Source organism: Ctenopharyngodon idella, chromosome 18 (assembly GCF_019924925.1).
Source record: "Ctenopharyngodon idella isolate HZGC_01 chromosome 18, HZGC01, whole genome shotgun sequence".
NCBI lineage: Eukaryota > Metazoa > Chordata > Actinopteri > Cypriniformes > Xenocyprididae > Ctenopharyngodon > Ctenopharyngodon idella.
Window position 1 is genome coordinate 6,059,745 of NC_067237.1, and position 72,089 is coordinate 6,131,833.

Sequence of the window (72,089 nt, forward strand, 5' to 3'; positions counted from 1 at the left end):
GGGTTCACATTCAACACACTGTCCTTAAGTTCAACTGGATGATCTATTGCTGCTGGAGGTCGTTTGCATAAATGAATTATTTGAACTTATAAAATAAGCCTGAATACTAAAGTGTATTATTTCACCTAAAGCAAATATAATCATGACAAATGGGTTATCACCAGGTATTATTATCAGTCTTTGAATTACCAGCTTCCTTATTTAACCTCGGTTGAGAAGCCAGGTAGCCAATCATTTTTCCCTGTTAACATGTCAATTACAGCACCCGCCAATCATGTCTAACCAAATCTATGTGTCCAAAATTGATGGCTGTCTCAGAAAACGTCAGAAACTGAAGCATGATCAAGCCTTGCATGTCATTATTAAGACGCTAAATGTACCCATAGGCATTGATCTATTGCAAAAATACGAATGCCATTGCTTCTAAACCTTTGCTTCAATACACAGACATAATTTTAGTCATAAAACTGTACAATTTTGTCTTTATGACATAAATGCTATGGTATGATTTTTACTTTGAACACAATTGTTGTGAATGGTCAAACTATTTAGACATTTCCCTGATACGAGATGGGAATAGGATGAAAAATGGGATTGGAAAAAAGCTGATTCAAACTCGAGTTGTTACGCCAACACTTCCACTATCTTTACTCTCCACGTCAGTGTTTCTGTTACTGGATGGGATCTTTTGTAATTTTGTCTGGCCCAGTCAGACCATGTTGGGTGGAGTTAGTGTTGATAACCTCTGCCAACAAGAAAAATCAGAGTTTTTGTTCCATAGATTGAAATTATGAATTTATTAAGCTACTTTCAACCAGATGTCAATCAGTTCCACCAGTCCTTTACAACACCTTCAGAACTTCATGTAAAGGATTGTGGAATATCACAGGCAACAAAGGGTCCATCTAAAAACCCCACCAGATGAAAGTATCTATAGTAAACAGGATGTTACGTTAGCACTGGATTGATTTTGCCTTTCTACCTCCATATATTTTACGTAAATTCAGATTTTTAGGTTCAGGACACATCCCGTTTGTTTAGGGTAATGATTTGCTTACGTTTAATCCCAGTGTTTGAGCTTTATCTGTCTGTCACTCAACACTAATAGAGATCAACGCATATTTGTGTTTATTCAATCTGTAGATCTGTTTCACTAATTTGCATTCATTATAACTCCATGAAAGGAGTACCATTTGTGCCCACAGCATTTGATAAAGTATAAAATCCATGGCCTGGTTTCACAGACAGGGCTTAGATAAAGCAAGGAGTAGGACTTATTAGGGCTTTTAAGTAGCTTTAATTAACAAAGTTTATTAAAAAAAAACATTACTGGTGTGCATCTTGAGACAAAACAATGGCACTTACATATTTTAAGATATGTCAATGCATGATGCTTGCAGTTAATACAGCTCAAACATGCATTTTAGTATGGGAAACCAGGCACATGTGTTTTGCAGATGTACTTGTACAATACATTAACCTGTTAGCATTCCATTGTACCGCCTGCAGTACACATACCTTTCAAAAGAGACCAAAACCATGCATATACTCCAAATGGTTCAAGAACAGCATGCAATTTACTTTGGGTATGCCATTTTTAGGCAAATTTTACAGGAATACTAAGGGGTTAAACATTTAATTAATGTTTTCTGTTTAAAAACATTGGTATTAAGTAACCAGCCTAGAAATTGTATTTAAATTATTATTTGTATTATTACAACACCAACAATTTGCTGTGATAAACTTTGTATTGAATGTGAATGGGGAAACCAATCACATTTATATAACAACAGGCATTTTAATTTGTCAGTTCAGTTCTCATTTAACATTCATAGTTTGATGTTTTTTGTTTTATCATGCTTGACCAAATTCATCAAGCATAAAATATCCACCCAGTCACACAAAGCAGACAGGGCTTATATTTAGGCAATTTTTTTTCTTCTATAAAAGTCATATGGTTGATTCTTGAATACTAATGGCAGGAGGCCATAACCTTGATAGGGTGGAGGAGAAAATTTTAGTTTTAAATGTTCCACCCATCACAAGTTCAGAATTTCCCAACATATTATTTTTTTGTGAATTATCCTGCTTGTAATCTTTTGGACTGAATCAAACCCAAGCTATTAACATGATGACTTATTAGCAGCAGTATTCACTCTTCCTCTATATGGATAAAAGGGCGACACATTTATTTTTCTCTTTATGTATTTATGTTGACAGCCTGCGTTCACCCTTAGGCAGAAAAGAGTGAGCAATCATGTAACCTCAAAGTGAGAAAAATCTCATTCACTTCTAATAAAAGAATCTCCAGAGCACTATTCTTTCACAGTGCTTGTGTATGCTTAAAACTTTGACCTCAAAATGACCAGCCGCCTGTGGGGAGATTGAGGTACACAGGTGAGTGCGCACACGCACACACACACACAGAGAGAGAGAGAGAGAGATGTTTCTTTCAGTTTGTATAAAACTGAACTGGCCATGGCATCTCACCGAAGGATGCAGATTGTTTTTTATTCTGAGCAGTGAAAAAAAAAATAAAAAATCAGATTATCTGACCATACTAATGGACAAACATCCATAATCACTATCCATCACTTGGACAGCATTGAGACTGTGATTGCCACTTGAACCATATAGCGAGAAAAAAATTCACACAGCTGGCAGCTGGAGCCTACGGCTAGGACTAAGAAATGCGGTCAGGGCTCATCCTTTTAATGAGTGCTTGTCGAGTCTCTTGAAATGTGTTGTTGTATGCTATTTGTACATTAAAGGAACTTTATTTACAGTTTTTTTTTTTTTTTTTTTCAACTGCTTACACACAAAATTTGTCACACAATTTCTTAAACCTGACAGTCAAACACCAGAACCACACAACAAATCTGCAAAACCATATTCTCGGCTTTCGACTCAGTTTTCAATTTCATAAAACACTTTTTTGCAAAACACAACACACAATTCTGAAAATGTGTGTAAGCAGTTGAAAAAAAAACTGTAAAAGAGTTAAAAAATAAAAGTACTCAACTCAACAATAAAAGTACCCCCCCCCCCCCCCCCCCCCCTCCCCACCCCCATACAATTAAAAATATTAACTTCAAATGTAATATCAAATAACACATTGTAGTTAAAATTACAATAAAGTAGCCTACTTTACATGTGCTTTAGTATGTTAGTCACTACATCAAAATAAGTGTACTTCTCTATGACTTAAAGTAAAACTTTTAATTTGGCATTAAAGTGAACTTCGTAAAAGTGTACTTAAAGGGTTAGTTCACCCAAAAATGAAAATAATGTCATTTATTACTCACCCTCATGTCGTTCTACAGCTGTAAGACCTTCGTTCTTCTTCCGAACACAAATTAAGATATTGATGATGAAATCCGATAGCTCAGTGAGGCCTCTTTTGAGAGCAAAGCCATTCAAACTCTCAAGGTCCATAAAGGTACTAAAAACATATTTTTGTGCACCAAAAAAAACAAAATAAAGACTTTTCAACAATATCTATATGAGCCGATTTCAAAACAATGCTTCAGAGCTTTAAGAATCGAATCAGCAGTTTAGCCATTTGATAGGAGATCCGAATCACTAATTTGAAACAAAAGATTCATAAAGCTCAGAAGCTTCATGAAGCAGTGTTTTGAAATTGGCCCAAATAGATATTGTTGAAAAGTTATTATTTTGTTTTTTTGGTGCACAAAAAGTATTCTTGTTGCTTTATAATATTAAGATAGAACCACTGAACTCACATGAACTGTTTCAAAAAGGTTTTAATAACTTCATGGACCTTGAGAGTTTGAATGGCTTTGCTTTCAATAGAGGCCTCACTGAGCCATCGGATTTCAACAAAAATATCTTAATTTGTGTTCCGAAATGAACGAAGGTCTTACGGGTGTAGAACGACATGAGGGTGAGTAATAAATAACATTTTCTTTTTTGAGTAAACTAACCCTTTAAGTGTGTCAAGAAACATGGAAGTGTCATGAAAGTGTACTTCAAGGATTAGGTCAATTTGAAATGAAAATTACCCCAAGATTTACTCACCCTCAAGCCAGGTGCATTTGACTTTCTTCTTTCTGATGAACGCAATCTGAGTTATATTAATAAATATCCTGATGTGTCCAAGCTTTATAATGGCAGTGAAAGGGACCAACAAGTATGAAGCTCAAGAAAGTGCATCCATCATAAACGTACTCCACACGGTTCCAGGGGGTTAATAAAGGCCTTCTGAAGCAAAGTGATGGTGGTCTGCCAGACCACCTTCCATATTCAACATACGAAGAAAGTGTAACGCTTCTCGCAGTTCAAAACGCTTACGCTACGTCTTACGCCTTCCATATTCAACTTACGAAAAAGCGTAACTGACGCAATGTCAGTTATGCTTTCTTCGTATGTTGAATATGGAAGGTGGTCCGGCAGAAGCTAAATATTTTACTATTTTAATATAACTCCAATTGTGTTCATCAGAAAAAAGAAGGTCAAATACACCTAGGTGAGCAAATCTTGGGGTAATTTTCATTTCAAAGTGAACTATTTCATTAATTTTATATTAATTGCAAGTACAGTTTGTTAAAAATATACTTTTAAGATTTGAAATACACTACAAGTGCACACTTCTTTTTCACAATGTTATGGAAACATCTGAGTAAAGATTCATCAAAATTCTCATTTTATGTTCCACAGACATTGTATGTGGTTGAAATGACCCAAGGTTAAGTAAATAAAGACATAATTTTTATTATTAAATGAACTATTCCATGAATCAAATCAAATTCTTTAGCTCAAGCAGGTTTTATCAGGGCCAGTACCTGTTTTGTGTAATTAAATCTGCACCTCAAAATTAGATTATTAATGTTTAGTGACTTATCAGTAATAGTTTGAATGCTTCAAGCATTTGATTCAGTAAATTCATTTTCATCTGTGAAACTTTTTGTAGGATAAAAAAAAGAGACTGAATAAAACCTAATTTGCACTTTTATCTCAAATGTTTGTTCTGTTGAAACGAGAGAGCAAAAATATGCTTTGCGTTTTTGACTGTTTTCCTCAGATAGTTCCACTTTAATTCTGCAGTTTTTTAGGTGAATCATAAATTCTTCATGTGTAATGACACATTGCTCACCATGCAATCACTTTACTAAAAAATAAATAAATAAATTTTCCAAAAAACTTTCTTACAAAGTGTTTCTGTATGTGTTGTGTAGTGGCAAGTTCGTTTGCTATCTATCTAGTCATCCTTTCTTAACTTTAATGCATTGACGTAATTAATGTCACTCACAAGGGGACTATAGCAAGAGCGTTTAAGACTTCAGTCAAAAAGAGTGCTGTCTGTGTGTTGGAAATCCATGACAGCTCAACCTACGCGTTGGCTCTGTTCCAGACAGTGAGCTGCCTAGCTAGATAGCATTCTCGATGCGGAGGCTGTTCCAAAAAGTAAGCAGAATTGATGCTGGTTTGTTTCAGTGATCTGAGAGCAGACTGAATGAATTTCGATGTGTATGTGACTGCTCCAAATGATCTCATATCCCTTTAAAGTAATCAGAACTGGGAACATCTTGTTTGGTGTGGGCACTGCAAAATATTTTGGACTATTACAGTTTACACTGCAGATAAGGGGCATATTTAAATGTATAATATAATATAATATAATATAATATAATATAATATAATATAATATAATATAATATAATTGCATGTAGTTCTGAAAAACAATTACCTATACAAAGTACTATATAGTATATACAGTACAGTACATACAGTAACTGAATAAAGGAAATGAAAAAAAAAATGAAATGAAAAAGAAAAGTTGGGGTCAATTGGAGCAGTGTTGGGGAGTTACATAATGTAATTACAAAATACATGGGCTACACTTTATTTTAAGGTGACGTATACATTACTTACTCAAATAAGTACTGAGTAATATTAATTAACTACATGCGTTTACGAGTTACGGTTAGGGTTTGGTTTAGGGTTGGTTACCTGTAATTATGCATAATTTACTGTTATTACATAGTAAGTACATGTAGTAACGTGCAACTATGTCACCTTAAAATAATGTGTTACCAATAAATGTAATTGTAATCAGTTACTGAGAAAAAAAATGTGTAATTAAATTACAGATACTTATGAAAATGTTAACGATTACAAAGGGGGTTATCTGAATATTTTCTGTAAAAAGCTAGGATATGTTGAATAATATTTGCCTGTTTTTGATGTGTACGATGCCTCCTGCCATTTAAAGGCTTTTAGTAAAGTGATGCTATTCTTATGCTTTTGATTGGCTTTCTTGTTTGAATTTGCAGCGCACCACGTCTGACAATTACATCAATTCACATTGCCGCTGAAAGCTTTAGGCCACAGTCTGTATAAGAGTTGCCACCATGGCGACTGATAAAATGCGTTCCAGTGGGGTGTTGGAAATCTCAGAAGCGAAGACCAGGAGACTTGGATGTATCATCAGCAGGATTCTTTATTGAGAACACGTGCTGTTGGTAGCTGCAGTCATCAGGTCTAACTAACTGTACATTGTAGTTTACATTTTAAGGGGCAGTGCTTAGAAATAGAGGCAAAGCACCTGGCTGACGACCTTAAACAAAGCATGTAAATGAAGTATCCAGGTATAGGAACTCGCCCCAGACTCTAGAGTGTCGCAAGTCCTAATCCAATCGGCATAACTATTCAATAAATGGGACAGGGGCTCCAAGAGCCATTAAAGACAAAAGATGAGAATATCAGTAATCTGACTCATTAGACATACAATAAAGAGAACAGGAACTGGCAGAAAACTCTTGCTGGAAACTTTTCTCAACAGAATCATTCATCTGATGTCATCATCTTTATCTTAAAATGCTAAATACAATGTACTTCACCTTAGTATTTCATGTGATGTTATGTCAGGATGTAGGATCAGCAGATCTTAAACAGATTCTTAAATTTGTAATCCCACAGGGGGAAATTAGAAAAGTAATCAAAAAGTAATCAAATGTAATCAGTTACATTACTTTAATAAAGTAATTGAAATAGTTAGACTACTTATTACATTTTAAATAGGGTAACTTGTAATCTGTAACCTATTACATTTCCAAAGTAACCTTTTCAACACTGAATTTGGGTCAGTGTTTTGTTAAGTGTGCATCTGTCACTTACATGTTTTAATGAACATAAATATACACAAAAAAAAAAAAAATGAAAAATGAAAACAATTTGTAAGTACCATTCAAAACATTTTGGGGTTGGTAAGATTTTTTTTTCATGTTTTTGAAAGAAGTCTCTTAGGCTATGTTCACACTGTCAGTCCAAATCCGATTATTTGTGTGTCCGATTGGAATCTGCTCTAAAATTATTGACGCACACATTGTGTATCGTATCTGTTAAAATCCGATTTGTGTGTCCATGCTGCTCTTTCATTTTCCGGAATATCTGCATTGTTTTCTATGGCAATGACATTGCGTTGGTAGGTATAGTCCAAAAACAACAACCGCAACATGAAGGGGTTTACAATACAGATGTTGTCTTATTTACAACATGACAATGTGTAGCCGCCCTGCTGGACTACTGTGTCTTATGAAGCAGCGGCAGAAACTCATGCGTGGCTTTGCTGTAGTCTCTACCGGATTCAAAACATGTCTCCAAAACACTGTAAAAAAAATCCCCCCAAAATTTATGATAAAAAAAACGGCAGCTGTGGTTGCCAGAACTTTACTGTAAAAAATACGGTAGCAATGTTTTAGGTTTTACGGGACAGCACTTAGTTTACTGTCTATTTTACAGTTCAAAACCGTATAATTTAAAGGTTTATATGGTAATAATTACGGTTCATAACTGTTTATTTTACACACTGTAAAAAAATTTCATTCAATTCACGGTAAAAAAACTTATTTCATTAAACACTGATATAATGTTAATTTACCAACCAACTGAAGTAATAATATCTGTTTTGTACCTTTGTAATACACTGACAACCACTAAACACAGTGGTGATGAGAGTCACATGATGAACTTTTCCACAAGCTGAGAAGGACGATACTAATATATAGAAGATGCACAGGATGCAGAGGGAATGTCATTGTGGGAATGTCAATTTAAGTTTTTTCACTGTAAATTATACGGCTTGTTATTTTTCACTTCCCAAAACTGTAAATTTAAATGTACCGTTAGATCTATTACAGTTATTCACAGTATATAGTACAGAAACTTTCTGTAAACCAATTAACTGTTTTTCACCGTAGCATTTTTACAGTCTTTTACCGTTAAAATCACAATCATTTTTTACAGTGTATACTGTAATTTTCTGCTCATCTGGCACTTTGCAACAACGCACAACTTTGTTTCTGCAGCAACTTTCAGCGTGTTTCCTATAACAACGTCTGACGTTTACATTTTACGTGGCGTGAGAAAGTCACATAAACCATGCAAAATCTGATCAGAGCAGTCAGACTGAAATAAATGTCCAGAAATGCAATTTGAATAGAATTTCAAACCACATCCGAATGTAGCTTGAAACGGATTTGTAAAAATCGCGTTACATGTTATTTTTGGTCGTTCACACTTGCTAAATCTGATTGGATTTCAATCGGATATGGACAGAAATCGGATTTGGACTGACAACTTCAGCCTTACACTCACCAAGGCTACTTTTATTTGATATAGAATACAGTAAAACAGTAATATCTATCTGATTAAAATGGTCTATTTTCTCCACAATTATGTGTGGTTTATATGTTTTTGTGATTGAGTACTGAATTTGCATAACAACATGCCAATGTCAGTCATGCAATCAAGTATGCAAGGACTTTGTGCACTTAACCTTACTTTAAAACGGTTCTGCTTTTATGGCACCAGCTGATTTTGGCTCTAAGTGGAACCTTTATTTTCTTTTTTTTTTCTTTAAGTCTGTAGGTTTTGGAACAGAGCCAATGTTTTCTGTTTGTCAGCTCAACCTGTGTGCGTTGGTGTGTATATATTTCTCACCGCGTCTTCGTTGAGCGGATTACTCCGCTCTAATCCCGCTCAAAATGCCCCTGCATAGCCAAGTGACGGCCACCCCTCTGCTCCGCACTAGTATCTACAGCTCTGCCGCCCAGGTATCCACACTTTCAAACCTCTGTTCAACTCCATGGGGCAGGCATGGATTAGCTAGTCGAAGCTTTGATGTCAGATTCTCACACAGAGTCAATACACAGCAAGAGCCCCTCAGGATTAAAATGATATCCACACTATGTCGTTACGTCAGTAACAAGGAACAGACGCTCTCAGAACTAGGAGAATGTGAGGGAATTGGAGAGAAACCTGTTAATGTGTTGAGTGTGATCTTTTTTTAATGTAAGAGATGGATTTATACAATACATATGAATGATTAATGACAAGCATGATGAAAAGCTGGGGTAGTACTTTACTCAAAGCACTGTAAAGATATTCTTCATGCATTAAAATACATAAATGCCATAATACAGTAATCAGAACATATTAGTTCTTGTAAATTACAATTTACTATAGGGTAAACAATACCCCAAAAAAATGAATAGAAAGTTCAGAAACAGCATTTGAAATAAAACTAGCTTGAAACAAAAACATACCATCACTTTTGATAAATTAAATGAATCATGCTGAATAAATAATTAAACATTTTTATTGACCTCAACATAACGCTTCAAATAAAGTTCTACCATAGCAGCTCTCCAAACACGTCAGATAGAGACAGATGTGTTCTCACCCAACTTTCCATATGACAATTTAGACTCAGCATGGGTGAATCCATACTAGTTTTAATGAGATATGTGTGTTTTCTTCACTCTTCAGTTAAAAATAAATGAGAAATATTCAGTTTCACTCCGGTTTGAATGAACACCAAAGCTAGCATCTGTCTCTAAGGTCAACTTTCCTTTATTCCTTCTTAATTTCCCTCTTGTCCTGCAGCCATGTTCAATCTCCTCTGGCTTGGTTTTATTGTCTGTGAACGCACAGATGTCAGCTGGTATTGACATAATCAGGAAAAGTGGCGCTGATGCAGTGACATTTGCGGTAATAGCATCCTGCTAATGTTCACATTCACACCATACCACATGGGACAAAGGACAAAACAGTACAAATATGCACACAGGCCATGTATTTGCACACACACACGCACGCACGCACGCATGCACGCACGCACACACACACACACACACACACACACACACGCACAAACAAACAAATGCAGGCTTTCTCTTGAATGTTGAGATTTGAGGGATTGACTGAGTCCATTATTCAAAAACTATTTCTAGCATAAACGGCACCATCATGAAATGCACATGGTGAGAGCTTACACTCCTGGGCAAAACAAAATGGGCTAAGCCCAAAATGGCTAAACACTAAGCTTTTAATTGTCTTAACCACAAATTGTTTTTCAGGAAATTAACAAAATTTAAGCAAATGCACCACTTAAAAAGCCATTGCGGATTCATCAAAGACAGAATTATGTTTTTGGCAGAATATGGGAAGTTGTGTGTGAAGTGATGAATCAAAATGAAACACAAGTTGCGTGTTGATGCTCCAGAACGGTCTCTTCGAAAATCTGGTGAGAAATATAATAATAAATGCATCTCTACCACAGTGAAGCATGGAGGAAGAGTGTCATTGTGTAGGGAGCCTTTTTAGCTGCTGGTACTCGTGAGCTACTTCACTGTTAAAAGTCATTTAATGTTTTGGAGTATAAGAATATTGCAGAATGGCTTCCCACAAATGAAAAAAAAAAAAAAAAAAAAAAGTTGTTATCTAAAGATGAATGACCAGATGTTATTTTTCAACAAGATAGTGCTCCTGCCCAAATTGCAAAGACAACCAAGAAGTGGCTTGAGAACAAGTCCATCAGGCTCATGTTTTGGCCTGGTCAGAGTCCAGATTTGAACTCTATAGTGAATATTTGCCAGTTTGAAGCATCAACATTGAGTGGAACAACACTGACTTTCTTCTTGTAAATAGCTGTCTGCAAGTTGGGGAATGCTATTACATGCTAAGTTACTTTATCTACAGTATTTGTGCAATTCTTTCTAATTTTCTGACCATTGATTTGTGATTAAAATGGTCAAGGCCTTTAAGAATGGCCAGATTCAACAAGGTGCTGGAGACATTCCTCAGAGATTTCGATCCATATTGACATGAAAGCATCACACAGTTTCCACAGATTTGTTGGCTGCACATCCATGACGGAATCTCCTGTTCCACCACATCCCAAAGGTGCTCTATTGAGATCTGGTGACTGTGGAGGTCATTTGAGTACAGTGAACTCATTATCATGTTCAAGGAACCAGTTTGAGATGAATTGAGCTTTGTGACATGGTGTGTGTTATCCTGCAGGAAGTAGCCTTCAGAAGTGGGTACACTGTGGTCATAAAAGGATAGATATGGTCAGCAACAATACTTAGGCAGGCTGTGGTGTTGCTCAATTGGTACTAAGGGGCCCAAAGTGTGTCAAGAAAATATCCCTCACACCATTACACCACCAGCAGCAGCCTGAACTGTTGAAACAAGACAGGATAGATCCATGGTTTCATGTTTTTTACAGCAAATTCTGACTCTACCATCTGAGTGTCGCAGCAGAAATCAAGACTTATCAGGCGAGGGAATGTTTTTCCAATCTTCTATTGTTTCGTTTTTTGGTGAGCCTGTGCGAATTGTAGCCTCAGTGTTCTGTTCTTAGCTGACAGGAGTGGTCTTCTGCTGCTGTAGTCCATCTGCTTTAAGGTTGAACTTCAAGTGGCTTTCAGGGAAGCTCTTCTGCATACCTCGGTTGTGGTTATACGAGTTACTGTTGTCTTTCTATCAGCTCGAACCAGTCTGGCTATTCTCCTCTGACATCTGGCATCAACAAGGCCTTTTCACCCATTGAACTGCTGCACTGGACATTTTCTCATCTTTGGACCATTCTTTGTAAACCCTAGAGATGGTTGTGTGTGAAAATCCCAGTAGATAACCATAGCTCCCTCATGTGGATTTGAGCAGTAAAGTAACAATATTAAAACATAATTCTCCCTTGTTAATACACTGGTTTTGAGTTTCAGGTACTCCTCATTTTATATTTGATTTCAATATCATCTATCAGAGTCACAGATGTTTCCAGTTTCACATTTTTCCTGGTATACACTGTGAATTTTACTCTCTTTCATGTAATTACTTTAAGCTACAATAAGATTGTGTCCTGCCACCAGCTGTGTTGCATGTTTAGTGCTGCTAATATTATGCAAATGTATAAATTAATCGTCATTGTCCTTAGCAGGAGCTCTTCTGTGTTTTCAGTTTGTCATGCTGGGCTGAGAAATGCAGGAGATTAAAGACTGACATCTTTAATCATTATATGTGTATAGGCTATAGTACAGGGGAGATCGGAGCTAATTATTGCAGAGGACATTTCATCTTTAATGTCTTGACTTCAAAAAGCAATTGAGCATTTCCACCATTATTACAGGAAAAAAGAAAGAGAATTTATTCAACACACAGCATGTGACATAATTTGGGTTATTATATATGGAGTAATTTATCACATTGTTAACCTGCCAATAGGCTTTTCAGCTAAATTTAAACAGCAAACAAATTATAGCAATCTAATATAGTTTAAATTTACATTAAATACAATTATGAACTTTGGAGTGCATAACTTAAGTACAGAGAACTTAAGTGCAACTTTATATATAATTGTATAATTGTATTGAAATAAGCTTATATTGTACTGCCAAATGTAATGATGTTATGGCAATCTAAATTATATGTTAATGTCATTTATATTGAAACTTGTATGTCATGTATTTACAAATATCTGTGCACTATATATATATAAATATATATATATATATATATATATATATATATATATATATATATATATATACAGTGCTCAGCGTAAATGAGTACACCCCCTTTGAAAAGTAACATTTTAAACAATATCTCAATGAACACAAAAACAATTTCCAAAAGTTTTATATAACATCTGTTTAACTTATAACATGAAAGTAAGGTTAATAATATAACTTAGATTACACATTTTTCGGTTTTACTCAAATTAGGGTGATGCAAAAATGAGTATACCCCACAACAAAATATTACATCTAGTACTTTGTATGGCCTCCATGATTTTTAATGACAGCACCAAGTCTTCTAGGCATGTAATGAACAAGTTGACGACATTTTGCAACATCTATCTTTTTCCATTCTTCAAGAATGTCCTCTTTTAGAGACTGGATGCTGGATGGAGAGTGATGCTCAACTTGTCTCTTCAGAATTCCCCATAGGTGTTCGACTGGGTTCAGATCAGGAGCCACTGAATCACTTTCACCCTGTGTATATATATATATATACTAAAGAGAAAAAAAATATTTATATATTTTATGAAAATCATCCCAGCGTTCAAAACTGAGACATGTCATGTCATGGACAGTCTCGGCTTCTAATAGACAGAAGCTGGTCTACTTTGAATAAGAGATTGAATCTACCAGGATTTGCTATGTAAATGCATGCTAATTTATGCACAAGTGATGTGCAGATGTTGGGCAGATCAGATGTAGAGGGGCAAAGGGACGTGATTTCTGTTCCATGTTCATTTGTCATCATCAGTGTTTTTCACAAGGTGGCCAGGGAGTGATCTGATCCAACGATCCCTCTGAAAGAGAATGGGGGTATAACAGCAAACATATACACACTGAGCTCAAATATTTCCATTGAACTACACTTGAGAAATCACATTGTGTGCCGTCCAGTGTAAGTACTAATTTGGTTGTTGTTAATCGAAGATTTATGACTGTATACCTGTATGGAGAGTATGAATACAGAAAAAGTCATGATGATTTAATGTCCATAATACAAATGCGTTCAGATTAGCATGGTTTTTTTGCTGACAGTTGCATTTTGTGCTTGACTTATTACCTCAGCTGTTTCATATTAGTTATTTATAGGATGCAGCAAATGGTTCGGAAACTCTGGCCTTTTGCAAAGATGCATTTACATAAACAGAGTAATTTATTTAAAAATAAAATCTGATGACTAAACTGAAGTGTGCCTTGTTTAATCCTGCATTACGTGTTCATGTTTTTTTTTTTTTTTTTTTTTTTTTTTTAACACACACATAGCAAATAGAGTTTGTCCATAATAACACTGGCAGATGTCCTTATTGGCAATTTAGTTTATATACAGAAGGTGATGGTCATTTAGAGTTCTATGTCAGGACAGAAGGCAAGGCACTATTACACTTTACAACATTTTCCTCTTTCTTTCAGTTTAGTATTTGTATTTATAAAATCAGTGAAACAGTAAAAACCTTTGTATCTATTAAAATATATATATATATCCATATAAAGAAGTACTAATGTTGATCAGGCAATCCTACCGGACTCCTGTGGGAATGTACAGTCCTGTCCACATATGAAAAGGTGTCTGCTGCCCTCATGTGGCTTTAAGAGAAAACTACAGGTGAAGGCAATAATCAGATACATGGGCAGTGGGCAACGTTTCAACCAAAAAGAGAGTCAGAATATTAAACCTTATTCTCAAATATAATTTTGAAGATTGTTAGCACCTTAAAATTTGACTAATCAAAGAAACCAAATCATCAGCAGCAGCATAGCAGATCTAGTCCGCCAAGACCAAACATTGTCAACATTGTCAAATACAGTAGCCTACCGCTGTGTTACTGACAAATGTGTGCCTAATGATGGGTATTGCCATATACTGACCCTATAATCATTTCCCCTTATAATATTTTAGCAATCATGTTGTTTGTTTCTATCAGCGGTTTAGAATCAAAAATGATTTGCAAATTAATCACTATTAATATAATCGGTTAAATGTGCTTGCAAAAAGATTTTAAATCGTCTGAAAATGGGATTATTTATAAGACAGAAAACAAAAATAGGGTTGAATATTTACCTACAATCCATTGTATAAATCAAATATCTCCTATTGTTTGTGTGTTGACGATGAAACAGCTTTTTATTGCATGTTCAGCTTGAACAACACACTCTGTACTGCAGGTAAAGACAATTTATATATCCAAAACAGTAACAAAAATGAGTATCAAAATATGGGGAGGCCTGTGCCACAGAACTTATGAAAGGCTAAACATACTTCATACTAAGGTCCCCAATATCATATTTCAGTGAACGCAATGCAAGTCAACACAATAAAACTATACTGGTATTGACATTCAAACAGGAGGCAACTATATAATTCAGCTATCCATTTTCTAAACCGCTGGATGCTTAAGTCTGTTAATTGAATGGTTTTTAGATTGAATTTATCATCAATTGTGCAAAAATGCTGAAGGGTAAACATGTTAAATATGTACTCAATCTTTACTTTTGTGCAGCTTCATAACAGTATAACAAATATTGTGAAGATAAATGGTAACACTTTACAATAAGGTTCATTAGTTAACTACATTAGTTAACATGAACTAATAATGAACTGCACTTATACAGCATTTATTAATCTTTGTTAATGTTCATTTCAACATTTACTAATACATTATTAAAATCTTGTTAACATTAACAAACAATGAACAACTGTATTTTCATTAACTAACGTTAACGAAGATTAGTAAATACAGTAACAAATGTATGGCTCATGGTTAGTTCATGTTAGTTAATACATTAACTAATGTTTAACTAATGAACCTTATTGTAAAGTGTTACCAGATAAATGAAAGTCTGAAAATAACAATGCACTGTGAGATATAGATGAGCAATACAGTAATAAAGCACCATTTGAATACAATATACTCAAATGACTATGAAACTACTCTACTGTTAAAAATTAAAGTTTATTGGCATTGATGGTTCCATGAAGAACCTTTATTTATGGATGCAATCTCATTGCACACCGAGCCACAATAAGCACACCAAGTCAATGTTGGACCAGTACTACAATACGTACTGCCATTTCTGAGAATGGTCTGTGTAAGCACACATATTCCACACACTGGGCCCTATATAACACCCAACTTCCTAAATAGGCTTACACTTTATAGAGACCTAATACCAGAACACAAAGGAGGTTTAGTTAGACCAGATTTGCCAAATTATAACACACAAACTGCATGTGATTAGCACAATTAGCACAAAATCACTTCTACATCACATTAAATCAAGATATTTACCAATCTAATACAGCTAACAGTTGACAAATATGTGTATTTGTTTATATGTTTAATACCAAGTGAGAGAACATATTAATGTTAAATAAAAATGAGAACACAGAGCAAGAGCAACTGTTCTTCTGCCACAGTATCTGTATTGTCTGAGAGCAGCAGGCATCGCCCCCTACAGGTTTACATTCCAGGGAAAAGCAATCCATGCTAGGGAAAAGCAATCAATTACTCCCATAGACCATATTAAACAGGTAAATTATCAAAGAATCAGTTTCATAAATTTACTCAAATTAGTAGCATGCAAATTAGAAGCATGCATTTATATTGATTAAATATTGATTAAAACAAGCTGTTGGTTGATATTCGCCTTTTTATGTTAGCATTCTCTAACATTGCCTGTACTGTTGAGGACCATAATCATCAGAAACTTCCTAGAAGTAGCCCTGTAAAATAGTACCACATTTTCTGGACTTTTTCCTCATCTTCCCTGTCTTAAAAAAAAAAAAAAAAAAAAAAAAGGAGACATGAGTTCATTTAATTTGTTTGCAGTTCACTTAAGTAGTCCAGCAGTTTTACAAATGATTTTCTTAGATTGTCAGTGTGAAGTAAAGTCTGAAGGCGCTACACACAATGACTTAGACAAAGCAGTATCCTTAACATCCCACAGACTTAATCAAACACAGACCATCTCAAAGTCCTGCTTCCACCCCCTCTTCTGATTGGCTAGTGTGGAGTGCTGGAGAGTGTATTGCAGGGAACTCCTCTTTTCCTATAAAAATGCAAACCATTTTAAAAACCCTCATTTTGGATTTTAGTCCACTCTCTGAGAGGAAATGGCATCAGCTCATGACAAAGCAGTTTTACAGGCCATCTTCAACCCTACGAGCCCTTTTGGAGATATTCCTGGATTAAATCAAGAAGATGATCTTACAGATGATGGTAAGATGAAGATCCATAATCAGATTACAGTTTGTGTAACTAATGATGATGAACAACAGTCTCTCACTTAATCACTTAATGTTACATTACTATAGATAGATAGATAGATAGATAGATAGATAGATTTACTGTTGGACTTAAATCACTTCTTTCATACTTGAAAGTTTCAAATGCTATAAAGATGTGTTCTCAGTGTGAACACTTCTATGAATTTCTTTCATTTCTGTCTAGACAGTGCTTTTGACCCAGAGCTAGTGAAACAGGTGAAAGATCTGGAACTGCAGGGAGTTTCGGCTGCTGAGTCTGGAGACCTGCCCGCTGCTCTTCAGCATTTTAACCAGGCCATCAGGATCCTGCCTCAAAGGGCTTCTGCCTACAACAACCGAGCCCAGACCAAACGCTTGCAGGGAGACACTAAAGGTGATACGTCTCTTCTTCTCTCACCTAGAATCGGCTGGAAAGTTTTCCAACTTTAATTTCTAAATTTAATTTTTTTTTTTTTTTTTTCAATTTCAGCATCATGGAAGTACATTCTAAGTACAATAGTGGCATTAAAACAACAGCAACTTTTATTCCTGTTCACACAAATCATGATTAGCCTACAGAGTCAGATTATCGATTAATTAAGACTTATTTTCATGCAGTTCCATGCACAATATGTTATGACCTCAAAACACTTTTCATGGTGCATGATTTGTAATCTAATACATTATGACATTCGCATGACATAATTAACTCCATATGCCCACCTTTTCTGACATAGTAAACTTGCTTGAGTCTCGTGAAAAGCGAGTCACGATAAAAGAGTTCAAAGACTTGTATAAGCCAGGAACAATGGCATAGTTGCTTCAACAAATGTCTTTTTATCTCACATTTGACCGCTATCGCTTAGGTTTAGAGTGGGGTTTAGTGCACTCTTAAAAATAAAGGTTCTTTATTGACATTGATAGATCCGTAAATAACCTTTAACATCCATGGAAACTTTCCATTCCACAAAAGGTTCCTTAGATTTTTTAAATGTTCTTAACACTAAGGAAAACAAACAAACAAAAAAGTTATTTTATGAACTGTTCACTAAAAGGTTCTTTGGAGAACCAAAAATGGTTCTTCTATGGCATTGCTGTGAAACCCTCCTTTAGGAACCTTTATTTTTAACCTTTTAGTGCCATTTACCTAACAATGAGCCTGGGTTGTTATATGTATAAGCTTTTTTCCCAACCATGTAATGAAAAAAGGTAATTGCAATTTTTAATCTCATGATTTTGACTTTTATTTATAATTGTGATTTTATATCTCACAATTGAAGATTAACATCTTGCAATTCTGTTTTTATCTCACAAATTGGAGGGAAAAAACTCAGATTTGCGCAATATAGGCTAAATTCAGAATTGAAATAGAAAAAAGTCAGAATTGTGAGATAAGTCACAGTTGAAATAAAAATTTAAAAGGTAATTGCAACTTTTAATCTCACAATTGACTATTTCTTGCAATTGCAAGATATAAACTCACAATTGTGAGTCATAAAGTCAGAATTGTGAGTTATAAAGTCAGAATTGCATGATAAAAACTCGCAATTGGGAGAAAAAAGTCAGAATTTCGACTTTATATCTCATAATTGCAAGAAAAAAAGTCAGAATTGTAAGATAAAAAGTCGCAATTACCTTTTTTATTTATTTATTTTTTATTTAGTGGCGGAAGGCTTTCTTACATATATCTTTTTTTATAAACTTACATATAAAAGATCCAGGCCTGGTTTCACAGACAGGGCTTAGATTAAGACAGGATTGGGCCTTAGTTTAATTAGGACATTTAAGTAGCTTTTATAAACATGGCCTAGGAAAAAAAAAAAAAAAAAAAAAAAAACATTACTGGTGTGCATCTTGAGACAAAACAACAGCGGTGACATGTTTTAAGATATTTTAAGACAGCCCAAACATGCATTTTAATCTGAGTCTATGTTAAAGCCTTGTCTGTGAAACCAGGGGGTAATTCTAGGTTTCATGGAAGAAAAGAAATTATACAGTTCCAAGGCAAATGTGGAGCTATTTTGGGTTATCTCACTTAATTGATCTATAATATATCTCAGGTGCCATTGAAGATCTGGAGTGTGCCATCTCTCTCAGCAGTGGCATTGGGCGATCGGCCTGCCAGGCTCTGGTCCAGCGTGGGCTCCTTCTCAGGTTGTCGGGTCGTGATGAGGAGGCTCGGGTGGATTTTGAGAGAGCAGCAGCCCTAGGCAGTGAGTTTGCCAGGCAGCAGGCTGTGATCATGAACCCCTACGCTGCTCTATGTAACCGCATGCTGTCAGAGGTCATCAGTAAACTACGCAACCCAGACGTGTCAGAGATGCAATAGAGATTGAGTTATGTACTTATAAATATATTCATTGTATTAAAACAAAGGCATTCATGTATTAACTTTGTATTTTAACTGGTTTTCATAAGTGAATAAAGTCAAAGCTTTTTCAAGTGACTGTCACTTTGGGGGATGTGGGGAATGCAAAAAATACAAATATATTTGTGTTTATTTGTCAGGTCAAAGTGTCTGAATATTTTTTGGTTCCAAATTTTCATCAGTTTTACTGGTAGTCCACTGTATGAAGAATTTTTGGGTATAATATGTCACAGTTTACTTTATTTTGCTATCCTCATTTACATAAATGAACCACAGTGTCCTGCACCCACTAGTAAAAATATATTAAAAATATCAAAAATGTCTGAATAATTTTTGGTTTGACTGTGTATATACACACACACACACACACATATATATATATATGACTAATAGGGAAAATCTTTCTGGACTTTGGAACACCTAAAATTATGACAGCACTGGAAGAAGGGATGAATAAATGTTATGATGGGAATTTATAACTTTATAATAAATATAAACTTATTATCTAAAAAAATAAAAACCAGTTATAACAAAGTGAAGAAATATTTAAGATCACTAATCAAATCAAATTAAAGTAATCAATCAAAGTAAATGTGTGAGATTGATCATGTGATTCTTCTCAAATCATGCTGAAGAAGATGATCAGATTGGTAACATTTTACAATAAGGTTTCATTTGTTAACCTTAGTCAACAAAACTGTACTTGTCATATGATAATAAGTATTATTTGTAACGAAACAAAGGTAGAATTTTCACTATTCCACTGCAAATGCATTTATAGTATTATAGCTATTTTGAAGCCTTTATGACGGTGTATTTTTTCAGCCAGCAGAGGTCAGCAAAGATCTGTCAAAATAGTCCACCGAAAAAGAAAAAAAGAAGAAGAAGGGGAAAAAAAAAAAAAAAAAAAAGGAAATCCTCCTCAATTTACTCACCCTCATGTTGTTCCAGACTTGTATGGCTTTGTTTGTTCTGTGGAACACAAAAGAAGATATTTTGAAGAATGTTGGTAACCAAACAGTTTTGTTACCTTTGACTTCCATTTTATAGACAAAATAATAATAATAATAATTTCCCAAATTATCTTCTTCGACATGAGTGTGAAAGTAAATGATAACACAACTTTCCTCTTTTTTTTTTTTTTTTTTTTGAGTGAACTATCCCTTTAAAATGTAACATTGACTATAGCAATTGTAACACTGACAGTGCTTGCAGCATGCTTTTATTTTATATGTCCACAGCTTTTGCCACACAGCAGTCTGTTATTCTCTGTGTGCCTTGACAGTGAGGACACTATTGACTAGAGTCTGGAACTCTCCTCTTCTCTCCTGGAGATCTGTCAAGCTGGGTAACGCCACAGGTTCACTTCGGATCTCCTTCTGGTAGAAAGGACAGACCTTCAGGTGCTCTGCCATAGGGGGCATGTCGTCAAAGACCCATTTATCCACTGGAGAGAACAGACTGCTAAACTCCCATGCCTACATGGAGATAAGAATGGTCCAATATAAAGCAGTGCAATTTCAGTAAGGCTTTGTAATGACTGAAAACTATGGTTCTAAAAAATATTTGCTCACATAAGCATCACTTATGTCATTGCATTAAAAATCAAAATCAAACCAAATGACATTTATTTAAAATAAATTTCAAGAAAAACATTCCACTTTTGTAAAATGATAAAACTATGGTACTGTACAAAATTAAGTGGATGACATTTTAGGTAATGCTGTTTCTTATTGAAATTACAAGGGCTATAAATATATCTATGCGCGTGTCTAGTGCATTTCATGAATTTATCACTATGGTGATTGGTATTTCAGAGTGCTATTCTCATTTGCTTTCCTCAGTGCAGGTTACACCCCTACTGGTTAAATGCTAAGATCAATTACTTCCCAAACAATGAGCTACGAGAGAGATTGACCACCTGTCATCTAAAAGCAAACTTTTAACAGTGTATAGCTGACTGACATGCAGTCAGAGAGGGTAAAATGACCCATGTATGCTCTCTCTGCTGCTCTCTGACCCACATACCTTAGAGAACAGATAACAGAGCACCAACGTACTTAGAATGTTTATCGTGCCCTGCAACACCGCTAATGTTCCTGAAATAAAATTAGACAGGGATGGAAAGATTTTGATTGTGACTGCACATGATATTGAGGCTTATGTGAATCTTTTTTTATGAATAATCAAATGAATAATACAATATTAAACAATACTGATAATAATATGATTTCCTCCCATAAGCTATAATATAGCATTCACCCGGCAATGCTTTAGTTTCTATCTATCTATCTATCTATCTATCTATCTATTACTTATATGACCTTCAGGGTCATAGGGCTGGAGCCTATCCCAGTTTCTTTAGGCCAGAGGCAGGGGAAAGCACCCTGGACAGATGGCCATCACAAGGCTCTCAAACACAATTTCTGACTCTCCAATTCACCTAACCTGCATGTCTTTGGACTGTAGGGGAAACCGGCTAACATGGGGAGAACAAACTCCACACAGAAAGGACTGAAGGACTCCTCGCTCAGCCGGGGCTCGAACCGGGGACCTTCTTGATGTGAGGCAACTTTAGTTTAAGGTTATAAAATAAAATCTAAAATGAACGTTCCTAGAATGTTTGGAACTGGTTCCCAAAGAAATAACCAAAGCAGAACCATGCACTAAGGTTTGGGGAACGTTATGTGTTTATTGGGTTTATGGTGTTTTTAGTAACATTTACAGTTGTGCTTAAAGGGTTAGTTCACCCAAAAATTAAAATTATCCCATGATTTACTCACCCTCAAGCCATCGTATGTATATATGGCTGTTTTCTTTCAGACGAACACAATTGGAGATGTATTTAAAAATATCCTGGCTCTTCCAAGCTTTATAATGGTAGTGAATGGGGGGTGCGATTCTGAAGCCCAAAATAAAGAATCCATCCATCATAAAAATAATCCATATGGCTCCAGGGGGTTAATAAAGGCCTTCTGAAGCAAAGCGATTGGTTTTTGTAAGAAAAATATCCATATTTATAAACTAAAATAACTAGCTTCCAGCAGACGACCGTACGCATACCACGCAAGTCCACTATTCCCACAAGAGCAACCCCTGACGCGTTGTATGACGTAGGATGTAGCTTAGACGCCTCTCGCGGTTTAAATGAATAGGGCTGTGCAACAAACTCAAGCTCCCCTTCTCTTATATCGAATTCCTCTGACATTTCTTTTTAAAATTCCTCGTTTTAGACTTCTAATTCATGACCGGCGTTTTGTTTTGCTTAACCCTCTGCACTTCCTTGTTCGTCATTGCGTCATGCATCGGGTCAGGGATTACTCTTCCACCACAAATCGATGTGTACGGCCGTCTGCCAGAAACTAGTTATTATAGTTAATGAAGTTTTAAATATGGATATTTTTCTTACAAAAACCCATTGCTTTGCTTCAGAAGGCCTTTATTAACCCCCTGGAGCTGTATGGATTATTTTTTATAATGGATGGATGCATTCTTTTGGGCTTCAAAATTGCGCTCCCCATTCACTACAATTATAAAGTTTGGACAGGATATTTTATTGTGTTCGTCTGAAAGAAGATAGTCATATACACCTAGGATGGCTTGAGTGTGAGTAAATCATGGGATCATTTTCATTTTTGGGTGAACTATCTCTAAATTGGCATTGAATGGGGCAAAAAAAAAAAAAAAAAACAGCTTAAATATTCTTGCGAAAAATATCAGCATGCAGGTTTGGAAAATAATTCAGAGAATAATTAAAGTTTTAAATTTTTTTAAATGCCTTTGAACTCTTCTTAGCATTAGTTGAAGAGTATTGACTGATGATATGACCAAGGGATTTACCTTTTTTCTGGCCCTCCAGGTGAATCCACCATGAGAATATGTCTTTTTCTCCCATTTGAGGTGCACCATACCCTTTTGCTGAAGAACAGTGCTGCACACCTCCCTCATTAACTGGGAAACTTGAGATAGACGACCTAAAGACACACTATCCAGAAAACTCACTATGTGTTGTAAGATCTCAAAGGGAAGTCTGCTCAGAGAATCCAAATTCCTTGCTCGTTTGCGATCACTGTTAGCGATTCTTACTCCTTTGTAAAGTGACGCTGTCACTTCTGGTTGTAAGATGAAAGTGCTAAGATCTGTATCATAGCTCACGGTAGCCTGATATTTAGATGGTCGAAATTGCTTCTGGCTGAAGGTACAACCAAGGTAAGCCAGTGGGCACCGCTGTAAAAACCAGCCAGTAAGACATGACTGAATGTCTCCATGCACGTTCCTAAAGTGCCAGGAGTATTCATCACGCCTGAAGGCATGACAGCACAGGTAAGTAAAGGCTGAGCAGGATTTGTTGTGTCTCCTAGTCACACATTCGGTCTGAATCTGCACATGTAGGTTTTGCGGCTGGTTCTCAACAACATCGGCCAAAGATGCATCACTTTTGAATGGAGCAGAATGAAAGTCATAGGTCTGGGTGCCAATGTCAACATATAGCCCGTCGGTTCCAACAGTCTCACATATCTGATGACCTTTCAGTTCTCTTTCTAGTGCACACAGCAGTGTGGCTTCTACCTCATTTGCCTTTGGGAGCTCCTCAATAGCAGTGCCTAAATCAGATGTGTCCACATTCTGGTGTGTCTTCTTAACCATTTGTGATGGATCCTTGAGGTGGCTACGCTTGGCTCTGTAGCTTTTTGGAATGTTGAAAGAGCGTACGGTTTGAACTTCAATGGGCTCTAAATTACCATAAACAAAATCTTTCTCTTTAGGTGTGCAAGCAGCCAGCTGACCAAAGTTGATAAGCATGCATCCGTTGTGCACCAGATACATATTATACTCGGCCACATTGGCTTCTTTACCGAGTCTATCAAGAACGCCATCTTGCCAAGGGGCTAAACCTGTTCTGGCAATGTCATAGTGGGAATTCTGAGGGGTCACCCTTGGGTCGTCCTTGTCCATACTCTGACAACTTTTATCCTCTAAATTCTTCACAGTTTGCTTGCATCCTTCCTTCTCCTTCGCAAACATTTTCTCCCACATCCCGTAGTTCACCAAGCAGGCCACATCTTTACTCTTAGCAAGAGCCAGCCTCTCCTCTTGGGTTAGTTCTTGTACTTCTTCCCCATTAAGACTATTCTCCAACATTTCTTCCGGGTTTAAGTTCATAGACTCCCAGTGATCTGGATCAACACCTCCTACAGCACCATCCAGTGGAACTTCAGGCTCCTCCGTCTTCTCTGTCAACTCAGGGAAGAGTGTCTTCATCTGAATTGAGCTAAACAGAAGCTTCTGGTCTCTAAGGGCCATAGCAAGGTCCATCTGACTCATGCAGTTTGGATCCTGGAGGGCATTTCTGTAGAAGGCGGTATCGGCCTCGTTCACAGGCCATCGGTTCCATTCCAGGGTACAAGTGATCACACTGGCAGGACACACTTCTAGGTGCTTGGCAAGTCTTTGACGGGTCATTGTCATAGGACAGCCATAGCCAGAGTTGAGGCAGGGTACGGTTTCCTTAGGGCAGAGAAGACGATGCTCATCCTCTTTACAAAGATGGAAGGCTGCACCGCAGTTCAGCCTGCAGGAAATGAAGGCACAGGACTTTGAGATGTCTACGGGAATCTTGCAGTGCAGGTTATGACATTTTTCACAGTGTGGATGAAGACCAGAGCTGGTGGTCCTATTCTTGCCCTAAAGGTGACAATCCAAAACATGTATTTGTGGCCAACAAGATAACCACAATATTGTACATTGTTGAATACATAACATTTGCTTGCTTGAAAGCAGAAGTGCATGACAACTTTGAAACTCGAAGCTTACCATCACTGTTGATATTTCTTGTGTTTGAAAATAGACTCTGCAATGAGACAAGGGAATAGACGCTGAAAGGAAGTCTTTGAAATGTTTCAGTGTTGCTATTGTCTCGACGATTATTGACTTGTCTTTTGAGACTAGACAACAACATAAGACCTCATAAAAAGACAATTCTCAGAATACGCCAAATAAATGTTTAGATATCAGACAATGCTTTCCAGGAGAGTGAGCAAAACCTAAACATTTGTTTTACTTAGATGAGCTATTTGACCATAAAAATAGCAGAACTCCTAAGAAAACCGTTAAAAAAAAAAAAAAAAAACATGCACCTTCAAACATTGCATTAGACAACCTTTGAATTTAAAACAGCAAACAGGTTTGCCCATTGTTATAACAATACATGTACACAAAGTATTCTTCACTAAGAGAGACCAGTAAAACACTCCTAGACGTCTTTACCATGGTTAAGGGTCTCAAGCATAAATACAGGTCAGTCTCACTTACCCCTGCCTCCCCTGACGATGCTAGCACAACTTGTGTTTGTTTAAATGGGTCTGTGTGGAAATAAATACCTCTGCTCTGTTCAGCTGTTATAAATAGACAAACAGGCCAGTCAGACTAAGCATTTGAGAAACAAGGTTGCATTACATCACACAGAATCACTGTCATTTGTTTACTGTGCTAACTGATTGTCAAGAATGATCAATAGCTCTGAATTACCATTTAAAAATGAGGAAATAGCTGTTTATTTAACAATTGAGTTTTGGATTGGTGAGTAAATGTGACTGGATTGATAACAGGAGGCTAATATGTTGTTCTATAAATAGCTAATCTATAAAAAAAAAAAAAAAAAAAAAAAAAAAATCAATGCCTTTGCAATTATTTTATGCATTCTTCTGAGTAATATGTTGCTGAATTGTAAAACACAAAATAATGAGCTTAATAAACATACTGTCCACTAGATGTCAGTACAGCCCTTTGATTTAGATTGTGGAACATTACAGGTTACATTTTCAGCCTGAAGATATCGCTTGTGTTAATGCTTATGAACTGATATAGAAATTAACAGGAAGCATTAGAATGTAAGGAACACGCCATTTTTTCAGCACAGTTAAATACATTTTTTTTTATTTAACTCGCATTAGTTTAAGCTATTTTGTCCAGTTTCCTTTTTTACCTCAAAAATTGGCTTTATTTGATTTGTTTTTATAATTTCAATGCTTTTTAAAATGATGTCCAAAAACTAGCTGTGTCCAAACAACAATGACCTTATTAGCATCCTTGGAGTATAAAACCAAATTAATCAGATGTCGGGTCTGCAGTAAAGTCAGTCAATAAAATGAAAACTGTTGATGCCTCAATGAAAATTTTGGTCGATGAGTTTCTCACTTTCATTCAACCTGAAGAAGAAAAAAAGGGCCATGAACGCAGGTGTTTATGATCATATAAATTTAGCCCATCAACAACAAATCTGCATCCAGTCTCATGCTATTAATGTCAAAAAGTAATTAAAGCCACCTTGCAATAATGTCTTAACTGCTAATACTACTTAATTAGGAAAGGGATTTTATAGGTTCCCCCGGGACATGAAACTTTGTCTAATTTTGCTACATTAATGAAGAAAGTTTTAATCAGGACAAAACGAGTGAAATTGAAAATGAGGCACTATAGTAAAGCTGTTTTTACAACCAGACAGACTAATAACAGATTAGAGCACCAGCTACAGACGCAAAAGGAAGACGTGACCGCAGGTCAGCGCATCAAATAGAAAAAACATCAACTCATTAAGGTCAGGATGCGCTGAATGTCAGATGCAGCTCAATGAAAGATGAGTTTAAGATTTGAAATACCTCTTCTTGCAAGTAATATTATATTATGACAATGATGCACTCAGGGGGTCAGTGTTTGACTGGTTTGTTTTGTCAGATAGACCCTGCTAGTAAATGTCATATTATATGGGCAAAACATATCTTTCTACTTTGATGGTCATTGATAGCTTTGTAGGCTTTTGAAAAAAAAAAAAAATAAATAAATAAAATAAAATAATGGATATGTATACCAAGAATTTCATTATATTACAGTAATTGCTTCAAAGCATTCAGGAAACATCCAGCTTTCGTGTTTTCAGGACTGATAGCCTTTCAACTGCCATGTGAGATTAATGGAAATGCTACCTCTTTCTCCAGGTTTATTAGAACTCCTTGGGTGCAGCCGTATGGTATCCTTTCTGACCTTTAAAAATCATAATTTTGGAGGCGGATAATCAGGCTTGTGTGGAAAAGTAAAATTTAAACGTTGGAACTTTTCAACTTAACACTTTTACTACTAAAATCTGACACTTCTTTGCACTGTCTTTGCTTTCAGGCTGCCAATGAGATGAACTTTCCTATCACAGATTGACAAAAAGGCAACCAAATGTCACCTAGCTACAAACTGATGAAGATAATTCAGCATCGGCGTTGGTGTTAGAACAGTGTGTGTGTGTGTTTTGGAGTGTGTGTACACTTGTTCTTGTGTGAGTGTGTTTGCTGTTATGGAGCTAAGAGATAAGAGTCCTGTTCCTGATAAGAGAACTGAACAGACTTCTGGGAGATGGCACATGTGGTTCACTTTGGCCGACTGATGGAAACATGGTCTATTTAACACACCCCATTTATCCTTGCTCCATATTTCACCTTCGGCTTTATGCCAGTCACAGCAGTGCACCTTGGTAATCTTTTCTTGTTCGGAATGAATTATAGTGTTTGTATGTTTTGAAAGGTGTGGAAGGAAGGCTTCATCTATTTACTCTCTTTGCATCCCACCTTGTTTTGTGGACCCGAATGCACTGAATTTGAAAAGTATGAAGACACTTCACGAGGATGCACAACATTGCAAGGAACCCTGAGCCAAATTCACCTTTGCATCCATAGTCAGCTATTTATATGCCAGCCTTTTATAGCAGATATATGGATGCCTCAAACTAATTTCAAATGGATTTTCTTTCATCTGTGAAACAAGTAAATGTGCGTCCGTTCGCAGTGAGTGAATGACTGTATTGCTTCTGATGACGAACTGTGAGCACCAACCATGTCCCTTATTAAAGCATTTCTATACTTACGATTCAAAAAGAGGCCTGACATTTCTTGCATTAGATGTCAAAGCCTGAATAACTAATATTAGCCTGAAATTCTCTCCCCAGTTCGACTAACGTTCTTAGAGGAATGGCCCTGTGTACCACACAGCAAGAATGCAGCCCAGAGCCCACTAAGAATCATATTATTTCTGCAAAATAGATGTTTCGTGGCACATTCAAACTGAAATATCCAGGGAGTGGCGCTAAAAGCGCATTCATTTTTGTCCGAGATGAATGAATCTGGCACTGTTTCATCACGTTGGTTATTGTATGCATCACGGCAGTTCGGAAATAAAATGTCAGGTGAGTGCTGCTAAAATGCTCTGTTTCTCTTTAAAATAACCAGTGTTGGGGGGTAACTAGTTAGATGTAATTGCGTTACGTAATTTAATTACAAAATACAGTACAGTTACTGAGAAAAAATGGGCAATTAAATTACAGTTACTTGAAAATGAAAATGTTAACGATTACAAAGGGGGTTACATCTGAATACTCTCTGTAAAAAATGTTTAAAGTATATGATCACGCTATCATTCATTCATGGCTATTAAACCATTCAAGTACCACAAGATGTAAAAATAAGAACTTAAAATCTGTACTGACGTGTCTGTCAATCTCCTGTCTGTGAGATTCACACATTCTTGTGCACATACAGCGGTCAGCCACATTGAGTTCTCTTTCGTGCTTGAACAGACAAAAACACACAAAAGTATACACAAAAGTATATGGCATATATGCCAAAATGTCCGCTTTGTCGAGTATGCTCATAAGCACAGTCTTAAATGAGTCAAACAAAGTCTTAAATTACCGTAAAGAGCTGTGAGGACATCGGTGGTGTGTCAGATCCATGTAATGTGTGGCCGGTCTTAAAGTGACAGCAGCCTAATAAACCCTCTGCTATGATGTCTGTCATTAATGTTAATCAAAGATCAAAAGACAAAGAGAAAATCACTCACTGCTCTATACTGAACTTTTGTAGCTTTAATAAGGATTAATCTATATTTAATTTATAATTTATGCAGTGAAGACTGTGAAGTGTTTGATAAATGTATTAAATTTCCTTAAAATATACGAGCATTTGTGGTTAAAAAGTATATACATTTTTATTTTTTAAAAAAGATGATTGGTCGTTTCGCTAGACAAGACCCTTATTCCTCGTCTCGGATCGTGCAGAGCCCTTTAAAGCTGCACTGAAACTGCAATTTGGACCTTCAACCCGTTGAACCCCAGTGAAGTTCACTATATGGAGAAGAATCCTGGAATGTTTTCCTCAAAAACCTTAATTTCTTTTCGATTGAAGAAAGAAAGACACAAACATTTTGGATGACATGGGAGTGAGTAAATTATCAGGAAATTTTCATTCAGAATTGAACTTATCCTTTAATTCTGTCAAAATAAATAAAAAAAAATAAATAAAAATCACTTTAAAATATATTTTCATTCAAATAGTAACACTTTTATCAAAAGCAATTGTAACCATGCTGAATTATGTTCTCACTTTCTGTGGAAATTTATGCTCATATACCCTTAACATCACATATAACAGTATAGATCTTGCTATGATACCAAAACTAATTATGTTTGAAAAAAAGCAAATATGTGGGCGAATGTATCTTTATATTATGTCTCCAGTTAAAGACAGCAACACCTACAGACTCTACTTTGCTTCATCTGCTTTTTGATCTCTTAGTAACAAAATTTATTTCACTGGAAATACAGTATACGGTCTTTTGCTGTGCAGTCAACTCTTTTTATTTTAGAAATACGAGTATATTTTCAAGTATGTGTGTTGGCAGTGCACTATATAAACTGAATCCTAAATTAAATGTTTAGCATTAATATTTTTGAGAGTTTCTAAATTATTTTAAGTCATAAACTGAGTTGGACAGATTAAAAATGAGTGTATGCCTTCGACAAGCATAGGCTATGCAGTAATTTTATGTTTGTTCTGAGAATCGAAATCTTTTGCTCGTCTTTGCCTGAATTCTGACTGTAATACAATAACCTCACGAATAGTTTACACAATAACTGTAGTTTCTGTCCACACTATTATTGTCACTATACCAAAATGACAGTATTCGATACCACAGCAAACAATGAATATGCTATTAAACACACTCCTTTAGGTAAAAAAGTTAAATATTAATAAAAATAAATATGTAATTAACAAATTTAAATAAGACAATATAGGGTCATTCCGTGTCAACTCAACCAGAGATCCCCGGCTAAACATTTTCATTTTGATCTTTTTTTTTTTTTTTTTTTTTTTTTTTTTTAATGGTGAAAGAAATACTTTTTTCTTTTAATTCTTATTTGACAGGGACAATGGACATTAAAAAAAAAAAAAAAAAAAAAAAAAATGCCCCAGAATTAGCTACAAAGCTAAATTTCATCTGCATGAAGAAGAAAGCCAGATTATTAAATGTCATGAATGCATATTTATTGAGTAATCCACTGTTTTGTAGAGGGGGGTCAAAATGACAATTTTTACCTGAGATTTGGAGCCAATTAGAGGGGTGTATTCAAAATGCCTTTCGAAAGATGGCAGCATAATTATTTATTTATTTATTTTTTTTACACAGAGATTGGTTGGTCTATTACTTAAATCTGTTTACTCTAGCAGTCTTTGTTGCTTTGTATGCCAACGATGACAGTTCAAAAACAGGAAAAAGCACTTCTTGTGTTTTTTGCCCCAAGTTTGCATGCCTGTAACTCAAGATATCTTAATATAATTTTAGATTCTTGTTCCTATGAAACTTTTCTTTTTGAATCTTAATTATTAAGGCCCTATACAGATATTGGGATGTCAATGTGGTACATTAATGTGCCTCAACTTGACCATTTCAGTGGTTTTTTGGCACTCAGAGAAGTATGTTGTATGCAGTTGTTTTAATAGAGGGAAACAAGATACATTTCTTGTTTCAACATTATTTATTCTTCAGACATTGCCCTTTAAATGCAATAAGTATCAACTGTGTGCAAAGTGAACCACATTTGGTTTTTGACAATTTAAAATGGGTAAAATTCAACAAATTGAACATGGAGTCGTATTGAGATCCCCACATGGGACTGAACCATATAAGGCCTTGACACTTTTCAGTAGAAAAGTTTGTTAAGAACTAGAATCTAAAATCATATTAAAATATCTTTAATACCTTGTTAGTGACAGGCAAGCAAAATTTGGAAAAACAATATTTCTGGCACTCAGACAGGTTTATGATTCTATTTATGAACATCTCCCTTCTACTATGTGAGCTCGCAATATAAGGCACAAGTTAAATTAAATTTTTATCTGTAATTTAATACACAAATAAATGTAAATCCTGTTAAGTTGTACTCGAAAACAGGCGCCTTTTTGCATAAGTTGGCAGAGTACAAATGGAAATGGATTGCATTTAATTGTGTATAAAATTACACATTTTACATTCTGGCATTTGTTTTATGTGCTGCCGCACATCATCATATCATATATCATATCGTATCATATCATATCATATCATATTCACGTTGTTGCACATGGGGATTCAAATAGAACTTATTTTTTCCTTTGTAATGAATTTAACTTTGATAGAATTGTTGCAGTTCATTTATTTTGGCAACTAATTGAAAGTTAAACATTTAGTGTTTAATTTTTTAGTTTTTGGAACAGATCTACGGAGCCCCGCATATGACATACAGGAAAAAAAAATAGTGGGCTAAATCGTAATTTCATTGATCTATTCCACCACTACCTCAATTACAATTAAGTACAAGTAATTGTATTCATTTGAGTTGTAGGCACTAAAACAGTCCAGTACTTTATAATTGAACTCATTTTTTATGTTTACATAATGAATTTCTGTGCCACCCCAGACTGGTTGCTGGCCCATTCCTGGCCACCCTAATGAAAATATCCTGGCTCTGCCACTCTCAAAATGCATCTCTCATTTTGAATTCAAGTAGTACAGTAGAGTGTTAACCTTTATCTTTCTAAAGACTTTTCATGTGTCAAATACTTCTGACAAGAGCGAAGAGCTGTCATTTTATGTATGCTGGGATTGTGTCTGGTCTTGAATCTGCAGGGTGTTTTGTGGGAGTATGGTGTCTGGTGTCTGCTCCAGGTTCTGGAGGGTAGTTTGTCAGCGGCTATAGCACAGAAGGGCACACCAGCATCCAGATGGCTACACTGAGTAAACTCTTCTGCTCTCACACTTAAACTAGATGAAAGTTGAATTTGACAGGACTCTTACTTTTTCTTCTTTCAAAAGCATGTTTGTTGAGAGCTCAGATTTACTTTAAACATGATGGTTTGATATTATTTTTTATAAGAAAAAAAAATTCTAAATGATTTAATAGCACGCGTATGTATATATAGTACAACGTGTGTGTGTATATATATATATATATATATATATATATATATATATACATACATACATACATATATACATAGTACACAGTAGAAACAATGCCTTGCGAAATGCCTTGCCTTGTCTTATACAAATTATTTTTTATTTACGTCAACCTACACTCCATACATCATAATGACAAAGCAAACAACAGATCTGTGACAACTTTGCAAATTTATTAAAAAGTAAAAACTAAAATAAGTACATTGCATAAGTATTCAAACCCTTATCTCAGTACTAAGTTAAAGCACCTCAAGTCTTTTTGGGTATGAGGTGACAAGCTTTGCACATCTGCATTTGGTGATTTTCTGCCATTCTTCTCCTCAGATCCTCTCAATCTCTGTCAGATTGGATGGGGACCGTCGGTGGACAGACATTTTCAGGTTTCTCCAGAGATGATCGATTGGGTTCAAGCCCAGGCTCCGGCTGGGCCACTCGAGGACATTCACAGAGTTGTCCATAAGCCACTCCTGCATTGTTTTAGCTGTGTGCTCAGGGTCATTGTCCTTTTGGAAGGTGAACCTTCTTCCCAGTCTGAGGTTCTGCATGTTCTGGACAGATTTTCTAGCTTTTCATTAAGGATATCTCTATATTTTGCTGTGTTGAGCTTTCCCATACTCTGATGAGTCCCCCAGTCCCTGCCGCTGAAAAAAAAAAAAAAACCCACAGCATGCTGCTACCACCACACTTTACTGTTGAGATGATATTGTTCAGGTGATGAGCAGTGCCTGGTTTCCTCCATACACGATGCTTGGTCTTGGAACTGAGGTTCATCAGACTTCATCAGTTTGGCCAGAAGGCCAGCTCTAGAAAAAGTCTTGGTTGTTCCAAACTTCTTCCATTAAGGATTATGGAGGCTACATGCTTCTGTGAACCTTCAACCTTCAGTTTTTTTTTTTTTTTTTTTTTGTAGTCTTCACCCCATGTGATCTTGACACAATCCTGTCTCTGAGCTCTACAGGCAATTCCTTTGACCACATGGCTTGTTTTTTTTCTCTGATACATAGGCGTCGAGCACCCACAGAAAAAAAAACAAGATATTCTCCATTCATTTTAACCAATAAAAAAATCGATTGCGTCTTTCAGACACTACTTTCTTTTCATTTTTATAGTTCATTTGAGGCAGTTTCTATAGTGTATTTTAATAACAAATGTGCAGAGCGCATTATTGTAATGTGAGAGCGCGTCCATATAGCTAATATGCGAGCAATCTCCTTCACTCTCTCACAAAACTGGACGCATACTGGACGATATGCATTGTCAGCTGTTAGACCTTTTATTTACCCTTCTAAATCATACCCATTCAATTGAATTGGCACAGAGTAACTCCACTCAAAGTGTAGTAACATCTACAAGTGAAATTGGAATGCTGCTGAGCTAAATTTCAAGTTTCCCAGAAAAGGGTTTGAATACTAAATTAATTATTAATTTTCTTATATAATTTAAAATAGTTTAACATAAAGCAGCAACATAACAAAATGTGAAAAAAATGAAGGTTCTTGAATACTTTCGCAAGCCACCGCGTACATTTTTTAAATAAATTCATAACTCCAGAAAATAATGTGAATTCACACATAGGATCCAGTGCATATAAACATAAAAACGACATCGTTTTAAGAGCCGACAGACACTCAAATGCTTTTCACACCAGCTATGAAGTGAACAGAGAGTAATTTTCTTTCCACATAAGAACCTCAAAGAGCCGAATATATACAGCTTCCAGTCTTTTTTAGCCTCTGTGATATGAGATCATCAAAGGTGTTTGTTTCCCAGACGTGTTTTGATGAGTTCCATCGGTCTTGTGTGATGTTTTGTTTAAGCCAGAATAATGAAAACCTTTTGTATATTTGAAAGAAGCATTTCATTCTGGTACATTTGTATTTTATTTGCAATGATAAAAATAATGCATGGACATATGTGCTGACATGTACACTATAACTATATAGTCCATATGCAGTATTGTCTGCATTATTGTGAACTGAGGAAGCGTCTGCATTTATTCTGCTGTTAAGCATCAGTACCGTGGCTTCATGACATACTCTTCATTTTGTTTTTGTTTTTTTTTATACTGAACAGAAATGAACGACGATGAACTGAATTTGAGACATCTGCAATATTTTCTAAGTAACAAAACATTCATACAGTACTATTCAAAATTAAGTTTAGGATGCTGGTCACCAGCATAGGTTGGTGTGAATTAGCTTAAGGCGAGACACTACAGGTGAATAGGGATTTTTTTTAAATTAGAAGATATCACTGTGAAACTTCTCCAGTTTATTACTGGCATAAACATAAGAAAAAAATGTATTACAAGTTTTGTGTAAATTTATGTTTTAATATGCAAATGAGGGCTTATATACTTAAATATACGCTCATTTGCATACATTTCCAAAAACAAAATCTGGAAATTGGAAAGGTCCAGGTTTAAAATTCTTGGTTCTATTTGTTGACATATTAGATGAAAGGGCTTTTACAGAGGGGATTCTGGATATCTTATTTTGTGCTTTAGTAAATTAGAGAATACTGACAATAGCCTTAAAAAATCTATTTTCGCCATGTTTTTTTTAGTAAAAGGACCTATAACTCAGGATAGGAATGATATATCAACAAATCCCTCTGTAAAAGCCTTCAGGATATAGTTAAGTATAAGTCTGGAAAAGTTGGTGCTTGTAGGTGCTACTGAAGTGGATATATCTGACTCTGAGTGTGAGAAAAAACTCATTTTGAGAAAACGGCCTTTAAAGTTTTATATTGTATAATTTCATACATTTCTATTGAAACCCCCAACCTACAAACAAAATATATATTCAGTTTATTAATATCAGTATTATGTAATATTTAAAACACATGGAAATTGATAAATGAATAAATTATTAATAACAATAGCCTTAAGCTGAAGAGAACTACCTTAACAAACACACATAACAACAGTCACAAAAACTGCAAACAAACTGTGTCTGTTTGTTGTATGTCCATCTATAACTAAATTAATCTAATAAACAGCTCCCTGTCTGTTTACAGCCTAAATGTCCATGCCTGCACCATATGTAGGCCCCTCTTCGATCTCCTGTCGGTGTCTTTTCACCTTTTTGGCTGTGCTTACGCTTTGGCGCCTGCGTTTCACACGGGTGGACTGAAAAATGTTCGCTTTTGAAAGTCTAACCATGTCAGTGTAACTGCATGTATTTACAGTGATAACTGTACACTGAAGCCACAACTTATCCATGACAGCCAGCATGGCAGAGGCACCTTCATTAAAAGTGGCAATAGCCATACTGGCTGCAGCCTCAACCCTGCTTTTCCCCACAAATACTGTTTTCGGACATCGGGCCCATATGACAGAGTTGAGGCACTCATTTGCATTTTGAGTGCCTCCATGCTGCATGCGCTGTAGCAGACTGTCACTGGACATTCGGTGGTACACAGGGATAAGCTTCTTTCCCACTTCACGTGACAGAAAGTTTTTAGTGTGATGCTTGTGGGACTCTGGTGTTTCTCCATTCTCCTCTGCTCTCCTGTACCAACACCACGATGGACTGCACCTCGTATGTAATGGATTGTCATCACTAGACATGTTGTGAAGGAGACCTGCCCAGATCTCAGCTTTCATTTTATCTACGGAGCCCTGGTTGTTAATAATAGCCCCCCTGTAAAAATTTTGCAAGGCCTTACATTTAGGGGCAGTCAGCTTGCCCAGACCCTTGCCCCCTAATTTACCTAATTTACTTAGTTTCCTAAGTGCTGTACCCATGCGTTTATGGGCATGATTTATGCACTCCAATTTCACAATTTCATGTCCAGGGTATGGGTTGAGGGCAACCACCTCCTTAAATGCAGCACTATCTCCATCTGACAGCATCTCAGTATATCGCACCTGGTGACAACTGACTGACCTGGCCCACATCCTCTTAGCTGCCTCCTGCTCCATTGCTTTACTTGAGCCTGCAAAATTTTTAGCACAGTCAGTGTGTGCCTCCCTCCAGCTTTCAAATTCCTGGCCTGTTATTTTTCCTTCTCGCTTGGCACTATTCTTTAAGGCACATGCATGACAGTAGGAGGACAAGACCTCAAAGTCTATTACTAGACCTGTAAGGACGTCAATGCACACACCGATGCCATAATTTGATGTGAAACCTCTTTTATGCCAGGTTCCATCAAAAGACACGCTGATGTTTATAACTGCATCTTCATCCTCCATCAGTAACCTTGCCACATCTGCATCAACCTCAGCATAAGCCTGCCTGATCTGCTCCCTGGCCCTGTGCAATGACCCCAAGCCTCTCTCAATTTCTGCAACTACAATGAAACAAATACCGTATAAATAAACATTGATTTAATCAGGTTTTATTCATAGTGCACATATAACTTAACTTATTTTTTAAAAGACAGTGGATTCTTATATGATTATCTGATTATGATATGATTATGTTATGTGTGTGTGTGCGTGAAAGTAAATCTGTCCAACAAAATATACTGAATATCATAACATTTATTTGTTAATATTTTATGTATAAATATGTTTACATTTTTATGATATAATGTGCATTATGAGGGGAAATATAAATGTAATGTCACTCTCACTTCTGGCACTATCCACAAGACAAAAGCATTTGGCATTTAGACACTACACTGCTTGGTTTTCTGGCTCAACCTTTTTCATACCTGTCACTTTTCTGTTGTGTCTCTGATAAGTCTTAAGGTGAAGGGAAGGTATCCCTAACACCTTGCTGATTTTTTTGAGAGCTGCATACCCCATTCCTAATTCATGTGCTAAGAGCACCATCCGCACATTCACATCAAATGCAACGTCGTTCCTGGACTCGTCCTGCAGACGCGTAGATGTGTAAACACTTCTGCAGTATCTATCTCTCTCACACAGACTACACTCCAGCAACACACTGCTACAGAACCCATGATTCTGTGCATCAATGTCAATTTTCAGCCCTGATCCAGCACAGTTAGGACAACACAAACCACTGACTAATTCATTCAATCGTGCGACGTGAATTATGAGCCATTCCTGTGTGGCGCGGCTGTCATTCCCTCCAACAGACTCTCTCTTTCCCTTTCCAAACGATAACTTACGCGATGAGGCACTCGCTGATGGGGTTTCATCGTCTAATCTGTTGTTTACTTTCTTTTTACTAGCTCTTGCAAGTGACAGCTGTTGCCGTCTTTTCTGTGAAAGTTTATGAGCTGATTTCGGTGTTGTCGGCATTTTCTCTCAGGCGCAGAATAAACAAAGAAGCGTGACACGTGAGAACCAATCACGTAGTCGGAAATTCACATCGACCAATCAGATGTGGTTTTCGGCTGTAGATTCCCCGGCAAACTTTCGCGGTTGGTTATTTCTACAAAGGAAATGCCCATATTTGGATTAGACAGCGCTGTGAATGAGACTGGGAGCTTTACAATGATACCAGGCATGACATGTTTCTGTGAATGGAGACGGCACGGGAGCTCGCGTTAGAATGCTAAATTTTGGTGATTTCCGATAGAAATCTAAAGGCGCAAGTTGACAAAATATAATGAAATAACCCCCTTAATGTGTAATGTTGACATATTTTTTATTTTGACATGAAAGTTTACATGTTAAGGGAGCAAACTGGCCCAAAATCTCAAAATTGACCACTGCATGAAAAAACGATGTTTTCACCTGCCGTGTCTCGCCTTAAAGGGTTAGTTCTGTAAAAAATGAAAATTACTCACCCTCATGTCATTTCAAACCCCTTAGACTTCCAATCATTTTCGAAACACAAATGGAGATATGTTTAATGAAACCTGAGAGATTTCTGTTAATCCCTGAAAGTCCGTTTCACTAAAATTTTAACGCTTCATAAAAAGTTAATTAAAAAAAAAATTGTAAAAGCATATTCATCAAGTGGTGTAATCCAACATAACTTCTGAAGAGACATGTTTTATTTGATGAAAATCAAGCGAGTATTGAGTATTCAAGTTACATCAGACATACAAGCATTTTGACTCATCATGTTGAAAAATTAAAACATGCTAGAAACATGTAAGTAATTTCCAAAAAATTATGCTAGTAACAGATTGATCAATGTTTATATGCATAAAAGCCTAAATCTATAAAATGATCTAGTCTCTTTGGAAAACTTGGATTGAACTGCTCGAATTGCTTATATGGATTAAATTTATGTCTTTATGAACTTCGAAGCATCATTGTTGTGGTAGAATGGACTTTCAAAGGAGGGACAGAAATATCTAAGGTTTCATTAAAAATGTCTTCATTTGTATTTTAGTCTTATGGGTTTGGAATGACATGAGAGTGAGTAATTTATGACACAATTTCCATTTTTGGGTGAACTATCAATTTAAGATGCAAAGCTTTAATGGTTAGCCAGCTTCACCAGAAAGATCATTCTGGTCAATAGACTATATCAACCAAAACCAACATAAACCAGTCTGGGAATTCTAAGATGGATGTGTCAGCATTTATATTAAGATAGCTGCTGATGAAGACACTAGCAAGGTAGCTTACTAGGTCATTCTTTTTCTTTAGTAACAGAAGACCCATGTTTCCTCTTCCAAGTTGATGACCCTCCTCCAGTGGGGCACCATGGGGCCATGACTCCACCATGCCCCATTACTCTCAGAGTCCCCCACAGTGTAGAGAAACGTATTCACTAAGCAGCCACAGCATGGATGCCGCTTTAATTGCCTGTTGCACCTTCAACCGTGTGGAGCAGGATCTACTGGTCGGGAGTCTGCAGGTTTGGGTTCACCTCAGATGGCACCCAAAAAACTGCAGAAGAGATATGCAGGTCTCTGCAAGATAGATCTTTCCTGGGGTTCTATGGGATGCCATGCTTAATTTCAACAACCTGCAGTCCAAGGGCATCCGCCACGATAATGAGCGAGTACACAGCCTACATCAGCCACCCTCAGCATAAGTGCCTGTGACACTTTATCAGACCGACACAAATGGCTTCCTGGTTTGCTGATCTTTTCACAAACTACAGCTAAACCAGACCTGGAGAGGCATATTGAAAGTGACGCATCCACAATTCAAATGAGCTGTGTTTCACCTTGCATCGGTTTCCTTGAATTTAGATGTGTTTTAAAATAGGATCTATAGATAAAGGGGATTGCACTCCAGTGCTGTGAGGTATTGAGCCCTTCTGGGCTCAGCTGTAGGTTATTTTGTTCCAAAATCAACTTATTTCAAAGTCATCTCAAGTTAGAAACTAGCAGAAAGTGACTGTGCAGCCCAGAAAGACAGTTCCACAGCACACATTGAAACAGAACAGAGGAAATAGTAAACGCCACGGGCCAAAAGTGTTACTTCCATCTGAACAGAGCAGAGCACATAAAATGCTCCGTAACATTACTGCAGCGGCTGTGATGGCTGTTCATTATGCAGCATGTCTGGGTAGGCACCAAGATGGTTTATAATACCTGAAGAGAGGTACAGTATCTGTTAGCATTCCCACTACTGCTCAGATGGCTCCTGAATGTACCTGACCTGCATGCTGCCAGCTTTGCTCGTATTTTGGAGCCACAGGGATTTTTTATTTATTTATTTTTTTAAATAAACATTAATTACCATAGATTATTAGGCAGATTTATTTTTATAATTAAAAATATTTATTGTCTATAAACACACACACACACACACACACACACACACACATATATTATATATATATATATATATATATATATATATATATTTTTTTTTTTTTTTTTTTTTTAAATACATTATAATTTAGAAATGTAAAAATAATATTAATAATAGTAATAATCTTTTGATAAAAATAATGCATGGACATATGTGCTGACATGTACACTATATCTATATAGTCCATATGCAGTATTGTCTGCATTATTGTGAATTGAGGAAGCATCTGCATTTATATATAAAAATATATATATATTTTAAATACATTATAATTTAGAAATGTAATAATAATGATAACAATAATAATCTTTTGACTTATATATATATATATATATATATATATATACATATATATATATATATATATATATATATATATATATATATATACACACATACACACACACACACAGTGTTGGGTAAGTTACTCTAAAATTTTACATCTACTTACATTGTAATGTACTTCAACAGTGTAATTAGATTACTGTACTAATTAGTCTCTCTAAAAAGTATAGGATTACTTATTACTAATTACTTTCCAAATCTCATATAATCCTCGACCAGATGAACAATAAAAGGACAGACACGAAAAGTTTTGGGCTACAAATGTAACCTAGGTTCCCTGAGAAGGGGAACAAGACAATGCATCTTACAAGACACTATGGGGAACGCCTCAGCGTGACCGGTGTCTGAAGCATATGTGCAAACGTGACAATTGTATTGGCCGCCGACAGCCTATGACGTCACTACCAGTGCGACCGTGAGTATAAAAGGGCACCTGAGGAATATGTCATTCACTTATTCATCTAAAGGAGATGTGGCAGGCAGCCTGAAAAAATGGCAGTGAGACACAGTGTCTTGTTCCCCCTTTCAGGGAACCTAGGTTAGATTTGTAACCCAAGAAGTTTCCTTTTGAATTGGGATTTGGGAAACACTATTGGAAACAAATACTCACTCCGCTACGCTGAGGGTAATGCATGCCCTATTGGTGGTGACTAAGCACTAAGAAAAACTTACTCTCCTGACCTCATTGTTGGCTGTCAGAGACATTATTCCCTACGGACACAGCCCAAGCTACATACCCTGAACGAGGAAGTCCTTGCAGGGCTAAGTGGTAGGGCTCGGCCCAAGGCAGGGCTCAAAGGCTTGAAATCATTTAATTACTAAAAGATTCCTTCAAGGTAATATGGCCAAGCTCACGAAGAGACCTGGCCTGTTACTTCAGTGAGATTGAAGCATCAACCCCTAGAATCATCAGGGTGGCTGACCCCTGCTGTTCTATGCCTAAGCAGAATCTCTAGATTCAGCACTCTCACAGAGGCCTTCAATGAAAAGGTATTGCAACAGGCAGTAACCATTTCACACCGGACTCCAGAGATGGAAGTCCTAAATAGCAGAGACTCAGCATATCGACCTTTCAAGCGAGGAGAGAAACTCTGTTCACCCCAAAAGGGGTTCTCAGGACCTGCAGAGCCCTAAAGTAGCTTTGGGGAGCGGAGTACTCTACATGGCGACCCTCTAGAACAAAGGGAGTACTGGCTAGCTCACTGGAGTAAGCTTATCGAGGAGGCCTACAGAAGTACTTCAACTTGAAAAAAGTTGTTTACGGAAACCCCAGTTAGCCTACTGTCAAGCAGCCCAAGAGAGTGAAACATTCAGCATACCGACCATTTAAAATGAGGGGAGTACTACACAAGCTCAGCCCAGAAAGCAATTTGTCCAGAAGGCTGAAAAGCCCATCACTAGGCAATACTGCTATACAGGCTCTAGAGAGCAAGCCACTCTGCACACTGACACACTGACCTTCTAAATGAGGGGAGCTCCGAACTTAGCCTATAGCAGTACACTATATTGCCAAAAGTTTTGGGACGCCTGCCTTTACCTGCACATGAACTTTAATGACATCCCATTCTTAATCCATAGGGTTTAATATGGAGTTGGCCCACCCTTTGCAGCGATAACAGCCTCAACTCTTCTGGGAAGGATTTCCACAAGGTTTAGGAGTGTGTTTATGGGAATTTTTGACCATTCATCTTGAAGTGCATTTGTGAGGTCAGGCAGTGATGTTGACAAGAAGGCCTGGCTCGCAGTCTCCACTCTAATTCATCCCAAAGGTGTTCTATCGGGTTGAGGTCAGGACTCTGTGCAGGCTAGTTAAGTTCCTCCGCACCAAACTCGCTCATCCATTTCTTTATGGACCTTGCTTTGTGCACTGGTGCGCAGTCATGTTGGAACAGGAAGGACCATCCTCAAACTGTTCCCACAAAGTTGGGAGCATGAAATTGTCCAAAATGTCTTGGTATGCTGAAGCATTAAGAGTTCCTTTCACTGGAACTAAGGGGCCAAGCCCAGCCTCTGAAAAAACAACCCCACACCATAACCCCCCCTCCACCAAACTTTACACTTGGCACAATGCAGTCAGGCAAGTACCGTTCTCCTAGCAACTGCCAAACCCAGACTCGTCCATCAGATTGCCAGACAGAGAAGTGTGATTTGTCACTCCAGAGAACACGTCTTCACTGCTCTAGAGTCCAGTGGCGGCGTGCTTTACACCACTCAATCTGTCGCTTTGCATTGCACTTGGTGATGTAAGGCTTGGAAGCAGCTGCTCAGCCATGGAAACCCATTCCATGAAGCTCTCTATGCACTGTTCTTGAGCTAATCTGAAGGCCACACAAACTTTGGAGGTCTGTAGCTATTGACTCTGCAGCTATTGACTCTGCTCTGTGATTTTAAGTGGCCTACCACTTCGTGACTGAGTTGCTGTTGTTCCCAATTGCTTCCACTTTGTTATGATACCACTAACAGTTGACCGTGGAATATTTAGTAGTGAGGAAATTTCACGAATGGACTTTTTGCACAGGTGGTAACCTATCAGGGTACCACACTTGAATTCACTGAGTTCCTGAGAGCGGCCCATTCTTTCACAAATATTTGTAGAAGCAGTCTGCATGCCTAGGTGCTTGATTTTATAAATTTGAGATAAAATTTGTGTGAAGAAAAAAAAAAACAAGAATTCAAGAATTTTATAAGAATTCATTTACAATCAAGCTGCAATTTTGTTCGAAAAGTGTTAAAATATTTATTAAATGATTATATTTAAAATACAAAAAAATGCTAGCAATACATTTTTATAATGTTGTTTTAGAAAAATTTCCAACAAAGCAAAAACAAAAATGTTTTAAATTATTTTAATTTCTAAAAGTATGCAGAGTCAAATCAACCTATAGTTGAAGAAAACCCCTACAGAGAAAGGTTTAATTCTGAAGAGATGCTCTTGTTTACTCAGTCAGACGGTCCAAACCTGCAGCTCCAAATGAGATAAACGAGGGAGCAAACACTTAGGTCACCGCTGTGGTATTGATTACCTATTGCACCCTGCTATCGGTCTCAACCTCTATCTCTTTCTCCTGCACTCTCTTTCGCAAAACACTCTCTCCATCACTCTCACCTCTCCCTGGTTTGTCTTCATAACTTCTTCTTAGACACAAATTCAGACAAACAAAAACAAACCAAGACAAGACGTCAAAAACTGCACAAGAACGAATGTTTGTTTTGAGTTGCTTGTTAATAAGTCAGGCTTTGACAACAAGCAGAATTGGATCCTTTGGACTGAAGATGCATTGCGGTGTCAGTTACCCGTGAAGTGAAGCTTGGTCTTAAAAATATGGTGTGTTTTGATAGAGAGAGGCGACTGTGACAAGCAGTGCTGGATGAATTACACAAATCCTGTACCTGATGAAATATTACTCCATTAAAGGTACAGTACTAGTTAAAATTTCTGTTTGTGTAAAACTACAATAGTACCTACTTCTGAATAAAAGTGTTTAATGACAAGAAAAACAGTCATAATTATGAAATTATATGAGTAGTCAACTAGTCAATTAGGGAGATTTGGATGCAGACATGAAACACGCATATGCAACCAGCTTTGCTTGCTCCACTCCAAACAGAGCTTGAATCGGCAACTGCCGGGACAGGAGGCAAGCATGCTAACAAGGGGCTGAGGCTTTACCTGCACGGCTACTTTTGTCCATCTGGCCTTCATTACACTCACCCACCTAAATCTCACTCCAGTCCGGGTCACGGCACCAATGCAATCAGCTTGTTCTCAGTGGGGCTTTAGTCAGCAACTGTCAACATGGTAAGCAGGAATGCTAACAAGGATGCTAAAGACCGCAGCTTCTAGTGCACTAGTTCTCAACCAGGGGGTCTGGACCCACTTTGGGAGACTCAGCACACTTCCATTGGGGCCATGAGATAGCTTAAAATGGTTTAAAAATGAGACAAAACAAGGTTTAAAATAAGCTAAAACAACAAAAGGTAATAAAATATGACACAATCTCAGAGTTAAACTGTCAGAAAAAAAAAATGATCTTAATTATGTCAGATAACACTTAAGCAAAACACAGTCAGGTCAAAGTGTCTGAATATATATATATATATTATTACTGGTAGTCCACTGTATGAAGAATTTTTGGGTATAATATGTCAGTTTACTTTCTATCCTCACTTACATAAATGAACTATAGTGTCCTGCACCCACTAGTAAAAATATATCAAAAATATAAAAAATGTCTGAATAATTTTTGGTTTGATTGTATTTTTAAGATTGCTGGTATAGTAACTACCTTTTCGATTACTACTAAATTCAATGAGAACTGAAACTGTTTGTTATGAACTTTCTTCAAAATATCTTCTTTTGTGTTCAGCAGAAGAAAATAATTTTACAAACCTTGCAATAACAAACAACTTGAAAAGTCAATTGGTAATACGTGTAAACTGTAGAACAGTTATTGAAACTTCTGGGATTGTGGAATTTAATTGCTTTAATTATTTAAAAGTTAATTTATTTTATTAATTAATATTATATTTATTATTATATTATGCTCTTATTTTCTGTGAATTAAAAAAAGTTTGAAAATGAGCAACTTTGTCATCACAGCAGATGTATCAGAAATATTTTGGTGGGCCTTCAAATATTGTCTTTGACAATAAGGGGCTTTGGAGTCAAAAAGTTGAAATGAGTGACCCATGAAAACCATGAAATAAGCGATCCATCCATCCATTTTCCAAACCACTTGTCCTCCCACCTTTGTCTGATTGAGCCAGACAAAATTACAAAAGAAATCCAGCTGATAACAGGATCAGTGGTGTGGAGAGTAAGGCGGGAAGCATTAGTTTTTGACGCGACCAACCCAAGTTCAAATCTGCCTTTTTCCAAACTCATTCTGCTCCCTTTTCCCCATTGCATATCAGCTCGGAAAAGTGTTTATTTTAAAGGGATACTTCACCTTGAAATGAAAATTATGTCATCATTTACTCAACCTCGTGTTGTTCCAAACCTGTAAGACTTTCGTTTATCTTTAGAACACAAATTAATATATATTTTTTAATGAAATCTGAGCCTGTTCTGTACTCTTCATTGGTCACTCAGATATAATTTAAGGGGGGGTTGATTATGATTTCACTTTTTTTTAACTTTTGTTAGTGTGTAATGTTGCTGTTTGAGCATAAACAACATCTGCAATGTTAGGACGCTCAAAGTTCAGTGCAAAGGGATATATTTTCTTTTAAAGAATTCTCTGTTTGAGGACTACAACAAACGGCTGGTAGGGACTGAGCTTCTTCCCGGGATAGTGACATCACTAACCCTAAAATTTACATAAATCCTGCTCCCGAGAACATGCAACAAAGGGGGTGAGGCCATGTTATTGCAATACAGTACGTAACACAAATGCAATAGCATGTCATAAAAGCAAGACGACACCATAACAAGTTATAACCGTAATTAAACTAAACTATACCTGTTCTATCTTCATGCAGCATATATCCTCTGGCTCTCCAGGCATTTTACGACAGTTCCCACAGGAGCGATTTATAGATTATCATGACGGAATATGCTAATATATGACTTTAAGAAATCCCACAACAGCTACATAAATTAAGCAACTAACCATTCAGAAACATCCTGTTGCATTCTACATGTTGTCACTTCTTCTTGAGTCTCTCCATCACTGTCCGACTCCGGTTTGAACATAAAAGGCTGAACAGTTTCTGACATTTTCAGTGAGTCTGAGTGAGGTAATCGGCGCTGCTAACACTGTGTACTAACACAAGCTCTTGAAACGCCGCCCTCTTCTTGGGAGCAGCAGCTCATTTGCATTTAAAGAGACACACACAAAAACGGAACGTTTTTGCTCACCCTCAAAAAGTGACAAATTTAACATGCTATAAAAATTATCTGTGGGATATTTTATGTTAAAACTTCACATACACACTCTGGGGACATCAGAGACTTATTTTACATCTTGTAAAAGTGGCATTATATGACCCCTTTAAAATATCTTCATGTGTGTTCCAAAGATGAATGAAAGTCTTACATGTTTGGAACGACATGATGGTAAGTAAATAATGACAGAATTTTTATTTTTGGGTGAACTAACCCTTTAAATAAAAACTAAGAAAACATTTGAAAAGTGGAAATAAAGTGTCAAACGGGTATTAATAATGGAATTAAAGTGTTTAACAGGTAAGGTTAAGGGTAGTAATGTTCAACAAGTAATAAGGCATCATCCATTTATGATTTTACTAAATATAATCATACACACTGAATATGTTGTTATTATTGCATACTGTTTTATAATGTACTATAGTAGTATCTGCCACTATTTGCATTAAGCATGAATAGCATCTAACTGCTATTTTCACTTAGTGGCAAGAAATACTGTTGCACTTAATGTAAATAGCATCTATCGCTATTTGCACTTAGTGCCTATTAATGGCCTATTTTTAACATTATAAATAACATTATATTAGTGTCCAGTACTGGTAACAAGTAGGGTATAAAACTGGCATCACAATATAAGGTCACAGTTCTATTACATATTCTGTATAATACAGTCTTAGGCATCAAATCTACTTTGACCCAGCCTGGTATGGGATAATGACATCTTGACTGGCAGTTTAGATTGATTCAAAACCACAAAAGTGTCGAGTGAAGAAAGATCTGACCAAAAGAGTTGACAGAGATGTCAAAGAGTGCTGTATAAATATGTTTTCTCTGGCACTGGTTAAGCTACTGATGTTGACACAATTTCTGCTGCTTACCTGACAGAACTTTCGCTTCTGTTTTTACATTTACATTCTAATCCTAACAGATGCTGTCAAGAGAGTGTCACTTAAGTAGCAATTAGCAGAACAGGTATTTAAATATGCTCATCACATGTCATCCAAAGGAAGACCATAAAAAGAAATAATGCAAAACCATTCAAGGAAAAGCATTCAGGAAGGTGTACAGAACTGTACAAGAGTTTTCTTTTATGTTTTATGTAGCTGCTTTTATTTGATCAATAACACAGTAAAAACAATAATATTGTGAAATATTATTACAATTTAACATTTTCTTTTGTAATATATTTTAAAATGTAATTTATTCCAGTGATGACAAAGCTGAATTTTCAGCAGCAGTTACTTCAGTCTTCAGTGTCACATGATCCTTCAGAAATCAATCCAATATGCTGATTTGGTGGTCAGTTATATCAGTTATTATTTGGTGATTATTAATTATTAATAATGGTTCTTATTATCAATGTTAAAAACAGTTTTTGAGGCTTAATATTATTTGTGGAAACCATGATACTTTTCTGCAGGATTTTTAAAGAATAGAATGTTCACAAAAATAGCATTTATTTGAAATAGAAATCTTTTTGTTATGTTTTTAATCAACTTTTGTGTAATAGTGTGTCATGGTTTTCACAAAAAATAATAAATAAATAAATAAGCAGCAAAAACTATTTTCAACATTTACTTTTTATATATTTTAAAGTAGAAAATAATAAGTTTTGTTATTTTATTATAAGTGCCCCTTCAATTATTGTCAAGTATTATTCAAAGATTTTAATATTGTCTTCCTAGGGCTTTTTTTAATGTCAGAATTAAGTAGAAAGCCATAAAATAATGTGTATCTTTATGTAATATATAATATCTTCTAAAATCTATATGTAATATCTATATGTAATAACTAAATAATACTATTTTTAGTATTAATTAGTTCGTTTTAATTAGTTTCTATTTTTATGTTTTCTGTTGTCACTTTAATTTTTGTTAGTAATTTTGTGGTGTTTTAGTCATTTTTATTACATGTATTTATGGTTTTATTTTTATTATTATTCATTTATTTATTTATTTATTTATTTATTTATTTTCAGATTTAGTTTAGTACATCAAGCTAAACTAAATGGCAACTAGCTGTTATATATATATATATATATATATATATATATATATATATATATATATATATATATATCATTCATTATTAATTTTATTTAATTCTTTTATGGTTATATGGTTGTATGGTTATATTTTTAGTTTAAGTTAACTACTTCTGTTCCATCCATTATGGACAGCACAACAGTCAGGATGAAACTTTTACTGTTAGCCTCTGAGGTAATCTTAAATCTTTCAATGAAACCGCATAAAAACACAAACACACTATTTGTGTTTAAATTATGCATATTGGCATAATAGTCTTGATGCTGTGGGCTTTACATGCTGAAGTCTAGTCTTGACTCTCTCTTCTCGTGTCCTCTGGGGAGTCCTCTACAGCCCAATGCCACTCTCAAGAGCACGTGAAGAGCAGATGCCGCCCACAGCATGTATAATGACCCCCATCAAAGTCATCAATAACCGTAATGGCCAAACAGACAGTTACGTTACATTTACTAGAATGAAGAATGAGGCTTTTGTGGCCCTGGACAGCCTCTTACACACTCAGTTTAACTTCCTGTTTATGTCTGCTCTTGTGACCAGAACTGCATTTCCTTAGAAGTGCCTTAGACACTGTGAACATAGTCACTTGCAGGATTTGGCACTGATGAGCAGTTTGCAGACTGATGTGGACTTAATTCTATTTTAATATCAAATTAAAAGTTTTATTTAATTATAAGTACCCCCATAGAGACTGTTCCAAAGTAGCACCCTTGCAGTGTCAATCCAGGTAGTGATAATAGTAGATATATTTAACATTCAGTGATAGGTGCTGCCAGAGGTTAACTTTAATGAAAGGCTTTTATAACAGAAAGCTAATCCATCACATACATTTCATAACTACACATCAGACCTCATTAGTCAACCTCTTTATTTATCATTAGAGGTTTCCAAGGAAACTGAACCAAGTTTCACTCTAGACATATAACAAGTTCCTAGCCAGGATTTTCTGGAATATCACTATTCTTTCATAATAAGGACATTCCATAGACTTTTTCATTTGTATAATAAGTTCATGATATTTTCTACCCCCTACCTCTAAACCTAACACACGAATATTCATTAAAACATTATTTAGTTTCAGCCATTTTCCTCTTTCCTCTTGGCTTCTCCTCATTTTGTAGATGATTTTAGTCCACTTTAGAGGTTCTACTAATGTCAACTTATTCTACTAACCCTAACAGTCCACTCTAATGAGAGTTAGTTGACATGTATTTGCAAAGTTACGTATTAGTAGAATGCCTGAAGAGGACTATTGAAAAAGTGTAACCATAAACCATTTTTCCCCCAATTGCATATGTTTTGCCAGATTTTTTGTGCTCAATGTATATATTATTATGATTTTTACATCAAAAATTGTCATAATTTAGAAAAAAAAAAACATTTTTTCCTACCCTGATTTTGGCCCTCTGATTTGAATGCTATTTTAAGGGGCGTGTCTGCTGTGAGACTTCAGTGTAAACTTCCACTGCTGTGATTGGCTAACGGTGGATGTGGGGCACTGGGCACCCACCGGCAGAAACAAAAATTGGCGCCTATGGTTGCAATGATGAGCATATAGCCGATCACAGACATGTTGAGTGCATGAATGCAGTGATCTCCTCATTGTAACTCGATTTCTGCACACTAATGAATGCTTTCATCATAACTAACAGTGCAAACACAATATTGTAAATAAGAGATTTGTTGATTCTGAATGGGAGTTTTGGCGAGAGTCCAGAACTCAGTCACTGATAACCTTGCGCTGTTTGATTGACAGCTCCAGCTATTGTTAAGAGGAGCATTCTGAAAGCGCACTGACTGCTAACAGCAAACAATGCCAAGTAGTTGAATGTTTGAGCAGCACGCTCATTGGCCGCTGATGCAACAGCAGCCAATCAGCTGTGCTGTGTAGATAATGATGTAATTGCTACCAAATGAGTTAAAGACATATCAGCCTGCACCATCTAGAGTTTCATGGCAGAACTAGTTGTGTAAAATAAATAATCTCAACTACCTGATTTTTTATTTCATCACAAAATGTAAACTATATTACTAAATGTGACTATAGAGAATAAGAATATTAAGATAAGCTATATAAACATTAAAAATGATTTTTGGTAAAGCTGTTTTGAAGAACGTCGTATTGTGAAAAGTTGACTTGACGAATAAAAATAGCCCAAAAAAAATGACAATTATTTATTTAATTATTTTCAGTTTGTTTGTTTGTTCGTTGTTGTTTTTTTCATTTATTTATTTATGTATTCATTTATTATCATTATTATTGTGTTTGTTTGTTTGTTTTATTAAGAACGTCGTGCCAGATTATTTTGTCCTAGTATAGAGGCCAATGGATACACACACAGAGAAGTTTCCTTAATATGTTGGGGGAACATCAAGCTGAGATATTAGTATAGTAAGTTCTCTTAGAAGTTGATAAATGAACACGTCACAAGCTCATTTGAAAGGTGCCCTTTCGACAGCAGTTTTGACCCTCTGCTCTCTTTGGGTAGCCTGGGAGTATTTGCATGTATGTGGGCCCATATGTCCACAGTATCTATCTCTCTGTATCCGCATGTGTGTGTAATTGTGAAGGGGTCATTCAGATGTGGGAGCAGGTGAGCAGCTTGTGGGCCGACAGCAGGGCCTCTGGAGAAGTCGTGTGAGATCGGTCTTAACTCTGCTGCTCAGGGTGATGGATGTAACCAGACTCAACTCTCACGCCAACATCCACACCTGCTGCCCCGGCACTGCTTATTGGGCCCATGAATCAATTTAATGAGAGATGGAAAGGTTCAGGACTTCAATAAACACCCAGTTGAATCCCGTCCAATACATGTCCCATAAACTGAGTTTGGGCGCAGACACCACTGGGGCAAATTAGATCACTTTCTCTTTTGTCAACAGAGCGCTGTCGCTCATTCTATTGTCGTATTGCACTCTGAGCCGAATGGCATTTAGTGTTTATGTCAGCATGCTGTCACAAAATTACTGGGCTTTGCATACACTACCGGTCAAAAGTTTGGAATAATTAAGATTTCTGAATGTTTTTGTAAGTCTCTTATTCTCACCAAGACTGCATTTATTTGAATAAAATACAGTAAAGCAGTACCACTGTGAAATATTATTACAATTTAAAATAACAGTTATTATTATTTTTTTTTTCATTTAAGAATTATATTTTATATTATATTTTTTATAATTGTAATTTTCAATTAATTTAATAAATATAGAAACTTTATATTTATTATTATAAATGTAATATTTCATAATTTATTATTTCTCTATATAATAACTTGGATTGCAGATTAATAATGTATAAATAATATTATTGCAGTGTTCATCTTGAACTCAAATAATTTATTGTTTCTTGTTCCTTCCATATTCCACCTCATCATATGCATTCAGTGAGTGTCATCCAGCTCTAAAAAAGATATTTTGCTCTTTAAAAAAAATCCAATTTTGTGTAATATTGTCTCAGCATTTGCCAGTCTGAGCAAATAATGATTCAAGAAAGAGACGCTAAATATCATAATTGATATTGCTTCCTGTTCATCACACTGGAAACAAAAGGTCAAGTCGAGTCTATTCCATGTTACATTTTACCCAATATTATTTGGGTATTTTATTCATGCAGAAAATGCACATACTGTGCACAGCACATATAAGAGAAGCATACTATTCTGAACATAGCCATAGTCAGTCTAAGGGAATATGAATTATATGTTTACTTTATCACTTCAGGAACTTATCATTTTGGTGATTGAAGCTTAACATTTCCTTCTTGAAATATTGGTTCGAAAACACATATGGCTGTCACACACATCACTAGTCACAAATAAACCTTTTCTTATTGTTGTAATTCTCCCTCATCTTCCTCCTGCTCACTGTCTTTTCATGTACACACCCTCTCACATGCACACACTCAAACTTACTTCTCTGTGCAGGTGGTAATCTTTACTATTGATTCCTAACATGCAGCTGTGGATCTGAGTGATTGATTGGTGGGACGCTCCACAGCTGCTGATTTACAGAGTTTGTAAATGCCTCAAACCACGAGCTGCTTCTTAGACAGTCAATCAGCAAATGTTTGAATTTGGATGAGCTGTGCTCTAAGTAAAGGGACAATGTAGAGAAGAAGGGTCTTATACCACACGAAAGGGTTTGTTTTGTGATGAATATTATCTTATTTTCAGGAAAACAGAAGTTGCTACTGTAGGAGAAGCCACTCTGGGTCTTTTTTTGTATATAATGAATTACTTGCGCCTCAGAGCGCATAGATGAAATGCAATATACACGGACATGTTATCTTGCTTTCGGAAGTGAAAGCCTGGTGTTTGGGAACACAGTCATGTAAGACAGACTAACTCCACTTACCACTGAGAACCAGACAAACTTAAAAGGGACCTATAATGCCCCTTTTACAAGATGTAATATTAGTCTCTGGTGTCCCCAGAATGTGTCTGTGAAGTTTCAGCACAAAATACCGCACAGATCATTTATTATAGCTTGTCAAATTTGCCCCTATTTGGGTGTGAGCAAAAACATGCCATTTGTGTGTGTGTCTCTTTAAATGCAAATGAGCTGCTGCTCCCGGCCCACTTTCCAGAAGAAGGCAGAGCTTTAACAGCTCAACAACAACAAAGCTGGAGAATCTCACGCAGCCAAAATGACGATTGTCAGTAACGGTGTTCCGACTTATATTGTTCAAACCGGAGTCGGACACTGATGGAGAGACTCAGGAAGAAGTTACAACTTTTAGAATGCAACTGGACATTTCTGAATGGTTAGTGGATAAATTTGTGGAGTTGATTCAACTCATCGACTAGCATGTGCCATCATGTTAATCTTTTGTGCAAATCCAGCGTTGAATTGACCCTAATTTGTGAAGGAGTCTGGCGTAAAATGACGGCATGGCAACAACACTCTACTACAACAACTCTTCCTCTTCTCTAAAGCAGCCCAACATGGCCTCACCCCCTTTGTTATGTGTTCTCGGGGGCAGGGTTTATGTAAATTTTAGGGTTAGTGATGTCACTAACCCGGGAATAAGCTTGTTGTAGTCCGTACCAGCAGTTTTCGTGGTCCTTAAACAGAGAATTCTTTAAAAGAAAATATCTCCCTTTGCAATGAACTTTGAGCGACATAACTTTGCAGACGTTTCTTGAACATTTTTTGAACGTTTTTTTGAACTATTTTTGAACAAAAAAACAAGCCACTTGAGGCTGTAACAGTGTTTCTTTTGGCTTATTGCTTTATAAAGTATTTCATTCAAATTAGATACCTTAACTCACTCTAAACCATCATAATGTTTCGTGTTTAAGACTAGCAAATGTTCACACTATGACAGAAATAAATTCTATAAGAAATATCACACTTGAAATGGAATTTGATACTGCATGCCACATACATTTCTGCAATACAGCCGAGAATTCATGTAAAATGTTCTTTCAAATGTGCTGCGATTCACATCTCTTTCACAATATAAAGACCTTGCATGTCTGAAACCTTGACTCTTGAATCAAAGCACAGCCTTGAGTTACACTCTGATGACCAGATACAATTGCTTCAAATCTCTTTGGGCTTTTTCTTTATTTCTTTTTGCTGTTACTGTTTCTCATGTAGATTCTTTGTTTGCATATACATGACAAGTAGCACATGTATCTCCCACAAAACAGGCCCATATTATCAGTACAAATGTAAAAAACTAACAATGAATTGCAAATATATGAAGCCCCTAAAGATGGGCTGTGTTATTAAAGTATAATCTTTAACAGATTTTCACTAGCTTGGTTAATCACAGTACACAGTACGATACTGTGCCGTCTATGTAAAAACAAGATATCTTCGAGGGCATATTATTTCCCTCCATCTCCTCTGTGGTCCCAAAAGCCTTTCATGTGCATGCCTATAAATGATATTCTTATGGATTACTTCAATATTCCGATGCACGGCCAGTGCGATTCCAGTCCTTTGGGATGGATGAATTATTGCCTGTTTCTAACTCAGGTTTCTTCCCTGTCAGATGAAAAAGAAACAGTGGTTTGAAATGTAATTTGCATGCTGTCATGATAGTCTCTTGTGTTTAGCTGGAGTTTGGTCTCTGTTTCAAATGTGCACATAATAAACGATTATTCTTTTATGGCTTTGATGTTGCTATTGCCATGTATGTTTAACATCAAATTTGTGGAAAGCCACTTGTTGTGTAACATCACAGGTTATTCTTTTTTTTACTGCAATAGATGAAAAAATGTCAAATTAACCACTGTGAACTAATTACTACTTTTTTAATGCAATACATGCTGTATATTGTGTATTTCACTAATTACTACTTTTATACAATTGTTTAGAAGATGTATGTGTATATATGGAAACTTGTTTCAGACAAGGAGTAAAAAAAAAAAAAAAAAAAAAAGATAATTGTGACTTTTTATCTCACAATTCTGACTTTTTTTCTCAGAATTGTGATATAAACTCACAATTTCGAGAAACAGTCAGAATTGCGAGATATAAACTCACAATTCTGACTTTTTTTCTCACAATTGCGAGTATATATCTCACAATTCTGACTTTTTTTTCTCTCACGATTCCGACCTTTTTTTCTCGCAATTGCGAGTTTATATTTCGCAATTCTGACTTCGTTTCTCAGAATTGTGGGATATAAACTTGCAATTGTGAGTTATAAAGTCCAATTCTGATTTATTTTCAATAAATCTCACATTTATTAACTCACAATTGCGAATTTATATCTCACAATTCTGAGATGTAAACTCACAATTATGAGAAAAAAAAAAAGTCAGAATTGTGAGATAAAAATTTGCAATTACCTTTTTTATTTTTTTATTCAGTGGCAGAAAAAAGCTTCCATAAATATCACTATTTAGTGCATTTCTAAATTTGTTGGTAACTTTACAATATGTGCCATTAGTTACTGTTAGTTAATGTTTTACCTAACGATATTTATTAATTAAATATTAACATTACTTAATAAAAATACAACCATTCATTTTAGCCCAGGACCATTAAATAATTTAACAGATACAAATATTGATTTTAATAATGTATTACTAAATGTTAAATTAACTAAGATTATGTATTTTTCATTGTATCTGTTGTTAATTGTTAATGTATTTATCTAATGATAACAAATGAAACATTAATATTTGTTCATATGTTTTAGATCAATACTTTATTGTACGTCTGAATGTAAGAAAGTATATTGTACAGTATGTGTACTAGAACACTTTTTGTACAAATGCTGTACAAATACAAATAAGATGCATGCATGAAACCTTTTATTTCATATAATTCCAAGTGACATACTGAAAGATCTTGAAATTACACTCCACAGACATTAATAATGGCTAATCGAATTAAAGCCTTTATTAGATATAATTATGTATTGAAGTATAGAAATGAAATGGATGATTGCACAGAGCATCAGAAAGGAATAGTGTAAAAAGCTTTTTACAACACCCTGTAAGTGACCTTTGCTTTTAGTGATAGAAGGTTTTGTACAAATAATCAGGAAGTGACAGGAAAGGATTATATGTGAAATGTCATCACTATAATGTCCTTATACAGTAGCTTCCCTCCGAGTGCTAATGGCTTCCTATTGACTTGCTGTCCATGTGGAGTACCACACCTCTCCAGCGGCCTTAGTGCAGAAATAATGCTTCATCTGAAAGTCATAGCAAAGTAATAACCAGTGAGATTCTACAAAAAGGGGTGAAACTGACACCTTAGCCCTCAATAAAGATGGAAGTATCAGCAGATTTAGCTTGCAGAACATGTGTACAGTAGGGGAAGTGTTTCTTTTGTGGATATAAGATGGGCACATGTGTAAATTGATGGATTATGCTCCAGTGGCGACGTGAGAGGGCTTAGTTTAAATAGAGTGGACTATTTTCCAAGAATATACTATCTTGAATTTTGTCCCAATGAAGTGACTGGATGAGCACAATTTCCCTCAATGCAAACTCATTTCCAATTGACATTATGTCAAGGTATTTCATTTATGTCACAGCCCAAAAAAGCCACATTGACATCTTGTGACACCCATTTTTAAAGCATATTTACACTGTCAGAGTCATATAGAAAATAGTAAATGTGTGAAAAAGTGGCTAATTTCATGCTTCTTTATAATGTAGAGTAAGGGAAGCTTCAAATTCTAGAGAGCATTTGCTTACTTACTTACTTACGCCTATTACCCCTACTGGGGCATAGGCTGCCGACAAGGGTTCTCCAGGCATCCCGGTCCTGGGCCAGTCTCTCCAGCTGTCCCCAAGTGCGGCCTGTACTCTTGACATCGGCGTCCAGGTCTCGGCGCCGACTGTTTCGAGGTCAGCCTCTCTTTCTTTTCCCTTGGGGGTTCCATGTCAAGCCTTGCCTAGTGATATTGAAAGTCGATTTACGGAGAGTGTGTCCTAACCATCTCCAGTGACGTTGGATGATCTCTTGGATGGTCTGCTGGTTTTTGGTTCGAGCGCTGCCAGAGTTCCTGGTTGCTGATGGTATCAGGTCATCTGATCTGGAGAATGCGCCGCAGACATATTCTGATAAATGTCTGTATCTTTTTGGTGGTGGTTACAGTGGTCCTCCATGTTTCAGAGCTATAGATCAGAACTGACTTCACGTTTGTGTTAAACACCCTGATATTTGTTTTGATGGACAAGTCTCTTGAGCTCCAGATATTCTTTAGTTGGAGAAAAGCTGTCCTGGCCTTGCCAATCCTCGCTTTAACATTGGCGTCAGTTCCACCCTGTTTATTTACGATGCTGCCAAGGTATGTGAAGTCATCCACCTCCTCTAATGGTTCCCCTTCCAGCACAATGGTTGATGTGTTGGTAGTGTTGACCTTCAGGACCTTGCTCTTCCCTTTGTGGATGTTGATGCCAAGGTGAATGGAGCATGCCACGATGCTGGTCTTTTCTTGCATCTGCTGCTGGGTGTGGGAGAGAATGGCCAAGTTGTCTGCAAAGTCAAGGTCATCCAGTTGGTTCCATAGAGTCCACTGAATGTCCTTTCGCTTTTCTGCTGTGGACATTTTCATGACCCAATCGATGGCCAGCAGGAACAAAAACGGCGACAACAAACAACCCTGCCGCTCTCCTGTTTGTACCAGGAAGAGAGAGCATTTGATTGTACAGAAAATCTGATGAGAAGCTGAAGTGCAGATTAATGTCATCAAAATGCTTGTTTGGTTGTATGAGACTAATTGTTTTAATCATATATGTTCTAAAGGCAAATTTTGTCATTGTCTTGGTCTAGCTTATAGATTAAAGGCACATTCACATCGAGAACAATAACTACTGTATAAAGATAACTATAATAACTATATTAGCTTCCACACCAGCGGACAATATCATTTACTGCAGTTTTGTCGTCTGTCCCTTTAAATACTCAAGCTCTTTAAAGCAGAATGGATTCTGATTGGCTGTCAGTGTTTTTATCGTTCATCAGCTGGAAAAAATCGTTCTTAAACTATATCGCTTTTCTATATAGCTGTGGTAGGGACTCTGCTATTCTTTTATATTTAGAGCGATTTTTAGAACTATATCTTTATCACTATTGTTATAGTTATCATTCTTGGTGTGAACGAGTCTTAAGGCTAACATATAAAACAGACAAAACTTCAGTTTTAATTTTATGCAGACTTTAAAACATAAATCTAATGGGATTAAATGAACTAAAAATATGCAGTTGTACCACACCACTTTTTAGGTATTTGTTAACATTTTTTTAGCCTGATTTGCTTATTTGCTATTATCTCACAGCTATTTTTGCATTGAAAAAAACTCTCATTTCAGGATGTTAAAATCCATATAAAATTTGGGTTAAAGCAACCAAATGTGTTGGAATGGCTCTTTTTATGGTTGCCTGTAGACAAACACTTGTTCCCACTGAAAAACTACTTTGCAATTTCAAGCTACATTTAACTGCAAAGACTTAAAAATGGCTGTAGTTTTGTGAACTTGGTCTATATTTTTCTGTGTTTCCAAGATGCAATTTCTTTCATTCTGATTGGGCCATGGAAAGGTGAAAAAAATCTGTGTATACCAACAGTTAAAGGCAGGAGAGCGAGACCAGAGGTTAGCTTAATTTAAAATGGCCAGAGCCACAGCTGGAAGAGTATTCACCTTTCCCAACAACCTGTTTTTAGAAACCAATGTACTTCCTTATAATCCTGAACAAGGAGAATATTTTCATTTGTATCACAATGTGCAGTTGTAGGACAGGGAAATCTCTGTTTTTTTAAGGAATACTTCACCCCAAAATTGAATATTTGCTCAATGTTTACTCACATTGTATATACCGTTATTTTTCCAAGAAACACAAAAAGAGATTTTTTTTTTTTTTTTTCCATGCAGCTTCTTGAGGAAGATGCTTTTTGATGTGTGAAAACAAATAGATTTTCCCCCCTAAATCATTTTACATAAATATAAAACAATGTTTTCTTAATGAGGAGCATATGTTAAATAACAGTCATGCGTGGTGCCAGGTCACCCACGCCATAGCTCTTGATGGTGTAGTCACACACCTCCATGCTGTGAGCTGATCATTGTGTGAATCTGAGGTGTTGTTTGGTATTGTATGTCTAAATGTGGAAAAATCAAACCTCCTCCACATATCTCACTATCATTCATACAAAATAAAAGTGTGTTTGATTTCATGAATATAGTGTAAAGTGGGCTATTTCTTCTCTAATTTTCACTTATCCTCGAAGCCTCATACTTCCAGGCTGAATCAAGAAGGCCTAACACTCCAAAATTGGCTGTGACTCAAAAGCTTCTATGCTGCTTCACAAGTTTTTTTTAAACATCACTAATCATGATGTGAAGGCGGTCTCAAATTATACTACTTCCAGTAAAGTTAATAGAATGTTCAGAGTTATCTGGTGAATGTTCTCAAAATGTTAACATAAAAACATTTATACATTGTTCATTGAACATTTTAGTTGGACGTTTGTCTTACTTTTTTTTGTTTCAAAATGTTCAGCGAACACTCAAAAGTAATTTTTCCATAATATTTGCAAAATGTTAAAATAGAATGTTCATTTAACGTTTGCATAACCAAGAAAAAAAATTCTGATATTTTCTGCTGTATTGCGATCCTCTCTCGCATCGATTCTGAGCTTAGTTTTTAACAGCAGATGGCGCTACGTGCTTTAGAAACACCCGTTCTCTGCTTGCTTCCAGTTCCTTTACACACACTACTTAAACCTAAAATAATCATTCATAATAATCATTCATAATAATCAAGTTTGAAAAGGTTGAAGCGAATTACAAGGGTGTTTGCAGTGGGCTGTGTTTACATTAATCTCGCATCATAAAAGCATTCTGATCCAAGGTGCAAGTATATTTAACCACTTACATGACTCATGGCCGATGCAGCAAGTATTCACTCCAGGTAGCAGCGTTTATAAAGTGCAAAATATCTACCTTCAATTGCACCAGTCAGTGGCAACCTGGATTGTGATGATGCATGAGATATCTGGAGTGTCTCATTAATATCTCTCTCATGAGGCAGAGGATCAACACAGATGGGACATTTAGATATTCACAATCAATACAACAATCAGTTTGCAGAGCAAGAACAGCTAAATTCAGTATTGGTGCTGTATGGAAAATGCTGCAGTATGGATTCAATCATATTAAGGCTGTTAAGGGCTCCTTATCCTCATCGCCTGCAGTATTGATCTTGGACTCACCTCAAGTTGTGCTGGATGTGATGGACAGTGGGGTATCTGTACAATCCATATATGGCTATAACAATAACAGAGATAAAAATGCAGTCAGACTGATATTATGATTTTAGCCAGTTCAGTTTGAAGCTGAAAAACTTCATACTTTTAGAGTTTGTTACAGTTTGATGATGACACACTTTGCTTTTAATGATGATGCAAGATGTTTTGAATAGTTTCAAAGACAATTATTTGCATAAGCCTAAACGGTCCCACTCTGGTTAATTAACCCACATAGTGACATGATATTGTTGATGTGACATGAATATGGGTTCTAGAAAACTAAATGGAAAAGTCAAGTCAAGTCACCTTTATTTATATAGCGCTTTTTACAATGCAGATTGTGTCAAAGCAGCTTTACAGTGATAGAGGGAACATAATTTTGGCTGTAAAGCAGCTCTAGAAGAAAATAATGTCATTGTCCAACTTAAAATTATTTTCACACAGTAAGTATTAAAATGGTTTATGATTATTTGCTAGATTACCATAGATTACCATCATTTTAAACATAATAGAAATTTTAAATATGTTTATAATGCATTTTCATCAAGGGTAAAAATCAAAGTATATATACATAAAATGCATTTGAAAAGTATCACAAATAAATGATGACAGTAATTAAAAAAAAATCCCAGACAGTTTTAATGTGACCTGTATGGGTGAGCTGTTGCTTAATCCAAAGACGATGCATGACGAAGAATGAATGATCAAGAATTACTTCAATAAACACAGCTGAGAATACAACTACCAAAGCTTTAATGTGAGACAATGAACAGAAGGATCAAAGGGCCTAAATTCATAGGGGAAGATCAATAATGGAACACGGAACAGGTGAGAACTAATTACAAACCATGACAACTAATAGAACTCAGGCAAATGGTTACAATGAAAATGAAACAGAACATGGCAATGCAATGAAATTAAACAGAACATGACTGTAACATTACTCTTCCCCCACCCACCCCCAGAAAGCATGGGGAGGAGGGAGGAGGGAGGGAGGAGGGAGGGTGTCAGGGGACTCTGGAGGAGAACGAGGAGCAAGCTGAGGGAGACACCAAGGAGAAGATGACCGTTGGAGGAACCTGGGAGGAGATGAAGGTCAGAGGAGTCAGAGCAGAGATGGGAAGATCCAGAGGATGACCCATATCTAAGACAGGATGAAGGTCCACGGTGGAACTGATGGAGGGAGGAGCCAGGCTAGAGCGAGGTGGTGACGTGATTAGAAGGGACCCATTCAGAGCAGAGGAGATGTAGATGTGTGAGACGCGTGGGTGATGGTGAGTTGAGCCAAGGTTGAGCCAGAGGCACGTGGCCAAAGTGAATATGTGGGCTTGGCAGACTAGGGCGGTGGTAGTGAGGACAATAGAGGAACCGGAGAGAAGGAGGAGCCAGAGGGGTGGAGGATCGAGGCACAACTGATGACTCGGAAGTCATTAGGGCCAAGGTGGAGCTGCAGATGTGTGTAACACCGAGGTGGAGACATGGGATTGGCAGACCAGGGTGGAGACCTTGGGAGTGAGGACACTGGAGGAACAGGCAGAGCCAGAGCAATGATTGACCAAGGTGGATCCAGAGGGCTTCACCATATCCAGACAGACAATGGTGGAGCCGAGGGAGCATTGATCCAAGGTGGAGCCGATGGGTCGGAGGGCCATGGTGGAGTCTGGGGCTCGGAGGATTAAGGTGGAGCTGAGGGATCAACGTGCCAAGGTGGAGCCAAGGGAAGCCCTAGGTGGATCTGAGCATCTGGTTGGAACCACAGAAGAAGGAGCCTGGGGGCTGAACTGAGACTGTGGAGGTGAGGCAGAGGAACTGGATGGCTTTGGCAAAGGAGGAGGGAAAGGCAGGCTGGGCGGTTTCATCCATGATGAAGGTGGACAACAAAGGAGACTTGATGCTGGATGAAACTAGCAAAGAAGACTTGGGGCTGGGCTTAGCCAGCAGTGACAAAGACGACTTGGAACTGGGTGTAACCAGCATTGATGGAGATGACTTGGAACTTTGCTTAACCAATGATGACTGAGATAACTTGGAACTAGGCTTAACCAGAGATGATGAAGTTGACTTGGAATTTGGCTTAACCAGCACTGATGGAGACGACTTGGAACTGGGCCTAACCAGCGATGACAAAGACGACTTGGAACTGTGCTGAACCAGCAGAGACTCTAGACCAGCAAACATTTCCTCATCTAGTTCATAAAATAATTCCGCAGTACCCAGCTCATTTCACACACCTCAGTGGCGGGAGTGTGGGTGGGGCTTCAATCCATTCTGAACTCCACTAATATGCCCTCAACGACAAATGCTGATGCTGGCTCACACACCTGGACAGACTCCGTGTTGGGCTCAGGCTCTGGGACGAAAGTAGCCTCTGACAATTGCTCTGACTTTTGCTTCGCAGTAGGAAGAATCTGCAATGGGCTCTGGCTGTTTCGCTGCGGGCCTACTGGGCTCTGGGTCCAGATTGGGGCTGGCATTGTCCTCAACAGCATGGCAGTTCCCTCGAGGACCATCCATGGGCAGGCATGCTTTCGACCGCTTGTTGAGGCTGGTGTTGAAGAATACGCAAAGCGAGCAGTCGGGGTAGTGGGTAAGGCATGCCAGATATAGGAATTCCCTCATGTGATCCGCAAAAGAGCGATCCCCCTGCATCAGCAGGAGCAGATGAACAGAGGGGATATCCATTATTATAATATCCATTATATTCCTTTAGTGTTATAATCTTATTTAGGTCTCACATTCTGTAGCGGTGAGCTGTAGCTTAATCCAAAGCTGATGTGAGAATGAACGATCAAGAATCACTTTAATAAACACAGACAAGAACACAACTACCAAATTTTTAATGTGAGACAATGAACAGAAGAAACAGAGGGCTTAACTGCAGGGGAAGATCATTAATGGAACAGGGATCAGGTAAGAACTAATTAGAAACCATGACAACTTATAAAGAACTAGAACTCAGGCAAATGGGGACAATGGAAAAAAACAAACAAACATGGCAATGAAACTAAACAGAACATGACTGCGACATGACCCTAAAGAAGGTAGTAAAAAAAGAAATTAAAGTGCCTGTATATTGACCCATAAGTGGAAATGACATATCAGATCTTTATTTCCTTATGTAGATACAAATGTATTTCCTTTATCAAACTATAATTTGATATCAGATATGAATTCTCTTGCAAAGAAATTACATTTGTGATGCATTACTCTTACTCTTAGATCCCTGAACAAACGGGGGGAAACAGGGGTGTTACATTACATTACGGGCAGAGTCATTGATTTATTTGCAGTTTTCCACCAGACTCCAGCAAGAATGAGCTACCAAACTATGTACATATTTATATTTAACATGGATATTGATTTAGATGTCATAGCAATGTATCTCATTAGGGTTTCACAATGGAGAGCACTCCTCCTAGAGTGGCCACAGAAGGTTTTCCGGCCTTGTGTCTGAGTGGTATCTAGAGGGAGGGTGTTATTGATCAAGTCTCATAATTGGTACAGGGCTTAATACAGGAAACGCTGGTTTGTTTGATTTCATTTGGCACAGATACTTAAAAGGGGAAGGGTTGAAGCAGAGACATCAATAAACTGATCATGAAAGGAACTACACTGGCCTATTAGGCCTTGTATGTGAGTATTGCATTTCTGTTCCATAAAATGAAATGTCATTTGTACTGATAAGATTCTTAGCAAAAGATATTAAATTAATCAGTAATTGATCAGAGGTAAAAATAACAAAGAAAATGTCAGTGACACCATTTTTTTTTTTTTTTTCATGATACTGCTCTGCAACTGAATATTACAATATTTTTTCAGGTGGATAAACACATTTCACAGTTTCATATCAGTTTCCCCAATTATATATACAAAAACAACTGTCATTACCAAATATCACATTCTGAAAATCTTAAACACAAAGGAAAAAAAGAGGACATCTTTCTGAGGACGTTGTTGGTAGAGAAATGAAATGAAAAACGAGTAAAATAATAAGGGAGAGTAAACACTGTATTTTAAGTTTCATTATTTTCTAGATTAATTTGCATTCAATCAGTCAATCAACCAATTAAAACAAGGGTGCAAAAGTGTCCATAGTTGAAGAAATATGAGAGATGCTTCTGTGTATTATAATGTGTTCAAAATAAGAAATATGCAGAGAACTGAGAATGTGTTGATAAGTACACCACATCTGCAAATTGTGTGGAAGCAAGAATGCGTTACCAGATTTAGATAAACTAAACTATGTGTCTGGCAAATTAGCATGAGCAGTTGACTTGTGTATATGTTATAGTGTGTATTCAGTTGAAAAATATTTTATTATTAATTTGGGTCTACCCATATTTGCTGTTATATGTTGCTTGTTTGTCTATTCCACAGCCTAGCCTTACTAAGTGTAAAAGACTTGCTGGCATTTCAATTCACAAACTAAAAGATTGTGCATATAATAATTTGAAATAGAATGACAAGACAAAACAAAGGTAATTATAAAATGCAAATTGCATGCTCATGTGCCAGGAAGTAACCATATTTAGCAGGTGCAGCTCAAGTCAGCCATGCTAGCAAACAATGTTAGCATAAAGAACATCTTTAAAACAAATTCGAAATGGGTGTAGTGTACTCAAACATTTCTGCATTGCAAGGTTATTTTAATTATTTAGAATTAATTGGGTTTGAATGGAAAGAGACTCAGCATTGCTCTATGATTTTTTGTGCTCTCTTGTTTGAGCTCTCAGGTTTGTTGTGAATTCCTGGGTCTGCCAGAACACATTACCATATCCAAATTTAACAGCTATATTTGTGGCTCTGCCATCACAATGTTACAAGTTAAAAATGACATTCTTGAGATTTGCCATATCTAGCTGTTTCTGTAAGGTCAAATTGTTATATTCACACTGACATATTGAATTTCTGGAGAATGCTGCAATATTGGTTTTAGGTGCTTTTAATACTGTATTCAACTGTAGGTGGAGTTTAGCTGTATACATTCCCATTGGTTTAGTCTCTTGCATCGGTTAGATCACTATGCAGCCAACATTTCATGGTGGGGCCAATGTAAGCATGATGTATGTGCCCTGGGTTTGAGGTATGGGCCCTACATGGGTCTGCCCATGGGATCCATGTTGGTGCCCTAAATGGGCTAATTTAGATAGGGCTGACATGGAAACCATGTAGGGCCCTTACCTCAAGCCCATATTGTGCCTACATTGGCCCTACCATGAAATGTTGGCTGAGTGCCCATTTTTGGCTTTGGCCTAATCCTGAAAAATGGTTCCTTTACAGTCTGTATACAAAGGTAGGAATATACTAAGGCATGCCTGAATTCAATTGTGTAACATTCTGTCTACTAAGTAGCTTCTGGTTGAATTTGGAACACGGCATAGATCATGGATTTTCAAATTCAAAGAAGACTGCAAGAATATGTGATTCTTTAAAAAATTAAGAAGGTATCAAATATTTTCTTAGCAACTTTCTTCCTAAGAAAAAATGACTTTGGTGTTATCTGATTCAACACTCTGCATCACATTTTTAATACACTGTGTATTTTAAATGATTCTTTTAGAATTCTTCTGAAGTCTTGTCTTTTTAACATGTAATGTTTTGGGGAATACAAAATATTCTCAACCTTATTAGATTTATAAGTTTGAAAATGAAGATATGAAGATAATATAAAGAAAATAAGAAGAAAATTGCACTTAAGAATAATTTTATTGTTACAATGTTTTGCAGCACTCCACATATTTTATGTCTTTCTTCTTTAACACACCTTATCCAGAAAATCGTAAGGAAAGAGCTCCTAAAACTGAACTGTGATGTGGGTCCCCAGGAGTAGGAGAGAAAACACTGGCTTTTATCCTTTGCTGCATATGATATCCCATAACCCTATGCATCCAGTTAAGAGGTTGGTGATGTAGTGGTTGAAATAAATAAATAAATACATTTAGTAACACTTTATTTCAATTTCCACATTCTACTAACTATAAGTAACTTTGCAACTATGTCAACTAACTCTCATTATAGTACTAGTAGGCTGTCTGCTTGATATCTGCTAACACTTTATTGTGATGGTCCACCAACTGACATTCTACTGACTGTAATTAACTTGCAGCTACATGTCAACTTATTCTACCAGCCCTAAACCAAACATCTAACCCTAACCTAACAATCTACTACAGTATTAATACTCTAATGAGAGTTAGTTGACATGTAGTTGCAAGGTTACTTATAGTTAGAAGAATGTCTAAAGTGGACCATCGAAATAAAGTGTAACCATACACATGATTCCATTTATACTGAATTTTGTTTAAAGGTTTCTTGAATTTAAACGTGACTTGGTGTCTTGAAAGTCTGTCTGAGACTATGAGGTGTGAAACCATGTTGCCTTAAAACGGCAACTCATTGAAAATGAATGACTTCCAGTCTATGTGTCTCTGCAAATTTCTGTCATTGTGAATACCCCTTTGGACTGCGAAATACTTTTCTCAGACAGGCAGAACAGTGAGCTATGTGCCCTTAAAGTGGAGTCAGAAATATCATAATTACAAATTTCAAACACATGAAAGAAGTCATATTTTTCCAAAAATTTATATTGGTAGTCGTTCATTTAAGCCAGGGGTGTCAAACATACAGCCTGCGGGCCGAATACGGCCCACATAGGTGTCCAGTCCGGCCCGGGGGATGATTTGAACAATAATAAAAAACAGAGAATGCATGGTCCACCAGCCATAAATCCGAACGGCTTTTCCTTTTATTTTGGCCAATCTCCATTCTGGACTTGCAAACAAACTGCTTTGCAATCATTTCCCAGACTGTAATTTGTGTGGAAATTTTACGAAGTCTGTAAACAGGACATTAAAACAGGCACACACTGAATACGGATGCAAAGAGGAGAACACAATTGCGCCACAAATTCTGTACAAGGCATAAGCTCACTGTTCGCGAAATATGGGAAGAAAATATAAGTATTGAATTTATATGAATGTATTCCTGAAGGGAGCTGACTGTCTTCAGAAAAGTTTGCCAAAGATGCCATTTTCTTTTCCTCCTTATCTCCGTATAAAGTTGTGTTTACAAGCGCAGAGCTGCTTAGTATACAGCGGTAACCAAGGAAACGCTATATCACTGCTTCCACAAGCGCCACCTACTGACAGAGAGTGAATTTGCATTTTCATTCAGTCTGCAATTTTTGTTTTGTGCAGGTGTCTTATGTAGCATAATTTCACAAAACTAGTCAGACCATGCTATTTTTGCTGTAAATCTTGAAATTATATAATCAAATTTAAATCAAAAACAACTGCTCATGCAACAGAATCAGCAAATTTGCTTGTAAAAAAATTGGAATTGGCCATGAAAAATCAAAATCGGTGCATCATTAATAAAAAATATGAAATAAAACATTTTTAAAAAATGTAATAAAGTCTTTTCGCTGTAAAAACAAATGCTGTTTTCAAAGAGCAGTGTCTTTTTCTAGTTTTCTTGCAAATTAAATTGTAGTTTGTTTGGTTAATATTAATGTAACTGTCAGCGCACTAAAGTTTAAAAAAGGTAATTCGGCCCTCAACCTAAAATGAGTTAACAATCTGTCCGTCATGGACTGTGTGACTTTGCCACTTCCTGTGGAGTTTTTTTTCTCTGCTCCCAACCAACCAGCCAATTAAATTTGGTCGACCAAGCCTCTTCTCATCGACCATAACCTATATATAGAAATCAAGTCTGAATTGAATGGTGTAAAGTTAATCACTCAACTTTAACATTTTGCTTTATGTAACAAAACATTTAGTTGTGATTACCATGTATAAATAACTAATAGAAATGATTAATTTGCATCATTTAGAATTCAGGTGTAGTTATTTGGGTTTATTGTTCACAATATAATTGTTTTGTTTTGGCTCTGTCTTATGTATCCGACTTGAATGCGTAATAAACCGCAATATCGAATGCCTTGAAGATGTGAGCTTCCAAGCACTTGAAGGCAGCAATAGACTACTTCAATAGCAGCAACATCTAACAACTTCTCTATAACAACATATTACTGTATAATTTGTTAGTGGAAATTGAATGTTTTTGCAAATGCAATCTTAGTCTGGACCTGCTTTTTGATTTTTTTTTTTTACTCCTAAAAGCATTTTTGTTCTTGCAGTGTCTTTGCAGGTGCGCTAGTAAATCAGACTCTGTGATTTGGGTGTAGCTGCAGCAGCAGGTTGACAGGAGGGAGTGCTGCTGTAAATCAGGGATGTGTGAGAATAGCGTAATCATGGAGGGTGAGGAATGAAGGAAAAGAAAAATGTGCCTTGAGGGAGAAGTCATAGTTATGAAGGAGGTTTTATTGTTGTCTATAGCATTGCTGAAATCACTGACATGTTGAAGGGTCGCTTTCACACTCTTAGTTTAGTTCTTTTGTTCAAATTGAAAGTAAAAAGATGATCTTTTGGGTACAGTTTGTATGAATTTCAGTACACAAAACAGGCATATCATTTGCATTTCAAATCAAACTTGTATATAATCAAACTGTAAAAAAAAAAAGAAAAAAAAAGAAAGAAACCGAAGTGATAATGAGACATTTAGATTTCAGTCAAAAGCAGTAGTTAACTCTTATTTTCTTTAAAATTACATAAGATATTACTTTTTTATTTTGTTGACATTTTAAGTAGACCTTCTCTCTCTCTCTCTCTCTCTCTCTCTCTCTCTCTCTCTCTCTCTCTCTCTCTCTCTCTCTCTCTCTCATCAGGAAGTGGCTGATGGATGCTACCATTTAAATAAGTTATGAGGGTACATGTGCATTTCCATGCATATATTGTTGACAAATGAATTATTCAAAGACGCTTCACTATAAAACTGAGTTTTATGACAGTTCCAAATGGGGCGTTGTATGATCGGCTCAACAAGAGATGGACAGGAAGCACTCATCAATGTAATTTACTGTGTGCTGAAAACACCAACTAAAACACCAACGCTGTTAGGACTTTCAGAAAACAACTGAATTTGCATATGCAATGCAACCTGATTGAACACAAATACCATTAAAGGTGCTTTGAAATTTTGCTCTAAGTGCTATCAGGAGAAAAAAGTACAATGCTGTAAAGTAACAGTTAATCTTAATGTATGTCTGTTTACACAGACAAAAACAACAACAAGTGTCTGTATTATAAGTTTAATCGTTTAAAGAGTAAAGCATTGTTAACATGTTTAATGTTCTAAAGTATGTTTGGTCACACTTCATATTAGATGTCTTTAACTACTAAAAAAGTATTAGGTACAATGTTTGTACAATTTTTGTGTTGTATTGCAGAACATTTGTGCTGCTATTGAGGTGGGATACGAGTAAGGTTAAGGTCAGGTTTGGAGGTATGTGTAGGTTTGAGGGTGGGTTAAGGTGTAATGGAAGGTCAACAGTGTAATTATAGATGTTATCACAAAAATGTATTACAGCTGTAATTACAAGCAGGTATTTTTTTTTTTTTTTTAAATATAAGTACAGTGTAAAAATGTATTTACACGATAAGAGCATTGTATCAAATGATTAATTTAAATGTTCTTACATAGTAGTTGAAGACACTTAATATGTTCTTCATTTTATGTCTCAATTGCAATTCTAAAATGCACCTCTAGGTGCAAATTTCAATCACGCAGCTGTATGTGAAGTTCACATGCTAATGAGAGAGTGGTTGCTAATTACCAATTATTTGTCTTATGTTTTGCAGGTAAGCAGGTGAAATGTGTTTTCAGTGTTAAAGCATTGTTCTACATATTAATATTGGTGGTGTTGAATATATCATTTTTTTATGATTATAATCATTGATTTAATCTAAGGTGAAATGATTCATAATGTGGGCATCATTTCCTTCATCTTCAACATCATTCCCTCTTTATCTTCACCCCTTTAGCTGCTAAAAATTACCTTATTTATAGCTGTTAATTCAGTGGCTGTTTAATTTAGTATTTTCGCTGGTCCCTAATTAAAATCAGTTCTTACCTATGAAAATTATTTGAACTACATACTATATTACATATTTTGAAATACATTTTCTCTAATAAAGACCATGGAGACAGTAAACTAATGAAGTTGGAGAATGGAAGCTGCTGTCAAAGTGCTGTCAAATTAAAAGCCTTGGCACTGTCAATATAAAAGTTCTGCTTTCAACACTTATTGGCTAATAATAATAATAATAAAAAAAAAGGCCAAATATCGGCTAATATAACGGCTTTGGCGATATGTTGGTTGGGCACTAACATCAAGTTGGACACTTTCTGCTTCACGTAGTGATGCTCACACAGGCTGTGTCCGAAATCACCCCCTATACCCTTAAACACTGTTTGACGGGAACAGCCATTTGTAGTGGTGTCTGAAACCATAGTGGACGTTATCGAGTGCACTCACAGTGCACCACAATAATGAGTGTACAACCGATGTACGCTCAATGGCTAAAGAATACCCATAATGCACTGTGAGAGTCACATGCAGAATGAATTACCGCTTCTTGCCAGAAGATGGCACTCGCAGCTGAATCTTCCATCCATCCATTTTCCAAACTGCTGGTCCAATGTGGGTACAGTGTAATATCATAGAGGTATAAATTCCTTTTTAATTGATCATTAAATTGTTTAATTAAGGTTTATACATAGTTTCCATGACAGAGTTCAAGATAAATCTTTTCATTACTACTGGAGCTGCAGTTTGCTAAGTTTGCTAACAGCAAACACAAACTATGCAAAAGCGGCAGCCCTTCCGACGCACTCAGTGTCCAGATTCACTCACTTGTTTTCATTCACTCCCTCAAGTAGACTAGTGGACTAAATGTAGTGAATGAGGGTATAGGGGGTGATTTCGAACACAGACACAGTATTTTTTTTTTTTTTTTATTGCAGACATAGTCTGTTTGTTAACATAATTTGATAAACATGGCAAAATATAAAATCACAAACTTAGATTAACGTCACATCATCGGTGTGAAATCTCCTGTTTGATCAGACATATCCAGCACTGGGGAAGCTCTGCACAAGCACAGTTAGGCTAAAGGTAAGTAAATGGTGACAGATTTATTTTTGTGGGGAAGTATTCCTTAAAAATTTTGTTTTATGACAAATACATGTTCATACAATTTATATTGCTACTATAAAAAAGATGAGGAAAAAAAGATAAAAAAAACACCATCAGCAACTGAATTTGCATATGCAATGCAACCTGATTAAACCCAAATGCTTTTAAATGTGTTCTGTGATTCTGCTTTTGAGTAAGTGCTATCAGGAGGGCAGACCTTAGCTTACAAAGTGTGGCTTCCAGACCGAGATAATTGCTAACATAAACAGTACAAAAATGTACCTCTGTTGGACAGAGGCAATCAGAGCTGTAAAGTAAAGGTTCATTACGGCTTTAAATTTATTGTTTAATAAAAGACACCATGCTGAGACAGACTGATGATTTTTTTCCTATATGGTTAGCAATTTACTGTTCTTATCTTTTAGTTTTTTGAATTACATTACTGTGTGTGTGTGTGTGTGTGTGTGTGTGTGTGTGAGAGAGATACGTAGGCTTGTATTGATTTTTACAGGCCTACTAATGTACATACAGTTGGTGTTAAAGGAATAATTCATCCAAAAATTAAAAATTCTGTCATTCATTTACTCACCCTAATGTTGTTCCAAACCTGTATGACAATGTAGCTATGCTAAACTAAATTAAACAGTGGCAAACAAAATGTTTTTAGTTT

General features: G+C 36.4%; 2 protein-coding genes across 2 annotated transcripts; one reads left to right on the forward strand and one right to left on the reverse strand.

Annotated features, from left to right (window-relative positions):
* Window positions 1–16,872: 16,872 nt before the first annotated feature.
* ttc36 (tetratricopeptide repeat domain 36) lies at window positions 16,873–19,574 on the forward strand. The gene is made up of 3 exons (XM_051871117.1): window positions 16,873–17,041; window positions 17,273–17,461; window positions 19,128–19,574. Exons 1-3 carry the CDS (start codon window positions 16,936–16,938, stop codon window positions 19,394–19,396), a joined length of 564 nt encoding a protein of 187 aa, XP_051727077.1. The 5' UTR covers window positions 16,873–16,935; the 3' UTR covers window positions 19,397–19,574.
* Window positions 19,575–20,640: 1,066 nt separating this feature from the next.
* On the reverse strand, window positions 20,641–26,175 carry LOC127500162 (F-box only protein 40). Its single transcript, XM_051871116.1, has 4 exons — window positions 25,748–26,175; window positions 25,250–25,286; window positions 23,276–25,120; window positions 20,641–20,913 (listed from the first exon to the last, which is right to left on the reverse strand). Exons 2-4 carry the CDS (start codon window positions 25,250–25,252, stop codon window positions 20,698–20,700), a joined length of 2,064 nt encoding a protein of 687 aa, XP_051727076.1. The 5' UTR covers window positions 25,253–25,286; window positions 25,748–26,175; the 3' UTR covers window positions 20,641–20,697.
* Window positions 26,176–72,089: the final 45,914 nt, after the last annotated feature.

What these genes read in the sequence shown, in the direction of transcription:
- LOC127500162 (XM_051871116.1), bottom strand. An exon ending in CCTGGAGGGCCAGAAAAAAG is followed by an intron (nt 20,914 to 23,275) that starts GTAAATCCCTTG and finishes ATCTCCATGTAG; the next exon opens with GCATGGGAGTTTAGCAGTCT.
- ttc36 (XM_051871117.1), top strand. Translation starts at nt 16,936, where the DNA reads ATGGCATCAGCTCATGACAAAGCAGTTTTACAGGCCATCTTCAACCCT. An exon ending in AGATGATCTTACAGATGATG is followed by an intron (nt 17,042 to 17,272) that starts GTAAGATGAAGA and finishes ATTTCTGTCTAG; the next exon opens with ACAGTGCTTTTGACCCAGAG. An exon ending in CTTGCAGGGAGACACTAAAG is followed by an intron (nt 17,462 to 19,127) that starts GTGATACGTCTC and finishes AATATATCTCAG; the next exon opens with GTGCCATTGAAGATCTGGAG.